The following is a 72,089-nucleotide window of genomic DNA, read 5'->3' as shown; positions in this document are numbered from 1 at the left end:
TGATTGTCCATTGTATAGTGATGTTGCTCATTGTTCTTATAAGCTGTGAGCGAATTGAATTATACGGAAGTTGGCCAAATGACTCGTATGGAAGCACTTACAATCAAGAGTGGAGCACTCATTCACCCTTTGGATGGAGCTTAGATGGCCAAGAACCACTAGGAATTCAAAGTAACTACATCGAAATTTAATGTTGCACCTTCAACTCAAGATGAAGAGTTAGTGTCGGAGGAGGCCGATGATGAGGTTCATTACAAGTCTTGATGACAGATTCCAACAAACAGAGAGGATACTTGAAGATCAACAAGCCTTGATTAAGAACATAGAGCATCAAGTAGGCTTGATCTTTCAGTTACTAGCGGCAGAGCAATTGGAAACTCCATCAAACGCTACTGAATCCGAGGAGCATTTGAGCGCCATCACTTTGCGTTCAGGTGAGAATTTTTCTGGTTTATCTACTATGTTTGATGATGATGCTTCTGTGCAGGACGATCTCTTGAACATGGAGATGGAACCAGAAAAGGAAGAGGCGAACATAATTCCTCTGAAAGACTATCAACAGGAATGTACAGTTGATGATGCTGAGTTGCAGTTAGAGGAATTGTTGGTAGTTTTTCCACAAGTCCCTTCGATGATGGAAGATGAGCATGAGTTATCCAATAAAGAAGTCTTGGAGGAGCTCGAGTTTCTCCTAGCAAGAGAACCAAGCCAGGAATTGAAGAAAACCATTAACACTCCTGAAGAAATTGCCCAACCGTCGATCCTTCCAATTGTTGAAACTTTAGCTTTCAAATTGAAAGAGCCCCTAGAGCATCATGACTACGTGCAATTATACGAGGAACGAGTTTTGCCCATCATACTGGCAGCTTGCTTGACTGTCGGGAAGAGGAAGTTGACGATTATCCCTCTAAGCGGATATTTGAAGCCATTTGCTTGGAAGAAGGATGGATGGTCGTCGATCACGCCCATTTGCCTTTCACCATGAGTCCAGCTAAGAAGACTCATCACATCAAAAAGAAGCGCTTTTGGGAGGCACCCCAATTTTTATCTTTAATTTCTAATTTTTTTTTTTTTAAACCTTTTTGTTTTGAAACATTTTATTAGTTTTAGTTTTCATATTTTCAGTTTTGATTTTATTTCTTTATTTTATTATTTTCAGATTCTACCGAGGAGGCACTGAATTTCCACAACATCAGCCTCGATGGATGATCAGGCGATCCCCTAGATCTTTTTATTTTTCCGCATTTATTTACTTTATTTTTCATACATGTCATGCACTTGGATTGTATTGCCTTTGTTCTCTTAGTTGAGCATTCCATGCGGGGTATCCATAACATTTTACACTGAGGACAGTGTGTTCTTCAAGTGTGGGGTGCTTATGGGTAAACCCTAATCTCTCATATGGATTTTTAATTGCTATGGCTAGGTGTTGTGTATTTTTAGGAGATGTTAGGACATTGTGTTTTTATGCACTTGAGTATGCTAATTTTGAGCTGATTGATGACTTGATTTATAGAATTGTAGTTACTTTTCTTTGTTGTTCATTGTCCTTGGAAAACAATTTATGGTGTTTTACACATCAACCTTGCCGGGTTAAACCGGTGTTATTTCATTATTTTTCGAATTGTCGAATTTTAACTTAGAACGTTGATAATATCATATGCATGTGTTTCTTAAATAATGATTCAATTAATGATGTTGCGAACCAACTGCACCTAATACCACACCTGAAAGTGAGATTTTGAGCCAGTTGAGCATTCATTATGCTTATGCTCTTTATATTTCTTGTTTAAGTGTGCATTGTACTTAACTTTGCTCCTAGAACTTGCTTTGTAATGCATGTTGAAGTTACATGAATATTGCGAATACCATGAGATGATTTGGGCGATTTAGGATTCCCCACATTTGACCAAAAGCCTACCACCTTATGTTTCCATTAGTTAGCCAATTTTTGAGCCTTAACCTTTTCTTCATAATCTACACCTATACACTTCAATTACACCATTCTTTACATTTATCTTTCCTTTACCCTTATGCTGAAATTTCTTTCTGTGATATGTTCGACTTTATGTGGGATTAAAATGCTAGTTGCTATGTTGGTAAATTCACTAAATCTTTTTGATATTTTAAATGCTCCCCTTGATCCAATTTGTATTTGTTATTCTTTATGTTTATTCGAGTTGTATGTCGCTAATAAGTCGCTAGTTCATTTCTTTAAAAAAAAAAAAAAAAAGAAGAAGAAGAAAAAAATATAATAAACAAATTTCTTTAATTATTTATCTTTTATTGGATTTAGAGCATTTCGCGAGCGTTATTCTATGAAGTAGGGATTTTAGTGAATGATTCTTTTCGTGATCTTAGGCATTTAATCCTTTGAGCATATAATATTGTTTATCGCACGAATTCCAAACATTTTCAAACTTCCGTCCAAATCTCCGTACCTTTACCCTAGCCCCATTACAACCTTGGTAAAGACCCTTTGATTTTGGTATTTACTTATTCACGATGAGCGAAGATATGATTTATGAGCAAGCTTATGGTGAGCGGGTCTTGTGCATTTGCTTTGAGGGATTTGTTATTTACCTAATATACACTTTGAGCGACTTGAGTGATCCCTGTGAGGCATTGGTTCATGATGTTGGTGTTGAGTTGTCATTTAAGTTACTCATGCATTAATATTATTTCCATTCTTTGTTAATGATTTGTAATTTGATTTATGATTGAGTATCCTTTGAGATGTGTTGAATACTCTCTGTTGTGGACTAGGGGCATAAACTGAAATGAATTGCTAACTGTAGTTTTGTGGGTTGAGTTGTTAATTGCTTGAGGACAAGCAATAGCTTAAGTGTGGGGTAATTTGATAAGCATAGTTTTACACATATTTGCTTGCATATTATTGCGTATGTTCTTAGCAATTATTGTGCTTTTATTCCCAGATCACCCGTGTTTTATGTTCTTTTGCATTTCAGGAACATTTATAGGACCATCATCCTTGTTTAAGCAATTAAAGATCAATACGTGAGGAAACAGACGAGAATTCATCAAGATCGGACAAGAGCCCGCAATGCATACATTGAGCACGGCCTGGACTCTGGCCGTGCTCAACCATTGGCTTTGATTCTTGAAATTGGCACTTTGGGCACGGTTTCCGTAGCCACCACGGTCTTCAGCACGGCCCGTGGTGGCCAAAACGGGGAGAAACACGGCCCGTGGTGTCCAACACGGGGAGGAACACGGCCGTGGTGAAAACCTACTTAGTGAGATCCACAGTTTCGGCCGGCCTTGAGCACGGCCGTGCTTAGTTAAATATATAAGAAAAAATGAGTTTTTCTTAAGAGAGGGGGAGAGAAAGAGTGACATTGAGCCCTAGTGGCTGGTTCGGTTTCTGCACAATACTGAGTGCAAGAGAGAGTTGCAATGAGTAAGAATCCCGGAATCGTAAGATTCCGAGTGCAAAACAGTAGTGGAGCAATTCAAGAGGCAGTTTGGGAGATTAATCAAAGTGTAGATCCAGATTTGGAGCTGTTCATCCAATTCGAGAGAAAAGGGTGTACATGTTTTATTTTCATTATTCTTTCATTGTAATTGATTTCCTAGATTGTTTAAAATATGAACATGTTTAGCTAGACTGATTTAATCCATTGGGATTTCTTTACTATGTTGGCTTGATATTATATTGTTGGATTGTTTGAGTTGGTTTTGTATTCTTCTTATTTTTAGTATTAATAAGATTATGCATTATTCATGAGACGTTGTGAATTGTGATGTTTAGATTGCTTTATGAGATTGAGAAATCCGTTTGGCAATTGGAACTTTGAATAACAAGAACTGGTTAATAATCGCTTAGAGATAAGGATAATTAACTAGCCGGATTAAGAATTAACAAAGCTTAATAGAGGCGGATTAAAGCTTAATGCTAATTTAAGAATCAATCGTTAGGAAGAGATTCCAACTTTAGGTTATTAGGTTTAGGAATTCGGTTATCTCGAGAGAGAAACCAAATTCGGTTAAGAATTCGTCCACGGGTAGCATAATTAGACTCACTGATCCTTTATCTTTTGTTCGGATGCCAACTAGTTTAGATTCCCTTTGGGTTTGTCTTCTTGTCTTGATTATTTCACTTATCAATTACTCCTGCATCTCCCTTAGAACTTAGCTCGTAGTTAATAGTTAGTTTAGAATTTATTCATCATCCATTTTAGGTTAATATAATAAAGAACAAAGAAGTAACTCTGGGCTTTCGCTTTTCCGAGGAATACGACCTTGATACTCGCCATTAGTGCTAGACTGCATCGATAGGTACACTGCCTTAGATTGTAGCTAACACGAGTAGCAACCATCAAGAACTACTAGACTCCTCTTCATTCTATTCTTCCTCTTCTTTATCACTACTCTCATCCTCAGATAGCCTCCAAGAATCCGAATGACAAGAAGGGATGTTATGGTGCTTTTGGATCTCAATGAGATCCTCATGGAGATGCTTAAGAAGCTTATAGAATTTATCAAATCCTTTTTCTTATTTTGTCATAAGATCACCATCTTATCGTTTAGGGTGATCTTTCCTTAAGAAACACCTGTTTCTTGCTCTGCCATCTTTTTTTCACTTGGGGTTTCCTCAACTTCCTTTTCCTCTTGCCTTGAATGTTCAATCTCACCCTCTTCTTTGCCCTTACTTGCTCTATAGTGGAGATAGCACTAACATCCAAAATTGCTTCATAAGAATCATCACCCATCTTCTTAATGACTTTAGAGCGAACAAAGTATTGGAGGGTGATGTAGTTAGTGCTCATGGATAGAGGGTGCTTTAAGTAGGCTAGAGTGGGAGGGGTAAGAAGTTTGAAGTAGTTGGCTATCATGGGTACATAAGGAGAGATAAATATGCATCCATAAGAGGATTTGGCCAGGTGAACAGAAGATCAATAAGAAAGTAAGAAAGTAGAATGGATCTATTGTTGATCATACAATGGAGAATGCATAGATCTTTGGAAGAAGGTGCATTTTTGCCCTTAAGGTTTGATGTGAGGAGCGAGTTTGCCCTTAAACTATTTTAGGTTCAATTAAATCCTCAAATTATTAAAATTGTGTACTTTTAAGCCCTCAACATAACTAAGACTTAACACTGTTGCTTTATATCCTTTCTCTCCTTTCTTTATTCCTTAATTTGGGTTATTTCGTCGTGGCATTCATAAATCTCATAATGCTCCTCAACAATAATGGCTACTCATTTCCTTTTATAATTCAAACCCAAATTATGATGGGTTGTATAAAGGTGCTCTTTGGGTTGGTTTTCTTTTTCTTTTTCTTTTTTCTTTTTTTAGTTTTTTGGATCCTAGTGGTGGATTTTCACTTGTTACCATTGGTGAGATTTATTAGTCGAATTTTACATTCTTTGCTTCTTTATTAAACAAATGTGTATGGCATATTTTTTTCTGAAATAAACCATAAGAAATGGAAGGCCAATGATTTTTTTGTATGAATTTAGAAGATTAAATATGACTAGAGAGGAGGTGTGGGAAAGTGGTGGACTAGAAAAAAGGTAGAAATAAGAAATAGAGTAGAGAATTTGACCGGCTTAATGATTTCTTTGATGAGATTGTTAAAGAAAGGAAGAAGAATATTTTAGACCTCTCCAGTGTTGAAGGAAAGAAGAAGAATATTTTAGACCTCTCCAGTCATAGATAAAGAGAAAATGAAATACAGAAAAGGAAATAGAATGGTTGAAATGAAAAACTAATTAAAAAAATACAAGGTGGAGGAAGCAGTTGTTGGGATTATTGTTTAACTTTCTCTCATTTTTTTTCTCTGTTAATTTCAAATACTTACTTATTGAAGTTAAAAGTTTCTCGAGGCAAAATTAAATAAAGAAAGAAACAAAAATTTCTGGGTTAGGGAGAGAAGTCGAGTATAAGCTAGTAAGCTTAAGTAACGGTGTTAAATCTCTATTATTTTGAGGGGTCTAAAATATATATTTTTGATATTTTAAGGGTTTAATTAGGCCTGAAAATAGTTTAAGGTCAAATCCACTCCTGGCACCAAACATTAGGGGCAAAAGTGCACCTTCTCCCTAAATCATTTTGGGTGATCTTCTTATTGATATCACACCTACCATGTATTGTGAGGTGATGAGTCTATGAAGGGTCCAATTGAGAAGAGATTTGGTGTTTTTGGCATTGAAGTTTTTGTCTAGTTTAATTTCTATGGAAATAGATTTTTCAAAAATTCACTAGACTTACCTCCAAGTCACCAAGAATCCTGATTTCTCGATCTTGAAAGTTGAATATGTTCCCAAAATCAACCCTTATTAGAGAGATTCTTTAGCCAAACATCTTGAAGGTAATACCGAGATATTCCAAGTCACCTTCATGCCTTTTGCTAACCTCCAAGGAACTCAAGAACTCCAAGGTTAGTTTCTTGTAACCATCCACATTAGGATAAAAAAACCTCTCAATTTGGATGTTGTTAAGATATTTGAGAACATTTTCATAGACCCTTATCTTCCTAAATCCATATTTAGAGGGGCTATTAAGGCTTCGAATTTCTTATTGGACAATGCCTTGTACTTGTTTCTTGCCTCTTGAGTAGTGCCCTTCATTTTTATAGGGATGTTAAGGGAAGAAGCCAATGCATCTTGGTCTAGGGCCTTACGCTTGCCCTTATTTACTTGAGAAGTGGTTTTCTCAGGATCCATTGATGTAATGATATAAAGGATATAGAATTGAAGAGAGTTATTCTTGAAAAAAATACTTTTTAGAGAGAAATATTCAAAATTGAGGTTGTGGAAGATGAATAAGAATGAAATCCATGTAGAGGTGATAAGTGGGAGTATTTATAACCAAAAACATGTTAGAAAACAGTAAAATTCTCTTTAAGAGGTGTAAGTCCTCGTAAATTGGTGAAATATAACGATAATATTTTTTACAGAAATTGGGCTCTTCTCGACCGCGATTTACAAAGTGCAACTGTGAAATTTAAATTTTTGTCAAAACAACTAGTGTGACTAGCATCATGACTGCGAATATTGAGGGCATGGATCGCAAAAATGAGTAAAAATCTGGCAGAACCAAACTCTTGATTTTAACTACATTTCACGATTGTGCCTTGGCATCACAACCGCGATTTTTTGAAAATTATGAAGAACTTAGAGAAAACTCAAAAATAATTTATTTAGCCCTGGAGACAATAATCTCTTTAATATGTGAATGGATATAAGGATAGTGGATGCACAATTGAGATTCATAGCTCACTTCCATTCAAAAAGTACATACACATAAAAATCAATAAACCAATCAATCATAATACTGAAGATAGTTTCCATCAAGCATACCAAGTTCTCTCTTAATGAAATTTAATTTTTCCTTGCTAAGGGGCTTGGTGAAAATGTTAGTAAGTTGGTTATTAATGTTAATGAAATCTAACACAACATCACCATTTTACACATGATCTCTTAAAAAGTGATGCCTAATGTCTATGTGCTTACTCCTAGAATGCCGAATGGGGTTCTTAGATAAGTTTATAGCATTAGTATTATCATATTTAATAGGTATATGACTAAGCACTTGGCCATTATCATATTCATGGATTTGAGCACAATAACAACTTACCGCCATATTTTCCGCTTCAGCGGTGGATAAGTCAACCAAAACTTGCTTTTTACTAAACCAAGAAACTAAGAATTCTTTTAAAAAATGGCAAGTTCGAAAAGTGCTTTTTCTATCTAAGAGACTACCGCATAGTCAGCATCAAAGAAATCAACTATTTCAACTGATGTATCCTTTGATACCATAGACCTAAATGCATAATGCCATGCAAATATTTCAAAATTCTCTTAATAACATACAAATGTGACTCTCTAGAACTAGATTAAAATCGAGCACACAAACAAATACTATACATAATATTGGGTCTAGAAGCTGTAAGCTAGAGTAGCAATCCAATTATACCTCTATACTTCTTTTCATCTATTCGCTTACCCTTTTTAACCTTATCCAACTTTATTGATGTGCTTATTGGTGTCTTAGCAATCTTGCACCTTCCATTCTAAACTTCTTGAGAAGCTTATTGGTGTACCTGGATTGATTTATGAATATATGCCATTTTTGCATTGTTTGATTTACAATCCTAGTAAGAACTTAAGTTCCCCCATCTTCCTTATTTTAAATTCCTTAGTCAAACACTTAGAAAATTCCTCGCACAATGGTTCATTAGTAGCACCAAATACTATATCATCAAAATAAATTTGGACAATTAATGTATCATGTTTGTGAGTTTTCACAAAGAGTGTAGTGTCAACTTTTTCTTTTAAAAAATTATTTTATAGTAGAAATATACTAGGTTTTTCATACTATGATCTAGGAGCCTTTTTAAAACCATGTAAGGCTTTAGACAATTTAAAAACATGATTTTGAAACTCAAAGTGTTAAAAAATGAGAGGTTGTTCAACATATACCTCTTCTTCAATAAGACCATTCAAAAATGCATTTTTGACATTTATTTAGAAGATTTTAAAATTCACATGACAAACATAAGCTAATAGGATTCTAATTGCTTTTAATCTTTCCATGAGGGCAAATGTTTCATCATAGTCAACTCCCTCCTTTTGGTTATAGTTTTTAGTAACCAATCATGCCTTATTCCTAGTAATAGAACCTTGCTCATTTAAATTGTTTCTATACATCCATTTAGAGCCTATAATAGGATATTTTTAAGTCTAGAAACAAGTTTCCACATTTGATTTCTCTCAATTTGGTCAAGTTTCTCTTGCATGGCAATCGCTCAACACTCATCACTAAGAGCCTTACTAATGGTTCTTGGCTCAATTTGAGAGATAAAAGCAAGATTATTATCTAAGTATTTGAATTAAGATCTAGTACTTACACCCTTTGAGAGGTCACTTATGATAAATTCTTTGGGATTCCCCTTAGGTTCTCTCCACTCCTTTGGCAATTCTTGAGATGCTTCTTCTTGAGGTAGTGGAGAGGGTTCAATGCTTTGATGTTGATCTTGAGAAGTTTCTTTTATTTGATGGTCATCTCCATTGATGTCAAGCTTTTTAAAATCACCTAAAAAATTATTAAAAGAATCTTTTCCAAGATCAAGTGTATTAGACTCATCAAACATAACATTCATAGACTCCTCAACAACCGTAGAGTTTTTATTAAAGACCCTATAAGCTTTGCTAGAAGAGGAATAACCAAGAAATATGCCTTCATCCGTTTTGATTGAGAATTTTCTAAGATTGTTCTTGGTATTTAAAGTATAGCATTTGCAACCAAATACACTAAGATATTGAAATGTTGGACTTTCTTCCATTCCATAGTTCATAAGAAGTTTTGTTGAAAATAGGTCTTGTGAACAAGATGTTTTGATGGCTTTTGCCCTATAGTATGTAGGTACATCATACTTGTTGAGCATAATGTCAGTACCCATTTTCCAGATCCAGATATCGAGAAAATTACAGAAAACCCTATAATGAAAGTTACTATCTTTCTCCAATCTCGGGAGATTTAGGATGGGCAAAACCATTATCGAACTGGATGGGCTGATCTGGTTCTAGTGATTTTGGCTGAAACCATTATCGAATTGGACATGTATAAAACCTATCAACAGTTTGCTAGCAGCTTCATTCTCTTGTAGGTATGCCACCAAATCTCTTTTTTTTTTTCTTTTTCTTTAATGCTTAACTTTTGCCTAAGTCGCCCTTTTGGATTTTCAACTTAGCAGGTTATTGTCTTAAAATTACTTATGCCACCCTTTTGGATTTTTAGCTTAGCATACTCTATATTTGCCTAAGCTACCCTTTGGGGTTATTAACTTAGCATTTTTTATTATTTTCTTTTTCTCCTTTCTTTGTTTTTACAGTTTTGGCTGCACGAGAAGCTTTAGATACTAACTATCCCAAGGAATATTGACAATTATGAGCCAAAACACGTGCAAGCTCGCTATATTATTGTCCTCGAGGCCACGATGACTGGATTTCTTGAATGAAGGGCATTGCATATACACTTATCCACTGGATCTACCCTTGATGGAAGATTTGGCACATCACACTCCTAGTATATGGCAACTGCATCACTTTGCAGTTATAAGAATCTACTTTCTACACACCTTCTAGGCTCTATCGCTAATATGGGCAACAACAACTGATCCTAGAATACCTCCTAACTTCGAAGGCTTCTTACTAGGCAGGATTTCTTGGAAAAGGTTGAGAGGCTGTAGCCCCACCATACTATTAAGCACAACATCGATGTTGAAGGTGAACAGAAGACAGATGAAAACTTCAAGGCTTGAGTTCGACTTCATACCACCACTAAACTTGGATTCACAAGGCAAGGACCTAAGAGCTAGCTGTTGAGTCGAAATGCAAATGCAAAGAAGAGAAAATGAAATGGCTTCTATCATAATATCTTATAGGTTTTGCTTAGGATTTAGTTTTGCATTTTCTTTTAGTAGTGCATAAAGTAATAAATAGTCATATGCATATTTAATAAAAACTCTAGACAATTTTATTCATTTAGTAAAGGTCCAAATGGGTACATTTTTATTTCTCATGATACAACTCTTGTTTTCAGTCAATCCTTTCGGATTTTCAAGGTGAACATTTTCTCTTTATTGCCTTAATTTTTTCCTAACCAGCCTTTTCAGGTTTTCTAATTAGCATACTTTTTTTCTATTTTTTTTTAATTTTCTCTTCTTATGCATAATATTTCTTGAGATAATCCAGATTGATGGGCTTAGAGAATTCATTCCCTTCCAGGTCTGGAATCTTAGTAGCATCCTTGGATAGGATTTTTTTTACAAGATATGGGCCCTTCCAAGGCATGAGGCCTATATGGGGAAGACTTGTAATGATCAGTTTTATACTCTTCTAGCAAATCTGTTGTCTCACCCACGAATTGCAATCCATTATTTGTCACAACAAGATACAGGACTTCGTACCTAGAAATCAAGTTCCACTTTGTTTTGCCTCCATAGTAATGAATGACTCAGCCTCAACCCATTTAAAGAAGTAGGCAATCGCCATGAATATGAACCTATGCCAATTTAAGGGAGACTTTATCTTCCTTATAATGTCAATTCCCAAAGTAGTGAAAGGCCACAAAGACATTAGATTATGAAGTTCAGTCAGAGGCAAATGACTCAGATTGTTGTATAATTAGTACTCATGACATTTCCTTACCAAGGTTAAGTAATCTTTCTCTATTATCAACCAATAATAACCTTAACGCATGATCTTTCTTGTTAACAATACGCCATTCATGTGAGGCTCGCACACCCCTTTATGCATTTTTTCATTACCACTTGCGATTCTCTCTTAGTCAAACATCTAAAGCCATTCTCATATACAATAGTCTGTCATGGGTGATGTATTTACTGGCTTGAATATGCAACGCAAAGCTGTCCCTCGTAGATGCTTCTTCTAGATATGCCCTACTTTCTACCAACTTTTATAAATCGTAAAACCAAGACTTCTCTTTCGAGCCCATTTGAATATCCATGATCCACTCCCCATAGTAGCAAGACACTCTGGATTTTAGGATTACCAATGGCTTCGTTGGGAGCTATGCAAGATTCTCCCATATTGATGAAAGAGAGGCAACTGCATCCGCCATCCGGTTCTCATCTTTTGGCAAGTGTATGAATGAATACTTAGAGAAGTTGCAAACTAAAGTCCTGAGGTAGTTGATATATGGTTTTAATCTTTCTTCTTTCACTTTCTACTCTTTAATAGCCTGCTGAATCACCAACATAGAGTCCTTGTAGACCATTAACTGCTTTTCACCTATCACCATGGCCGCTTCTAATCATATAAATACACTTCGTACTCTGCCATGTTATTTGTCATCTTAAAGTCCAATTGCTTGGCTATTGGCAGCATTTATCCTTTTGGTATGATCAAGACTACTTCCAACCCTAGACCTATTGCATTTACTACACCATCAATGTACATCCTCTATTCTTGGATCTCGATTGCCCCTAGATTCTCGTTAGAAAATTCTAGATCCCAAGGGTCATCTCCCTCAATTACATTTTGCACTAGGAATTCTGCTACAGCTCTTCCTTTGACCACTTTCTTGGTAACATACTCGTTGTCGAATTCTATTAGAAGTATTAACCACCTAGCCAAATTTCATGTGAGAGATGGGCTTCGAACAAAAACTTCAACGAGTCCATTTTTGAAATTTCTCGAACCCTATAAGCTTGGAAATAGTGTCTTAACTTTCTCGCACCCTATATCATAGCCAAGCAAGTCTTCTCTATGAGATTCTACTTTGACCCATAGTGTAGCAATTTCTTACTGAGGTAATAGATCGCATGCTCTACGTCATTGGACCTATATTGCGCCACCATCGCTCATATTGCTTCCTCTTCTAGAGCTAAGTAGAGGATCAACAGCCTCCCATCCTTTGATGGTTTTAGCATTGGCACTTCAAGAACTTTCCTGATGTCACTCAGAGCACGCTCTTCTTCAGGTTAAGCCTTAGGTTATACATTTCCCCTCGTCCTAAAAAATTATCTACAGCTTGGAAGTGCCCTTCCTTATTTTAGATTTAATCATCATGTCATCCACATATACCTCAACCTCCTTATGCATCATATCATCTAATAAGGTAGTGGCTGCTCTTTGATAAGTTGCTCATGCATTCTTTAATCCTAAAAGGATAACCTTGTAGTAATATGTGCCCCATTGGATGATGAATGTCATTTTTAGCTTCTCCACGACCGCCATCATAATCTAGTTGTATATGGAGAATCCATCCGTGAAAAAATACATTGTGCTTGAAGCCGCACTGTCAACTATCATGTTAATGTGGGGAAAGGGAAAGTCATCCTTGGAGCATTCCTTGTTCAGGTTTCGATAGTCTAGACATCCTAACTTTCTCATCCTTCTTCGTGACCGAAAAAGTTTTTGCCAACCATTTAGGATAATCAACTATATCAAGAAATTGGCTTTCACCTGCTTAGCGACCTCTTCTCGAATCTTTTCTGCCCATTACAGTCTCAACCTTCTTAACTTCTGCTTGATAGGCTTGATATGTGCAGGTAAGTTGGAATATGGTGCTCTGCTATTTTCCTATCTAACGTTGGCATATCATCATATGACCAAGCAAATATTGATTTTCTTTTTTTCTTTTAGTATTTTTTCAAATTCTCTCCTCTTCTTAGGAGTTATATCATGAGTGATAGAAATGCTCCTAAGGTTTTCATTTGTGCCTAAATTAAATGAATTAATTTGTAGAATTAATGTAAATATGCATATGTCATGATCATTAAAATGCACACTACCATCAGAAAGAACATCACATAAGTAAGCAAAATTAGAGTTTATATCATTGATCTTAGAAGCAAAAATGTCATCGTCCTCGTAAAGATAGAACATTATTACATCAGTTTCTTCATAAAATACATCAATAATGTTCTCCTCTATTAATGTAGCTAAACTTAGCAGGTGAGGTCCTCAGGAAGGCTGATGAATTCCTCCAACTGCAGCTCCTCAACCTCGGCAGTGACTTTCTTCCGGACGTCCCGGATACTTAGCTCAACCATCCTGTCGATATTTAAGTTGTTGAAGATCATAAATCCCAACACTTCAGTCCCAACTATAATAATGGGCTCGGGCTCACCAGAGTAAGGTTTGTACTCCTTGAGAAAAATATCCTTTAGAGTCTTACCCTTTTGGTTTACCCTCATCTTCTTCTTTGTTATACCATAGGCCATGTCGAGTCTTTTGTCCCTTGAAGTTCGACATCTCTACAACTCCTTGGTGATTCTTTCCTAGCCCCATTTCAGGCATAATCCCAATTTGAGATACATACTTAAAAACAGGTAAAAAAATATTAGAATACATAAAAAAAATACTAAATAAGACATAAATAAACCTATTTCTAAGAAAGAAAAATCAAATTGATGAAAAAAAAAACTTACAGTGAATAAACATGAGAATTTCCTAAAACATGTATATTGAACTAATCATGCATAACCTAGACCTAATTATTCAAATACATGAATTATTATTAAAAAAAGGTAAATCTAACATATTAACCTACTCATATGATTTATGAAATTCAAAATTCAAGAAAAGGATGTTATCCGTTTGAAAACTCAAAAATATCAACATGATAGTAAATATTTAAAGTCACATTGATCTTAAATCCAAGCATATGGATCATTAAATTAATCATTAAAGAACAATTATTAAAAAATCTAACATATTACTAATCATATAATAATCTTAACACATTATTTAATGATAGAGAATTAGAAAAAAGAAGAAAGATGATGATATGATTGTTTGAAACCCTCAAGTTGTCACCATATTATGCAGATCCTCGAGTCTCGGGAGTAGAGGAAGAGATTGAATCAAAGATTAAATAGGAAACCAAAGTGTTTTGGCTATGTGTTTAGTTTTTGGGAGTTTTTGTATGTTGCCTCAAAAAATTATTATCATTCTCTGCTGATAGTTGCCAACCTCTTGGCTTATGGATTTCTTTTCTATTTATAGAGAATGATGGAGGAAACTCCAAAGGCTTGGATATATATATTTTTTTAATTATTTGATAATTACCAATAATTAATAATAATTATTTGAATTTATCAAAATGTGTTGAACGATAAATATAGAATAAATCATAAAGATATTAAAAATTCGAATAATTGTCAATAATACCTTCTAGAAGACACATTTTAATTATTTTTAGCCTTTCAAAGTAAAAAAAGAAACCCCAAAATGACACTAAAATATGAAATTAGAGCCAATCAGCTCTACAAAGAGTTGGTCGTTTTGGGGTATTTTTCAAAATCAATTTGGCTCTAAGTTGGCAATTTTTAAAAAGTTTTGCAATTTGACCCCTGAACTTGCTGATTTTCCAATTTCACACTATAAACTTGATATTTTTGTCAATTCAATCCAAATTGATTTTGAAAATTTTTTTTGGTTCAAACCTAGCTATGATTTGATCGTCTTCAATTTCTCAAGACTTGGAAGAAGCAATAACTTTTATCATCAGGTTTTCTGTAATTTCCTCGATATCTAGATCTAAAAATGGATGCTTACATTTTAATTTTAAATGGGCTACATCTTGCATGTCAAAAAGCTTGTTTCAATTATTTAAATCTAAATGAGTCAGTTTATTAATTAGCCATGGCAAAGCTCACCTATGTCTAGTTAGGTTTTATGATTAGGACCAATTTGCCATCATTTTAACCTAATGGACTGGAGGTTTCATGTCAAGGTCCAATTTTAAGCCTAAGTCTATGTGAAATTATTTTTAGTTTGCAATCACATAAAGCAGATATTTGTCCATACTTTACATATCACAGACATACAGAACTAGAAAGCAAAAAAATAACAAAATTACATCCCTAAAACTCAAAAGTTATGCAAAAACTAACTAAAACGGTTAAAAGAGGCGAAAATGGTCAAAATTATGCAAAATGGGCGAGCCAAGAATGAAGTGTCGATCGGCACTAGGGCAGAACTGATCGGCTCTCTACATAGCCAATCGGCTATGTGCTGTGCCGATCGGCTCTATGGCTTTTTCGAGCAACAGAACAATCAAATTTGGTAATTTTTTGGGTTTTTGATGAATTCCAATCCCAAAATCCTCTGAAACACATCCAATCATGCATAAATTAATTAATCAATGATGAAAAAAATAAAAAAAATAAAAAAAGAGTGAAATAGGGTAATTTGATCTAAACATGCAAGAAGAGACAATTCAAAAAGAAAACTTACAGTAACCTTAACTGAGGTATGCGCAGATGTAAAAATAATGGTTATCTAACATGTTATATCATATTAACTAATCATGAAAAAAAAACAATAAAATAATTATTCTTAAAACATGTTGGCAATTAAATAGACTAATAGAAAGGAAACAAATTCATCGAATGACAAATAAAGAAACTTTTCTAAATCATATTTTTGTAGAATAACAAATTTGATTCTCTTTATCTTAATCATGGATAATCATTTGATAACCTAACCTAACATACAAATCTAACTGATTATGATTTAAGTGATCAGATTCATATCCCTAAACATGTAGATCTTTAAAGTTGAGATTCCTATAGACATCATATGTTAATCTAGATACCAAAATCATATGAATAAATCCTAAACATGTCGTCAAAATACAAACAGAATCATAAAAGAAGAAAGACATAGATTATGAGATGATTGAGTTTTAGGAACCTTGAGGTTATCACCGTATTGTGCAGATCCTTGAGTTGCACGAGGTGAGAGAAAGGTTGATCTATAGATGGATAAGGATCCAAAGTGTTTAGTGGGTTTGTGTTTGCTTTTTTTGAAAATCACAATACATTCACCAACTTATCAATTATTTTTCAAGAATTGCCAACAGCCTAGCCTAGACTTTTCTTTTCTGTTTATAGAGAAGGTGGAGGAAACCCTAGAGGCGAGGATAATCATCTCTTTAATTATTAATAATTATAAGAATTATTGATAATTAAAGGGATTTATCAAAACTTTTTATCGATAAAGAACATATTTCTTAAATAATTATGATAATGATCGATGAAATCCATTTAATCAAAAAAAATAATCTCAAAGCTAAATAATTATCAATAAAATCCTTTTATAAAGTTAATTATGACAATTATTAACGTTTAAAACCGGAAAACACCAAAAGACGACATGAAAAACTGAATTTTGGGCAATCAACTCTGGGTACAGCCGATTAGCTATACGTAGAGCCAATTGCCTTGGCTGGTTGGCAAACTTCTAAAATTTTACAGTTTAGTCCCCATATTTGGCGATTTGACTGATTTTAACCTTAAAACTGACTATTCTACTCAATTTAGTCTAATTTGATTTAAAATAATAATAATTTAGCTCAATTACTTGTAATTCTAAACGGGATCTTGACTTTCCTAAACTCCATTAGACTCGAGAAGAACAACAACTTTCATTATTGGTTTTCCGTAATTCCCTCAATATCTAGATTCGAAAACCAAGTGCTTACACTATCCTCTCTCTAAAGATTTTTTAAGCATTTTTCTTCTACTTCTACTTTATCTCTTCTACTTTCTTTATCATTTATTTTCTCAAATCAATGGCACCTAAGGAAAGCCTTTAAGGGCTGAGAAAGAAAAGGGTACTGCCTAAAGTGAAACGCAAGAAGAATTAAGTATCATTAAGAAGATGAGGGGCATAACTAAGGAAAAAAAGGCAAGATTCAAAATCATTGCCAACAAAGAGATATTGCCCAATAAGATGCCCATAATGCATACTCTAAGAAACTAGACATTGATGGGGAGATTATGGGATTCCTAGGAGCTATTAAATGGAGAGACTTGTGTTCCAAAAATCAGGATGGGTATGGAGAGCTAACTAGGGAATTTCTTTGCACCTTAGATGTAAAGAAGAAACTTAGTAATCCATTAGGCTTTTATGGAATCACCTTCAACCTCTTTGGAAAGTCTTATGACTTGACTAGGCAATAAGTAGGAGAAATGTTTGACTTTCAGAATGAGAGGATGTTCCATATCATAGATATGAAGATGGGACTCTCTACATTTTAGGAAGAAATATCCACTGAAGTAGAATTTGATACCAAGTCCGCCTTGGCCAAGAGCATCGAGTCCCTTTCTCATTGGTTTCTCCATAGGTTCATCTCTTTCACCATCAACTCAAAGATAGATGGAGAAGAAAAGGTAACTCAAAAAGAACAATACTTGCTTTATGCTATGCCTCATAACTAAAAGGTTGAATCCTCTTGCTTTCTCAACGATCAACTTGTCCATCTTGGCAGTATACCCAAGGAAGTGATATTTTATTATTCTCATATATTGCCAAGTATTATAATGCCTTTTCTTCTTCTGCTAAAAATATCTTTATCCATATCCTTCCTTATGGATCAAATAAGTTTAACCTTGACTATCTCCAATATTCAAGAGTCATTGTGTTTAAACAAGATAATTCATATGAGTATGTGTTAGGAGAAAAAAGGGGAGCATAAAGGGTGACTAAAAAGCACAAAGTGCCATCTCCCATTCAAGAAGAAGAGAGAGGTTCTCAAGTGGTTGGACAAAGGGCTCAAGCATACTATCAAATTTCATTTGAGGAGAAAATTTTTAAGCAAATGGAATCTCAAGAAAAAAAGGCTTACAAAAATATATAGGTTGCTTCAACATCTTCACTTTGATGTTAGGAAAATTTAAGCGAAGCAAGGCATTCAACCTTGTTATCCTAAAGATTAGAAATCAAGTGAGAATGAGGAAGAAGATGAAGACTAGACTCTCTTAGTGCCAAATATGTTTGTTAAATTCATCCTTGCATTTAATCTTTAGTACTATACTTTATTATCATTTATATATTCTCCTTGTACAGTTACTTTATTTAATGAAAGTTTAATCTTCATTTAAAAGCATTAATCATTAAAATTTTATTTTGACTCTCTCCTTCTTCATGTTGTCTTCTTTTTTATCTTGACAAAAGGGAACAAAAATAATTAATCAATTATCTTATTAAGGGGGAGGTTAAAAATAACTTGAACTCAATTTGTCATCATCTTGTTCGTGAGTTAAGAGGGAGAATATTGACATCAATGTCTTTGTACTTTATTTTTACTCAATTTAATTGTAAAAACCAAAAAGAGGGTGGTTGTTAGCCTAAGTTATTTCATGAACATAGAAACTCTTGATTTTGATCTTGCAAATTAAATTGAGTAGGCCTAATCATGTATTTCAAGTGTCTATTTTATAGGTCTTTACTTAATGATCAAAAGAATAGATTTCATCTCTATCCTCTAAATCACGACAACTAAATAAGGATCATAATTGCAAAATTTAAAAATCTCATAGCCATTACAGTAAAAGTGTATTCGCGGCCACCATCACAGGATTGCAATCGTGATATGACTAAATTTCATTCTAAAGTCCACGACCCTAAGCGCAACTGCAACATGAAAAGCAACAAAGCTCTTTAAAAATGAGTGAGATTGCGACTACGATACTCATAAATGTTAGGAAGCCTCCAAGGGTCATATTTGTGAAGACCAATGAAGGAGTGCCATGTTGAAAAGAGCCATTGAAACTTTAAGAATCACGACTGCGATTCAGTAAACGTGACCGCTATTCCCCCAATGGTGACCGCGATAACTCTAGAGCTAGGAAAAAGGGGATATGGTGAGAGTTATGTAAGTAATGATTTCTTAGAAGTTTAGGGCTATAAATACCCCATCCAAAGACCATTTAATGATGATGAACAACCTCACATAACCTAATTTATTAATATTTCAATTGTCACCTTTGTGTATCATTTTTATCTTTGTAAAAGGTCATTGTAAAGGTTTAAATGTTAGCCTTAAACACTTGGTTAGGTTTAAAAATTAGCATAGTGAGATAAAAACTCTTGTAAGAGATTGAGTTTGAGCCATAAAATACTTGACTTGAATTTGAGAGTTAGCTTAGGTAGAAAAACTCCTACGAGGTTTGGTGTGAACCTAAACACTAAGTTTGGGAGTGAGCTTGGAAAACTCCTAATGCATAAATTTGAGTGTGAGCTTGTAAAACACTTGGGTTTAATCTTGCACCAGCAATAGAATTAATGATAGTGAAATACCCAATTGAAGATTGAGGAGTGGATGTAGAGTTAATTAATACCTGAACTACAATAACTCTTTGTGTTGATTTTCTTCCCTCTATATCTAATCATTTGATTAAATTTCTAATTGCCCATCAACCTCCCAAACAGCAATTAAACCCCCCCCCCCCTTGGTATATCAAGGGACAACAAATTTCAACATGGACACAATAAGAAGTCTTATACAGTGAAAATAATGCACTTCATAAGCTAATACACATCCACCTAAATTCAAAGTATCATTTATATTTATTTAACTAAAAATCTGTCATTAAAAACAGTATGCTTGTTTTTGTAGGGTGGAATAGGAAGGCCACTAAAAGTAAGCGCTTCTAACGCTCCAGCTAAACTTATGGTGGCATCAAGGACTACTCAACTAAGAGAAAGCTAGGGAGACTTGTTATTGAGCATGTTGCAAAGGAGTTCACAAAAAGTAACTTGGTAAGATTTAGTTGGAAAATTTGTGGAGTTATAAATATGTGTAGGTACGTTAACATATGGTAATCTTTTGTTTTTAGAATGCATACAAGGCAAGGATATAGAGTCAACAATTTTTCAAATAATGCGAACGTTTATTTCAAAGTATGAGATTAGGTTACTAGGCTATGGTTAAGATTGTATATGATTGGAAGTATATATAGATTATAAGATGTTAAATACTCTTTTGGTTGAGCAAATTCTTGGAGAGAAAAGAGTGAACTATGTCTATGCGGGACAATAACAACATCAACAAGACCTTTAAGTGTCGAGGCATATACTATACCATGGATAACAAGATACCTATTTGCCACTCAAAAACTAAATGCAGCTTGAAAAAAACAGGGCCTAATACATATGTGGCCCCTCGTCCTTGTCACTTTTAGTCAGATAGCATCTTATACTTTAAGCTTGACCTATTAGACATTTATAATTAAGAAATTTGTAACTTATAAACACCTGGAAGCTTAAATGGAAAAAAGCATAATATGAAATGCTAACACACTAGTGAGCTCGTGTTTTCTAATTGATGTGAAAATAAACAGTGTTATTATAATTTTTTTTGTTAAAAACGACGAAACTCCCAAATTCTCTATCTTCTTCCTCTTTTCTTACAATTTTAGGGTATTAGTTCCTCTTCTTCTACTTTGCTATGGAGCATGCAGATTTTGATCAAGTGCCTCAAAATTTTGTGTTCCCAATGTGTTATTATAGGGAATCGGCTATACTGAACTGTTCTTGGACTGTTTTAAACCCCGGTAGGAGGTTCTTTGGTTGTAGGAAGTTTAGTGTAAGTTTTTTGGTCCTTGATATATATCTTTTAGGGTACTTAATATATTTGTTATGATGTTAATGTTTTAAAAATGTAATTTGCATGAGTTGATTAATTATTTGCATTTAAATACTTGAATTGTAAGAGATTGATGCTTATGGGTATTTTCTTTGGTTTGACCCTCCTATTCCTGAACATGCAAGGCATATAAAAATTAATGGATTGTTGAGACATCTGCAAAGAATTGAAGCTGAGAAGGAGAATGCAAAGCGCAAATCCAAGGTTGTGATGGTTGTCTGAGTCAATTTTATTATTTTCTTAGGTTGGATTATGTTAGTGGCAAAATGTAGTGCTGGTTAGGCTATTTTCTAGTTTAGGCAAGCAATTGTTAGTAATTATATCTACAAAATGGGATTTAGGGCATTAGTTAACAAAAGTAAGTTCTAATGTACTTTTAATTAGAATGTTTTCAAAACATCTTTTGAGAAATGGTATTGAGTTCAAGTTTGTTCTAATGGTTGTCTTTTTTAATTTTGAATTATTGTGATAATAGTGGAAATGTGTTTCGATAAGTTGTGGACAATTGATAAAATGACATATTTGATAAAAAAAATATAACTAATTTCATTCCTAAAATGAGAAATAACAAATGTTTCATTGTTTTTTCATATAGCAACTGAAACAACCATAATTAAGGCTAAACACCAATGAGACAATACCAATATTAAGTAATGTTCACTATCATTACAATAGAAAAAGGATAAGGTTCACTATCATTAGACTAGAAAAAGGACAAGGTTCATTGTCATTATAGTAGAAAAAGGATAAAAAATATAAAAACATCACTAATCTATGGCATCTATCGTGGTTTAGGATCAATAGGCTAAGTTTGTGGAACTTCATGTTGTGTATTACAGCTTGTTTGTGCACTTCTTCTCTACGCTTGTTACTGCTGCAGTTGATTGCATGTGATAGCTCTTTTGCCTTCCCACTTAAGTCCTAGAGGTTTCAAACCTAATTAAACTGGTTCAGATGCAGAATTCAAGTTTCTTAGAGGCATAATTTCTGCTATTGCTCTGTCTAGGCTGGAATATATATATATATATATATATATATATATATATATATATATATATATTAAATAGAAATTAGATCAAATCAAACTTTATATACCTTGAATAAGCAGTTAGTGTAACTCACATTGAAACTATATAGTCAATTTCTTCATTGATATAACATCCTAAGCCATTCACTCTAGCTCTTTTAGCTTGAAGTTGGTATGCATCACTGACAGTTGAGTCTTTTTCAAAACCCCTACCTCTAACCCTTCTATTTGAAACTCTTCTAGTACTTATGGCACTTTTTGTAACCCTACCATTACTTGTCTCATCCTTCAATAACAACCATAGCAATTACATAAAGTGAATCAGGAAAGAAGTCAGTATAAATTGAAAAAATTAGAGAAATACCTGAGAAGGGGTTAGTGTCCTCAAATTAGGGGCTGTCATATTTGGGATAGGAACATGTGGGGTACTCACATTTGGGGTAGGCAGCTCTTCACTTCTGCAACTCATACTTGCAATCCTGACATTGGTAGTTGCACTTGCCTAAAAAAATATATAACTTCCTCAATATGGCATAACAAATAATATAAGACAATCCTGAAAATTTAGAAGTACCTGTGTATCAGTTGCACCTTTGTTAGAACACCCCTTTTTGTTGTGACCCTTAGCTTTACACAAACAGCATTTCATTTGTGCTCCTCTCCTTGGAATTTTTCAACTTTCTTTGGCTTATCCTTTGACTTCCTTTTATTCCGTTTTGGTCTCCCAGGTTTCTTTGTGCTTTCAAGAGGCTCAATTGGACTGTGAGTAGATTCAGGCCACATCCTAATACCAAGTACAAGTTGAATAGGATTGGCATATAACTTTAAATAAATCTCTCTCTTATACTAATACATAACATAATCTTCTAGATTAAGATTTATATGGTTCATCGCACAAATGGCATGAGCATAGGGAATTCCTTTCATCCCAAATCTACAAGCACAATTCTACTTCCTTATATCCATAGTATGTCCATAATCTCCTTCGGTAATTTCAAATCCTGCATCACCATTCCATAGAATCTGACAGTTCATTGCCCTATCCTTATTTTTTGCAATCTCTCCATTGCCATAGGTGATATTTCACTAATCCAAGTAAATGCAAAATCCCTCATTATGATAATTTTAGTTATAATTTTCTTTCTAATTTCTTTCAGCATAGTACTTATTGACTTGTACCTAGGAATTAACACCCATGAACTAAAAGTCTACTATATTATTTTCACACACATCACACTTAACTGATGTATCAAAATAGGCCCTATACCATATTTTCTTATTGTAACACAGCAAGTCCTCACATGTCCCTCTGCCTAATTTGCCCAAAACATTAAGCTTGTCCTTAAATTCCCTCTCCAAACTACTCCATGCACACTCTTAGAATTTTTTCCTTCTCTCTACACCTCTCTATTTTTTTACTCAATTACTCTAAATGTGTCTAGCACATATTTTGTGTTCAGCATGAGGTAAGACTTCCTCAATAGTAGGTATTAAGCCTAACAGAAAAAACTATATCAAATTTAAAAATCAAAGCAATTGTTACTTATAACTAAAATATAAATAATGGTAAAATAAGAGAATTACCTTTTGCATATCTATCATTACAATTATTCCTTCTCCATTTTGTAGGTCCAAATCATCTTTTAAAGACAACAAAAATTTCTTATAGCTTACTTTAGTCTCCAGCTCTACCACTGACCAAGCAAAGGGAAACATCTACCTATTCTCATCTTTTGAAATAGCAACAAGAAGTTTCCCCTTAAAAACACCTATTAAGAAACATCCATCTAATCTAATCACTCTCCTGCACCTTTCTTTCCACCCAATTTTATATGCATTAAAACAAACATAAAATCTCTCAAACACTTCAAAACCAAGGTTTTTTGCTTGTCTACTGTCACAAAACAAGTGCTACCAAGATTTGACCTATTATTCTCATCCACATAATCATGCAACTTTCCAAACTCCTCTACATGATCCCTCATAGACTGTTGTAGCACTTTTATTTTAGCCCTTCTACAGGTTGTAATTTTCACATATATCTTTAATTCTTTTTTACATAAATCCTGCAACTCCCACAACTTAATTCTTGGTTGTAAAGTGATCCTACTTTTAAAATACTTTGCAATGAAATTTAAGTTAGATATGGCATTTTTGTTGTATCTATGGCACTTGTGAAAGGTTTATATGTTTTTATAATAAAGCTCTCTGCGTGTTCCTTTAATGCTTCCAAAAAGTAATTATGGACAACCACTTTTTTGCATTTAACTCTCACCTTATGTGATTCATTAGGTCTGAGCTTCAACTGGACTCCCCTATGAACATCATACTTAGAGACGACATTCCTAAATTGCACAGCATTCTCAAAGACCATCTCAATTTTCCATATTGGCAACTTGTATTCAGGGTCATAGTACACCTTTTTACTTTATCTTTTAGTAGGTAAATCTACACCTTCATCCCCCTCTTCAATCTCAGATCATTACTCCCATAATACTTCTCATCACCTCCAACTTTACCTTCATATTTATTATCACCTTCATTCCAATTTTCATATCCTTGATCATGTCCTACTTCTCTTAAAGGTACTTTTACAAACCCATCTTCTGCGTCCTTCCTTCTTTTCCTCCTTAAAAATTTTCTTTTTGTGTCCCTTACAGCTCTTAATTCATCATCAACATCACTACTTTCATTGTTATCCTCATAAGTAGCAACCAACTCTACACTCTCAGCCTCAATATCAGACTCGTAATCACTTTCAGATTTATTACTCTCCTTCACCAATACCCTGACCCTGACCCTTACCCTTATTGTTCTCTCTGTTGCTAGTTGCTTCATATCTGCTAGAAGAAGCCCTAGCAGCTCTATTTATATTCTCCTTCTCACTACTCACTCCTGCCCTAGCCCCACTAATATTACTAAATACATTTCACCTACAATAGGGTCTTTGTCCACCATCATCAACATCTATGATCACTTCTAGCCATCTATCACATGAGTGACAAATAAATCAATTATTTCATTGTTCTTTAAACTACTTGCCCATTTTAAAATTACCTCATTACTATTTGAAAGCTACAAATGCGTCACTATTCATTGCTTTATAAAACACACCACCAATAGCTGTAACTCAGATTGTTTCTTATGCTTCAGTGATATTCGATATGACAATCAAGTTATTTGCAAAGTAAACTTTATCCAGTTAATCCATAAACTATTTAGATTCAAAGAGGAACTGTTACATTGCTAAAATCAACACTTTTATTTCTTGAGTTACATCCACAATACTGCCTAATTTGCAATACTAACTAAATTGTTAAGGATGATATAATACATTGTGTCTTCCTTATCATGAAGATCTAAATATAATAGTGATGAACATAATGAGCATATAGACAATGACAATCTTTTTTAAAAAAAATTCTTATTTAACTCAGTAATTTGATGGTTAAAATTTCTGTTCTCCACCAGTAACATCATTCTTTCAATTGCAGCCAATGTCTTTGCTTTGTGACGCTGTCAAATTTGCTAGATAACCCATTGTAGTCCTCTTTGAAACACTGCAGCTTTTGCTCTAAGAATTTCAACATCTTGAAGCTTCAAGGTTTCTTCAAAAGACAGTTTCTTTATGAAAATCTCAACAATAACTTTCCTCGTTGTTCTAGTATAAGGTTACTCCACCCATTTAAAGTCTTGAAAGGGTTATTTAAATTCTATGATGTGAAAAGTTGAGTAGGATCATATCCGAAATTTTTTCTACGGATTGATGAAATGGAACTAAAGCTCTTAAAATCATTGCCTCTCTCATTACTATTGCCTCTAGACATGTTACTTTTCTTCCTTATTGAGATATGACAAATCCTAAAATTGATTAGGTTATAAGAAGAAGAAATTAATGCTGATAGAGACATAAAATAAATTAAAAGTTAAATTAAAATGACTATTATGTAACCCGAATTAAAGTTAAATGATTTTTATGAAATAAATTAAAATTAATTAACTATTATATAATTAAAATTAAAATTAAGTATTTTTTATAAAATAAATTATAATTAAGCAATTAAATTGAAATTAAGTGCAAAATTAGATTACCGATGTATAATTATCCCCACAGATAGCAATGAACTTTCCAATTTAGTAAGTAGGTTGTTGACATACCATGTTACATTTGTCTTACACATCAGCAAATTGTCATGAAAAAACTACCAAGTCGGTGGGAAATGGAAGTATTATCCTTTTCAATACCTCTCTTTTTCATCACTTTTATCTTTTTCTCTTTTGCCACTCTTTCTCGGCCTCACCAATTCATCTCCCCCTGCTATTATAAATCTGCCAACCCTGCTCCACTGGTTTCCCACCTCTTCCTTTTCCCTAAGCTTTTCAAGAACAAAATTAATTATAAGAGCCTATATAGTTTCTTTCTTCATTTAGTGGCATTCCATGTGCTCTGGAATCACACATATTTATGCTTTATATGCTTAGCTATATTAGCCCCACCGTCCATTCTTAATTTTACACCTTTTCATAATATTTTTATATATATACAATCTCTTCTATATATCTGTCTCCTCCATCTTTCAATATATAGTCCTGTCTTTTCTTCTTATATATATTAATTATAGTTTCAGCAAAATCAAGCTCTGTTAATTATTAGTGCAAATGGGTGAAGAAGTTAAACAGGTAGTTGGATGGATGCATGCATGCAATAACTATGCTATAACTCTGTTTTATTTTAGTTAATTCTGTCAACTTTATGTTGATACAGGCAGAGGCTAAGGCAGAGGAGGAGAAGGTGGAAGAGAAAAAGGAAGAGGAGAAGCCAGCTGAAGAGAAAAAGGAGGAGGAGGCGCCGCCAAGAGCACCATCTCCTTTTGTGTTGTTTGTGGACTTGCATTGTGCGGGATGTGCCAAGAAGATCGAGAGGTCCATTATGAAAATTAGGGGTATGTTTCTGGTCATCTCTTCTTTTCTAAATTAACATCCAAACTGAAAGAATGAATGTTAATTAAGATATTATATTGGGTTGATGTGAACACGCAGGTGTGGAGGGAGTAGTGATGGATATGGCTCAAAACCAAGTAACTATAAAAGGAATTGTGGAACCTCAAGTTGCTTGCAATAGAATCATGAAGAAAACCAAGAGAAGAGCTAAAGTTTTGTCTCCATTGCCTGAAGCTGAGGGTGAACCAATGCCCCAAGTTGTCACCTCTCAGGTTGGTGTTCAGCAAATCCTTCAATTTAGTTTTTTTTTTTTTTTTTTTTCAATAACAAGTTGTTTTAATCTAATGTTGATAAATATATGTAACTCCTGCAGGTTAGTAGATCAACAACCGTGGAGCTAAATATAAATATGCACTGTGAGGCCTGTGCTGAGCAACTTAAAAGAAAAATACTTAAAATGAGAGGTAAAAGCTCATCCATAAAAATGATTTGGTACTTGAGATATCCTTTTTCTCTGGATTATTTTAGATAGCAACCAACTCAACAAGTTGAGTGTGACTGACCAACTGCAAGGAAAGGGAACATAGGAATTTCATCTACCTGGTGACTCAAATGCTGTCACATCAGCTAATGTTTGGTCCCTCTTTGGATTCCAAAAATAAAATACGCATATTCTATGTGCAACCGACAATAAATAAGAATAATATAATGTCCAGGGGATCTTTTTTCTATTTATTTAACAAACACCGCATGCCTTCCCTTTGTCAAATTGATACCATACTGTAAGTGGGCCATTCAAAAGACTTGATTTCCAAAACCGTAATCTCTTATTTTTTTTGCTCGAGTTGAAGATGAAGTGGTAAAAGTTTTTGTTGTTCAAAAATAAAAATTTTGAGTTCAATTCGACTTCTTATACGTAAAAAGAAATATGAAATTTATGAGAAAGAACCTCCTACTTTATTAAAAGAATAAATTTAAAAAAGGAAATTTGCACATATTGGCTAGTAAATATTAAAGGTCTTTTTAATTAATAATGAATTTCTTTTTAACTATTACTATATGCATAAACAGGAGTGCAAACAGTTGTAACAGAGTTGAGTACAGGAAAGGTAACAGTGACAGGGACCATGGATGCAGAAAAGCTGGTGGATTATGTATACAGAAGAACCAAAAAGCAAGCTCGAATAGTGCCACAGCCAGAGCCAGAGCCAGAAAAGAAAGAAGAAGAGAAAAAGGAAGAAGAGAAACCAACAGCAGAGGAAGCAAAACCAGCACCAGAAGAAGAGAAAAAGGAAGAAAAGGAAGAGAAGAAAGAAGAGGAAAAACCCCAAACAGCAGCAGAAGAACCCAAAAAAGAAGAAGGTGAAATTAAGGAACCTGCAGCAGAGAACAAAGAAGAGGAGGGCAAGAAAGGAGGAGAAAGTGAAATCATAACCACCATTGATGAAGAAAACATGAAGAGAATGATGTACTATTACCAACCACTTTATGTGATTGAGAGAATCCCACCACCTCAACTCTTCAGCGATGAGAACCCTAATGCATGTTCCATTTCATGATCATGTCCATCAGTCATCATCAGTCAAATTTCTATATAGTAACCAATATTAAGGTGCTATATACATATAAATATATATATTTTTATGTACTCTACCATAGGTATATATAAACATGCTTGTATGTACTTCCACTCTTGATGAGAATTTTAGAAAAGCTTCATCAGTGGAAGGTGTTGAGTGATTTCTTGGGAGGGGACTTGAACATCTTCAAGTGCAAACCCATCAATAATTAACAATCAAAATCATCATATATTCTCATTTTCTATTTTCTACTAATATCATATTAGTAAATGAAGTATGCAAACCATGATGATTTTTGTCTTCATTATGATTGTATACATATATCATTATTTGATTATTATATTCTAATTTTTTATTCCAATAGAGGTATAGAAAAAAAAAGTAATAAAAAGAATATTATCATATTAGTCCATACAAATGTTGATGTTTAATGAGACTAATAATTCAATTTGGGTTAAATATTATTTATTCTTTGAAATTTAATCTAATATACAAGTCAATTTTTGTATTTTTTTATTACATTAAAATTTTCTTAAGTTTTAATAAAATTTACTACTATCTCTTTGAATTAGTCCTTTAAAAATCAAATTGTAATCTTAAATTATTAATTTAGTCCTTCAACTGATATGAAATGAATTAGTAGTTAGTTTTATTAAAACTCAAAAGAGATTTGATGTAATAAAAAAATATAGAAACTGATTTATTTATTAGACTAAATCTCAAAAAATAAATAATATTTAACCTATTCAATTTTAATAAGTTTGAGACTATGTACTGTAAATAAGGTAATAGATGTATAAATTTTCTTGTTCAGCTATCCTATAGGTCGCCATATGCTTGATTAGCCTCCTCAAGAATTAGAAGATCTTCTTTTGCAACATGTAATGGGATTCTTTTATCTCATAATATCTATTTATTGGGTTATTGCTTTATTCTCTTTCCTTAAAAAATAATTTACTTTTTTGGTTTTCTATTTACTCTCCGTATTCTATACACTTATCTCATTATATTTCTACTGATATAGAGAACTTGAATAATACAAGATTTACTCGTGATTTTTCAGTCTGCCTTTCATCTTTGAAATCTCCTATATTTATAGAGGTCTTTAGCCTTCAGCTTCAATAATTTGTTCTTTGAATGCTTTTGATAATGGAACAGGAGGCTTTTTTCTTTTCCTGAGATGGAGCAGCAGTTGTCTGCCATGCTTTGAAATAATGGAGTCCTTTTTATTTTTCTTTAATAATGATGCAAGATAAGATAATCTTTTACCTTCTTTTTCTTTCGAAAAGACTTTTTTTATTCGGGCTTTTGGCCCGTTACAGAATGTCATCGTGGGCTGCCATTTCTGGTTTTCAACCCAAGCGCTTTTCAAGGATTTACAATATTTCATTTTATGGGCTTGAATATCTCAAAACAATCATCTTCATTGGAGTCATCATCTAAGTGAATGGCTGCAGAGCTGGTACTTGAAGAAGATGATGAGGCTTTAGATTTTCCTTTAGAGGAGGCGGTCTTCTAACAATTGTCTGATCAGTTGTAGGAAGTCATCTTCCGTTCGGGCCGCCGCCAATTTTAGAAGTATGAAAGACTTCTGTGCCAGGAAGGTAGTTTGCTCTTTAGGCGCTGGCAAAAAGTTATTCTTTGTAAGAAAATTTTGAACCATATTTGTAGATAGCTTTTCTTGGTGGTTGAATTTGTCCCACCACCTTACTTTAAATCTTCGGGTAAGAATGACTTCTCCATCTGCTACTTGATTAAAATAGAAATACCACACGCATACCCAAAGGAGGAAGAAGTTTGAACAGAATAGAAGCAAGAGTGGAAATTATCTTTCTATTTTGTTTGGTTTATAATGGGCTTTGAAGAGGTTAAAAATGGGGAGTACTTCATGTATTATAGTTTCTGGAATATTACCACAATAGTTCCACCATTGTTTAAACCAGTAAGGGATCTTTGAGGTTTGGATAGTGCTAGTGTCGAAGTAAAAAAGGCAGGAATGGCTTTTTCCTTCATTTTATAAGAGAAAGGTATTGAACCAGGCTTGTTGGTAATCCCAGTAATTAAAGGTGGTACTGAGACTTGAGGGATAGGTGTTTTAAAGGGTCGTTGGGGAAGATCTTAAAGAATGCAATTCCATTCCCTAATCTGAAGGGTGAAGGATTCTTTGAATAGTACAAGTAGAATAGGCTGGATCTTTGTGGTCTATGTGTTTTTTGAAATATTTGAACTTTGCAGAAGCAGTCACCTCTAAGATAGACTAGCAATAAGACTGAGGTTTACCCTTATTCCAGGGTTTAAAATACCATCCTGAAGGAAAAACTTTTGAAACTAATTTTCAGGGGCTTTCTGTACAGAATCCTTCCTCGATAGCTAAAATTCTTTGAAAATTTTATTTTTCTATATATTCATTTGCTTTAAAAAGTTTTGTTTTGGACAAAACTATTTCTTGAGAATTTGGTTTTGAAATGCTTTGAGAATTGTGAGATAGTTTTTGTGAGAAAACTACTATCTCAGGCTTTGATAGAGGGATAGGGAGTATATCTTTATCTTTAGTTGAAGAAGAGGATGACTTTGGAGAAATTTCCGATTGAAAGTCAGCCTCAGGCTTTGTCTTTAAATATTTTTAGACCATTTCTAAAAATTCAGGAAATTGTTGTGCAAGCCATTCCTGTATTTGAAATTGCTTGTTAACAGGATCTTCTTTGTCAGAAATTATTTCTTCCTGAATGATTTCTGCCCAGGTTCTGATTGGCTTTGAAGAGGAGGGAATTATCTCATTCTTTGGGCTTTATATTATTTTTCAACTTCCTTTTGGCTTTTCTTCTTTATCCTTTGCTTTTATTTTTCGGGGCATTGTCACTCCTTGTTTTGAAGGAACTCTCTGGTTAGAAAGTCTCGTACTAAATTTGAATATCCTCGTATGTGTTCAATTTTAAAATTAAAAATAGAAAGAATAGTTTGCCATCTGGCAAAGATTTGCTTTGAAGCTATGTTTTGAACATCTTTTTGTAACACTTCTTTTGCAAATTTACAATCAATCATTAAAAGAAATTTTTAATTTAAAAGATCACTTTACAATTTTGAAATGCATAGGACTATTGAAAGAATTTTTTTTTTATGGTTGAATAATTTTTTTGAGTGTCATTCCAGTGCACAGAAGTAAACTGGATAATGCATTCTTTATTGCTTTGAATTGCACCATAACCTAAATCTGATGCATCAGTTTCAACTATTTTGAATGCAGATAGATTGGCAAGTTTCAAACATGGAATTTCAAAAACTTGCTTTTTGATGCTTTGAACAATCTTTGTATGCTCATCAGACCATGCATGGGGATTTTTCTTCAACCTATAATGGAAAGACTTTGCTAAACAGTTTAAATTTGGATATAAGTCCATGACATAATTTAAACTACCAAAAAATCTTTGTAATTGAGTCTTTTTCAAAATTTTATTAGGATACTTTAAAGTAAAGGCTAGAGATCTTTCAATTGGAGTAATAGTTCCTCGAGAGATGTAATGCCCAAGAAATTTGATCTTTGTTTGAAATAAAGAGATTTTGGATTTTGAAAACAACTAAACCATTTTTCTTGACAACATAAAAAAACTTCTCTAAATGTTTAAAATGTTGTTCAAGAAAATTTGAAAAAATTAGTATATCATCAATATATACAATGCAGAACTTTGAATAGGGATTAAAAATGTCATTCATAATTCTTTGAAATTCAGAAGGGGCATTTTTTAAAACAAATAGCATTATATTCCATTCATACTGGCCAAATGGAACTGTGAATGCAATTTTGTAACAGCCTCTGGGATGAATATGGATTTGCCAAAATCCTGACTTCATATATCAAATTTTGAAAAAATGAAAGCAGAATGAAGCTTTTAAAGAAGATCTCTTTTGTTTGGAATAGGATATCTAATCCACTTTAGAGCTTTGTTTAAAGGTTTATAGTTAATTACTAACCTAAGGGTACCTCTTTCTATTTCACTATTTTTATTAACATAGAAAGCTGCACAAGACGAGGAGGATCGTGATTTGGTAATTAAACCTTTTTTCTCCAAGTCTTGGATTTCTATCCTACAATGGTTTTCTAAGGCCTCATTCATTTGAATGGGCCTGGCTTTAGTAGAGATTTGTCTTTCACTAAATTCTTTTTCATATGGTAAATCTATCATATGTTGTTTTTTTATTCCAAAAAGTATTTGGAAGATCTAAACAAACTTCTCTTTCAAATTTTTCTTTGAAAATCAAAAATCTTTTTTTGAATAAAATCACTTTGTAATTGGTTTTGAGTTCTTTATAAACCTATATCTTACTTCAAATGGAGTAGCCGGGTTTGCTTTCCCTTAATTAAAGTATTTATCTCAAAATTATAAATCGAATGAGCCTTTATAAGATTGAGATTTCTTTTCTTAGATTTTTCTAAAAAAGAAAAAATAACTTTTGAATTCTTAGCTTTGAAAATGATACCATCTGTAGTTACTTTGAAGGGAGTAATCAAATTAATGAAAGGAGTACCCAAAATAACTCTTTGATGTAAATACTTTGTAAGAATGCAAATATTTTTTAAAGCAACATCTTTGCTTAAAATTGCAGCTTCAGTTTTTCTGGCAATTTTAATCTTTAAATTATTGGCAGAAGTGAGTCTTTCATTTGTCTCTTGACGATACCTTCTAGGAACTAACTCGTAATTGATACAATTTAGGTATGCTCCGATATCAAACGAAGCTATAGTTTCTCTTTGAAAATCATCAAGGAAAATAAGTTTTATCTGAATCAGATATTTTCTTGAGGTTATTTCTTTTAGAACATTTATGAAATTTTCTGGAACACTCTCAAAAACCTTAAGATTATAAAAATCATTTTCTTCATCAGAATCTGATTAACTGTTTTGCTTTGAAATCAGGCTTTGGAGTAAAACAGAATCATTTTGTTGTTTTTCTTTTAATTCTTTGAGTTCTATTTTAATAGCTTTAATTTCTTTTGGAGTTTTTGGACAGTACAAAGGGGATGCTTTTGCTTTTTTTCTTTTTCCAAAATCATAGTAAGATCGTAGGTGTTCCTATTAGATGAAGGGACAAGGGTTTCAATTTTTAAAATTTCTTTCAAAACTTGTTTTTGAATTTAGGGGTCATTAATATGCTTGTCAGTTTCAAGAAGAGTTTCTTATTGCCTAGTGAACATATTAATGGTATTTGGAACCTTATCAGAATCCGATTCAGAGTATTCAGATGAGGTTTTAATTTCATCAATTTGGAATTCTTCTTCGTTATCAGAGGGATTAGAAAACTCCGATTCAGAGGCTTCAACCAGAAGAGCTGAAATTTTGTTTAAAACTTCTTCTTCTATTTAATGCTCCTGAAGCTTTTTAGAAAACTTACAATACTGTGAAGTACGGCTTTTCTCTTGCTACACTTGAAGCAAGTAATTTTGCTAAAATCTTTTTTGGACTTCTATTTTGAAGATTTTTTTGAAGAAGATGGCTTTTTGTAAAAACTTTATTTATTATTTGGCACCTTTCTGCTTTTATAAAAATATTTTTTCTTATAAGATTTTTAATAATCTTCCTTACATTTGGATACATATATATATATATATAATCTAAAAATGTGAGACAACTAGAAGGCATAATAATAGTAAGATTAACCTTTATTTCCTTAAATTTTAGAGCAATTACTATTTCTAATTGATTTTAACTCGAATCATCCATTTTGTTTAAGAATTAAGTGAAATTATTATTTATTTTTCTTCTAGTTTGAAGTTTCAATACACTCACCCACCTTTATCGATATAATTTACATTTGGTCCTTAATTTTTAGTTTTTAAAAATATTACTTGATAAAATAAAGAATCAAAAATATTAATTATAAGGTTCAATTATTAATTAAATTTAACCTTTTACATATTTCATAATTTCGACTTGATGTTAAAATGTACTGTTTCAAATAAACCAATTTTGTGTAAACTTCTTATTCTTTACTTCAAATTTAGGATCCTGAAATTTTACATTTGCTTTGATAAAATTTCTAATGACAAATCAGCTATACATACAAATTTGGACTGCTTTGATTAATTTTCTAATGGCAATTCAACTATACATATAAATTTGGGCTATTTTAAGCACCACAAAAGAAAACAGGGAAATAGCGACAGATGGAGACTATCGCTAGAGGGATTATATCCGTCGGTAAGGCAACTTAGCAACGGAAACCATCCGTCGCTAAAGTGGTCGTTGCTAATCACTTACCAATGGAAATTTTAAGCCTGTCTCTAAATTAGTGATTGATGAGGCAACATATAATCATCGGTAAATGGTGGGAAAGACTTGTAAAGTGGCTGACGAAATTGGAGAGAGTAGCAAAGACTTAGCAAGGGACGGATCGTTGCTAAAGAATCTTGTTAGCGGCGGATTGTGTCCCTTGCTATAATGGCAGCGGAAAGTCTATAGTTGAGTCCTTGCCATTTAGTGACGGATACTATTTGTCACGAACTTCATAAATATAGCGACTGTCTTTCCCTCGCTAACTCGTAGACGTTTAGCGACGGATTTGGTATGTCACTAATTTGGAACGGACATGTTCCTCACTTTTCGCTTATTTTAGCGACAGATTATGTGTCCATTGCTAATTTATTTTTTTTTAAGAAAATAATATTTAATTTTGATCCGTCGCTACTTTGTTTATTTTTTAATATATAAATATTATTTATTTATTTATTATTACTATTAGTAAAACGCATATTATAAAGAAATTAAATGGAAAAATGAGAGAAATTATATATAAATCAATAAAAAAATTTGCATACAAAATATAATATCATGAAGTATATAGAATGCATAAAACTACAAAAAAATAAAAACAATCAATAGTCAATAAGTCAATGATCATGATAAGAGGTGGATGAAGGAGGATCTTGTTGAGGTGCAAGTTGGCCGGAATATTGCCATTTCTGTAATGAGGTGTCGCATGTCCTCTATTTGCTTGTGCATCTACTCCTGCATCTGCCTCTCCATTATAACCTGTTGTGCCTCCATGGCTGCACACTGATCCTCTAGTGCCGCTACCTATTTCTCCTCCATCTGTTGTAGTTCCTGCTACAACTCTTGGTGAGTAGCACCCACCCATGCTGTACACTCGACACTTTTTCTCTCCACCAGATGCCTATAAGAAAAATTGCTTAGGATCTGGCTCTTGTGTCTCCATTGAACCATCTTGGGTCTGACTAGCTTTCTCCTTCAGCTTATGATAACGATCCTACAATTAGTTTAATAATCTTACAGCTACTTCCTTAAACCTCCTATCAATCCAGTCTTTATTCTTCTTGCTAATGTGCATAGCCTCGAAAAGCTCAACGTAGTCTAGCTCTCGACCTAATTCTTTAGCCTACCAAAGAAAATATTATACATTAAATAATTATTAAAAATATAATTTAAGATATGATTCTCACCATACGCTTAATACGCTCTACCATAGAGATAAAACCTTCAATATGGCGTGAAGGACTAGATCTAGGTCCGCTTGTCTCGCTCAACCGGTTCTTTGATGTAGTAGCACACTTGGCTTTAAACTCAGACTTGAACCATTCTTGCTACCAACTGTCTGGAACATTCTACCGGATAGCCAACGGTCTCTTGCCGTATCTCCTCCACCTTGACAGTTTATTGGGGTTATCAGACACCTACCTGCGATTCCCACCTCCTACAAATTTGGGTCTCGAGATGTGGCTGCCAGGTAAAGTGCTTCTAAAAAATAATGAAAAAAGCATATTAGTCGAAAGTTACTTGAAAGTGTGGAAATAGTTAGTAATAAACAAAACTAATAAAAATTCGGCAGAATCTCCCCTATACAATGAATATATACTCTCCCATAGAACGGGTCCATGTCTTATTAAAATAATTTAATAAACATAATAATAATACAAGTATTAGGTAAAAAATTTTAAATTTGAAACTCTTGCCAATAATAATCTCTGGTAACCAGTGGCACTGTCTTCCACGAATGGCCAATATGATCTAATTTTTGCAGAAAAATCTTTGATATAGTTGACGAATAAGCATTGGACTGAAAAAAAAAACTATTTTTTTAAATAAAAATTGTACATAATAATAGAAATAAACAAACATTGAATAATTAAATCATATCCAAGAATGAAGCTCGAGTAACTGCTAGCAGCACTCGAGTTTGCTACTGAGGCTAAGGATGAACTCTAGCATGTCATATCAGAAGGTGTGGAAGATGGTGTGGGTGACTGCGATGGAGAGGGTGCTATATGTGGGGATGATGTAGAAGGAGATATATGTGGTCACGCAGTAAATAACAATGGAGTTGGCGGAGGAGGAAGTGATAATGGTGGTGGCGCCTCTGATCCTCGCCCACCTCGGCCATCTGATCCTCGTCTGGGTCGCCCTTGCCCATCCATCCCTCGGCCGACGGTGTAGACCCATATCAGCCCCTCATACTAACTACAATCAAACCATATGAGGCAAATATGCAAATAGAATATTGGAAAAAAAATTCTAAATTAATAGATAATCACTTTCTAATAAAAATCTTTCTACAGATTAGAATTCAAAACAATAGATTAAAACATATTAGCAAAAATAATAATGTTCAACCTTATCTAAATTACTATCAGTCTCATCGTACAAACACTCATCCTCTTATGTTTCTTCATCCTCATCATCTGATTCCAACTCTTTCTCTTATACCAGTACTCTAACCAGACAACATTGAATATGCATGGAAATCACTGATTGTCCACATAAGTGCAGCTTGCATCTGGAAATTTTATTTCCTCGAAATATCATATGTCTGCACACCTTCATGCCACATTTGCTTATGTTCTACAATTAGTGGCTGTAAGTATTCCTTGCTATTTTCAGAGTCCAATTCATTTGTTTCCTTGTTTCTTAATTGTTAAATATGTTCTTTATTCTACAAAAACCAAATCTATCCTTTTCGTTTAATTCATTTATCAAGCTTAGTTTTTGTTATTTCCTCTTATTCTTATATGTTTTATTGAGTTTAGACTTAATCTTGTTCATTAAGTCTAGTTTTATTTTCTTAGTTCGTGTACTTGTGTGTTCTAAATCTGATTCATCGGTAATTTAGTCCTTACAACTTTGGTTTTTTGGTAATTTATTGTTTTAGCCTTTATAATCACTAAGATTAAAGCTTGAATATTAAACACCTAAGGTTGTGTGTGTGAGATGTTTTATCAAGAGGAGCTTGCTAGAGGACGCCGAGATCTTCTTTATCAATCTTATGATAGATTGTGGGAATGAAAGAATGATGATTATTATAAAAACTATCGACAAAATTTTTATAATCCTAAACCTAAGCTAAAGAAGATAGAAAGACAATCGCGTCAAGATTTCAATGATAAACTTTCAAAGGATATAAAATCTTTAAGGAGCAGCCTTAATTCACTTAAACATAGTTTTAAAGATTTAAATGGGTTGGTTGATTGTTATGCTAAGCATCTTGAAGATAAAGTCGAGTCTAAGCCATCTTTGGGAACTAATGTTGATGATGTAGAGAAGACAAATTAGTTTAATGATGTTAACGAAGAATTTGAAGACGTGATTATTAAAGATGGTGAGAAGGACAATGATTTGCTGCCTTTAAGTGAGTCCAAAATTCAAGAGGTCATTGTCGAAGATGAGGCAAAAGTTGAGTAAGCGAAGAGTGAGAATGTGATGCTTGATACAATGGAGTCTTTTAAGCATGTTGACTTTGTTGGCATTGAAAGTATAATTTGTTCTAAAGTTCCTCTAACAGCTTTTGTGAAAGATTTTGCAGGTCGATTATAAGTTCTTATTGTTCGTTAAGATTATATTTCTGCTTCTTTCATAATATTTGGGCAAGATTCAAAGATGAATCTTTTCAAAGAAAAGGAAGATGATGAGAACCCATGTAGCACAAGGAATCCTACTGCAACTAGGAATCCTAATGATGAAAATCCTACATGCTCAAGGAATCCTACTTCAACAAGGAATTCTAATTCCACTAGGAATCCTAATCCAGCAAAGAGTTCTGATGACATTAGGAGTGCAAGCGATGAAAGGAATCCTATTTCCACTAGGAATCCTATTCCAACTAGGAGGTTTAGTAAGATCCAAAGTCCAAGTGAGATTGGGCTTAATCAAGAGAATGAGCCTCAAGATACTCTTATCAACTTAATTCAATATATGGAGGCATGAACAAGTCAAACTAGGCCAAGATAAACAAGCCAAGCTATTTGGAGTCCAATACTTATGATTGGGCTGCTTATTACATGTCACTTAAGCTCAAATGCCATGTTTATTATATGGGCTAGGGTTGGATGAATTTTATGAGTATTTGTTCATTTAAAGAAATCTTTTAATAGTTAAGAGTCTTGTTTTGAATTATCTTTTTAGTTTAGGAGTTCTATTCCTAGTATTATCGTTATTTGCTTCCTTATTATTATAGAATTAGGTTTTTCCAAGGCCTATATAAGCTAGTACACATTTCTATGTAACAGTGGTTATTCAATATTGATTATTTTGGAGTTAATTCTCTTCTTTTATTCTTTATAAATTTGGTGAATTTATCAAGTGAAGGCTTGGTATTTTACAAACTTAGTTTAATCTAAATTTTTGTTTATGTTAAACAATCTTTAATTCTTTATAATTAAGGTTCTTAAGTACAAGTTATTTAAGGGTCTTGTTGGGAGTTAGAGTTTCTTGGCTTGATTAGGTGAATGATCCTTGGTAAAGACATCAACATTGAATACCGGTTTGGCACAAGTTAGCCACGTTGATATCATTCTTGACGTTGCCTCTTATACCAAGGATGATCACAAAACTTGTAGCTACTCAAATCACTGTCTTCACCCCAATATAACATGCAGCCGTTAGGATAACAATGAATATTTTCTACCAGTAGTCCCATATCCTGCACTAATTTCTTCATACTGTAGAAATTTTCAAGCATACGACTATCATCATGAGGAATCTCTTTCATCAGTCGCACCATGTCATCAAAATTTTGTTCAGACATATGGTGTTCTGCTTTCATATTCATCAACTGAGTTACAAGCGATAACTAGGAATGGTTATTACAGCTAGTGTACAAGTCCTTATTTGCAACCATCAGCATGTCGTAAAACTTTTGAGTCTTAGAGTTCAGTAATTCCTCCATGTTATAATTGGGATTAAATTCAGGACCTGCAACATCCATTACCATTGTTTGGTATGGATTGGATGATTTCATATATTCTCCATAAGAATATTAACATTCTAGTGCCAGTTATATCCCATAACAGTTTTCCTATGAAGAGTCTAATCGTAATACTCCAGAAAAAAAAAAACATATCTGTATAAATGAAGCATAATCGTTTCCACTTCATGAAACATGCGACCTGGCACTTAGAACAGTTATATGGACACCTTATTTTTGTCGTACCCATCAGTTCTGGTTGACTACATCCGAATTCCATAAAATGTTTCATGCAGCTGATAAACTCCAGGTTTAGAAGTCCATTATGAAGCCTACTATACATCCGTTGATGATCAGATCTCGTTCTTTATCCCTGTGTTATTTTTAAAAAATATTACTGTTTAATTAATTAATTAACCTTTAAATAAACTTAATATTCATATTCTTAATCATATGATTAACTGATTTCTTTGATACACTTAATAACACCTTATAACTCCATTATTTTGATAGGTAGGGACCTACTCATTAAGAAATGCATTCATATGACCAAGAACGGATGCACGATATCCTTAAATATATAGAAAATTCAGCAGCATCTCCCTACAGTTCTCCAAATTCATATATGCTCATTTGTATGATTATAACCTATTAGAAGTAATCGCATGAATCAATACATATTGAATAATGCATCCAGAGAACAATAATAAATATTGTCGTCTTTCTATATATGCATGAATACCTATTAAGCTTTGTTAATTCTTAATCCGGCTAGTCAATTACCCTTATCTCTAAGTGATTATTAACCAGTTCTTACTATTCAAATTTTCAATTACTAAATGAATTTCTCAATTACATAAAGCAATCTGAATACCACAACTCACAATGTCTTATGAATAAAGTGATTTCTCATTAATAATGAAAGCAAGAAGAGTTAAGCATTGATAATCAAAATCTCATAAGCATTAAAATCAATCCAACAGCATAGGAACCCCAATGTGTTTGACACATTTAGTTACTCATACTAATAAGCAACACAAAGTAAAGAATAGATTCAGAAAAGTAAATTGAAGGCATGTACACCCTTCTTCTTCAAGCTGGATGAAAAACTCTAAATTCCCAATTCAGAATAGTAAACCCTAATTTGGCTCTTGAATGCTCCCAAATCTTGTCTTGATCTTCAATTTGATGTTAAAACAATTGTAATCCTTCCTTCAATAGATGAAATGATCTTCTAAGGTTGAGTATTGAAGTCTGGAAGAAGATGGTTTAAGCTTGTATATATGAAATCAAGTCAGAAAATCGAGCCCTAATCAGCAAATCGTTTTTGCCTATATAATTCTTTCAGCACCGCCGTGGTCAAGCCCGTGCTGATCAGCACGGGTAGAGTCTAGGCCGTGCTGGACCTCCGCATTCTACATCTATTGACTTCTTCCTAGCCATGCCCTAGCCAGTGTTGAGCCACCACGGGCCATGGTGAAGGCCGTGGTGGCTTCAAAAACCGTGCCAAAATGGCACTCTTTAAGGGCAACTATTTGATGGTTCAGCACGGGCAGAGTCCAGGCCGTGCTCAACCTCGGAATGCTAGTCCTTGCTTAATTTGATGGATTCTGGTCTGCAATTGCGCGTATTTCCCTCGATTACTAATAATGTCCCTCAATAATGATCTGAAACATGATAGGAACCAAAACATAGGTGGTTCTGGCATAAAACAAGATAACTATGTACAAAAATGTAAACAATTGGGCATGTAAATATGTATAAAATGATGCATATCAAATCACCCCACACTTAAGCTTTTGCTTGTCCTCAAGTAATCAATAACTAAATACATGCACAAGCAACAATCACCCCTCAAACTCCATGCTAAAGTTCACAATTCAACCTTATTCAACATATAAAGAATGAAACTCAAGTAACTAACGAGTTATACACCTTTACGGAAGAACTATAATAATACCATCTTGAAGCACAACTTATATAACAATTCAGCATTAGAGACTAAGAACCATTGTCTCGCAGGAATCTCTCAAATCACTCACAGTGTTTAAAGGTAAATAAGAAAATTCCCCGAACGCAGCTGCACACAACCTGTTTACTATAAGCTTACTCATCAATCTCATCTTTGCTACCGCGAATAATTGAATACCAAAATCAAAGGGTCTTTTCAATGGTTGAAATGTGGCTGAGGTAAAGGTAAGAATATTTGGATAGAAGTGTAAAGTATACTGAAAAATCATGCACTTCTTTGAAATGAATGCTTCAGGAACTGAGTGCTAAAACAACAAAAATACTCGTTAAGCCTTATTTGAAGTAAAGGATGCTCACAAGAATTAAATTCAGAAAAGCTAAGAGCTAAGAAGTAAGTCATAAATTTTTTTTCTTTCTTTTTTTTTTGATATATACTATTTATATATATTACAACAGCTTATATAGGGGCTGCATGATTAGTGACATAATCAATAAGAATAGTTATCCAATTTGGATTGAAGGGAGCATCAAAGGATGACTAAAAAGACTAAGTGAATTTAGAACAATGCTAGGCACTATAATTCCATAAATGAAGAAACATAACACATAATTACTCAATATACAGGGTGAAAGGAAAGATAGATGTATAGAATGGTGTATGTGTAGTGATTAGGTGTAAATTATGAAGAAAAGGTTAAGGCTCAAACTGCCTGACTAATGGAAACAGAGGGTAGGCTTTTGGCCAGATGTGGTGAAATCCTAAGTTGCCCAAATCATCTAATGGTATTCAAAAATTCATGTAACCTCAACAAGCATTACAGAGCAAGTTCTAGAAATGAAAGTAAGTACAACGCACACTTAAACAAGAAAAGTCATGAGCATAATGTGCAATGGATGCTCAATTTTGGTTCAAAAACTCACGTTTGAAGTTGCTAAAATTTACAATTGGTTCCCAGACTTATCAATTGAATCATCATATAAATTGAATACGAGATTGACATAATCAAAGTTCACAGTCAAAGGTTATAAATTTGCAAGGAACTCAAGTAATACCGGTTTAACCCGACCAAATTGACATATTGAATACAGTGAAATTGCTTTCAAGAATAAAAGATAGAGAGGGACAATCAAGTACTAGTGTGTGAATTAAGTCATTAATTACGAAAGAATAAACTAAACTTGAATGTCATGAAAAACCTAGGTCTTATCATCCTAAGAATAGTCCATTATCATTGCCTTTAAACAATTAAGGGATATAGCCACAAATACCTACCCCACACTTGAGTATAACACTGTTTACAGTGTTAGAAAAATTAAAACTGGGTTTAGCACATAACTAGCACATCATAATCATTGAAGATCATACTAATGTACATATCAAGATGGCAAAGTAAAGTGTTCTACTAAAATAAATTAACATGAAAGGAAAATGAAAGAAAATAACATAAAATTGAAAATGTAAAAAGAAAAGAAAATAAAGTAAAATAAAATAAAGAAGGAAAATAAAAAGGAAAAGGAAAAAGAAAAATAGCACAAATTGTTGTTTCACTGTTGGTAGTCTGCCGAAGGCGCATCCTCACTCGCCGGATCTACTGGAGGATGAGTAGGGGAAATCGCTGAAGGAAGGGGCAGTGGTGGTGGCATAGGGTCCGTGAAGAGGATTGAACTCCATATCTTCGATAAACTGCTGATTTTGTGCTCCAGTCTCCGCCATTAGGTCTGTCTGGGTGGCCTGCCTCTCCAGCCCATGCATAAGCTGTTGGAGCATATCGTTTAGACCCTGAAACTGTGCCCTAGTCTCCTCTTGAAACTGCCCAAACTCCTTTCTCTACTGTGCAAACTTAGTATAGTGCTGCTGCTGTAAACCGCAGACTTGATCTAGTCAGTTAGCCAAAGCACTGATCTGAGCACTCGATGTCCCTGTAGAATAAGAAGATGAGGGTTCGGATGTAGGCATAAACACTCTGGCTGGGTTAGGAATCCTAACATCTGGAATCGCAGCCGTCAGGTCTTGGTGGCCTCTAGCTGCTGCCTCTTTAGCCTCCCTGACTATTGCATTGACGAGTCTGTACTCTATGCCATGTGGGTGTCGAGTAGCCGTGATCATCTGCATGTTGATCATCTGTTTGATCCCTAGTGGTGTCATATCACCAATCTATGAAAGCTCTAACAGACAGTCGTCCAATACATCCAGTCTCTTGGCTAACCTAGTAACATACGGGCCAAAACAACAGTGCATCTTCTTCTAGGCGTCTACTATAAATGAACAGATTTGACGAGCCAACAGATATCCCAAGTCAAGCTTCTTAAAATGTTGTATAACCCAAAGGATAAATACATCGGTCTGTGTTACCGCTCCAAAACTATTTTCCCTACCTGTAATCGTGTAAGCTAATAAAGTATGGAGATAGCGGAGATGATCCGAAAGGCTAGACGCCTTAGACCTGCTGGGGTAGTATGATTCCGGCCTGAGTACCAATGAATCCCACATGGTGTCGTACGAGATTGGGTTGATATAGATGCATCCCTGATACTTCTCACCTGAAGTCTCCTACTCAGTCCATAATCCCAAATGCATGCCGAATTATGGAAATGACATTGAGAACTCCCTTCCCCCAAGTCTGAAGTAAACTGCATCAGGCTGATGCCAGTTTGTGATCTGTTGCTGTAGAAAAAAGTTGCTGAGGAATTCAATTGTAAGCTCGTGGTAGGTTGGCTTAATGATGTCGAAGAATCGTGCGTATGGCAGAGTTTCGAACAGGGCACGCACATCCTGAGCCAATCCAACTCTTTCCAGGGATATGAAGTCGATGCAACATCCAGCCATCACTTGCTTCCATCTCATGACTTGGAAGCGGCTCTCGTTATCTGCATTCGGAAATGTCCATAAGGGATGACGACTAGGTGCGGGTGGATTCACAGCTGGTGCTCTTCGTACTCGGACTAGTTGCTATTGTAATGGAGGTGCTGGTGCTGGTGCTAGTGCTGATGAAGGTGAAGTGGAGGAAGATGTTCCTTCGCCATGCGGGCGCTTGCTGGTAGTGGCGCGTTGCAGTTGCTTTCGACGTGATTGATTATGGTCCCTCATATTGCTTGAAGTTGCTGTGCAGGTAAGAAAAATCAAAGACAAGGGAGAAAACAACGCTTTGGAGCTTAGAGAGGGAAAGATAGGAAATTTTTGAAAAGGCCTGCTTTTATAGTCATGGGGGTCAGCACGGGCGAGGGCAAGGCCGTGCTGGTTAGCACAGCCAAGACTCAGCCCGTGCTGAACCCTGGAGCCTCATTCTGGTGCCCATCCGTCACGGGTGAGGGCATGCCCGTGCTGGTCAGCACGGCCCGGTGTTGCTACCCGTGGTGCCTTCGGAAGCCATGGTGGACGACTGAATTTACCTTGTGCTTTACGTGCATCTCAATCATTGGCTAGGGCACAGGTGTGGTAACTGGCACGGCCTGGTGATGCAGCCTATGGTGGCCTCGAAAGCCGTGGTGGACGGCTGGATTCCCAAATTCTATATGTGCATTTTCATCACGGGCATGACTCCGGTCATGCTGATCAATATGGCCTGGTGTTACAGCCCGTGATGCCCACGGAAACCGTGGTGGACGGGTGAAGTCCGGGCTTTCCTTCGCCATCTCGAGTCGCCGAACTCCCTACTTGTATTTAACACATATACGCACACATTTAGGTTGTAAATTAAGTAAATAAATCAAACGGGAAAGTCCGTCTTCACCAATTACCAAAAATCTGACTTAAATTACACAAACCCTAGATTCATACAACTATGTTTAATTATTAAGTAAGTGTTCTAACTACTATCAAGCATGCAAATGACTAATAAAATAAAAATGTTAATAAAAACATAAAATTAAAACTTTAGGGTGCCTACCAAACAGTGCTTCTCTTTTGTCGAGTCGCTTAGTTGGACTCTGCAGTAGCATTCCTGCCCCGTTAGCAAATTGAGAAGGTGGGCTCATTGTAAGCTGGGGGCCTGAGGCATATAACCGCAAGGAGGCGGTCCAATATGTGCAGCAGATGGCCAAGGAGGTGCTCTCTATACCGAGTTGGGATGCCCAGTCATCCACTCCAAATCCTGTCTAGATGACCTGTCATAAACAAATTGCAACTACCCTTCTCGGGTGTATCATAGCACGAAGTTTCAAATTGATACAAGTTGTTTTCTTTAAAACAATAACACACATCAACAAGCAAAGAAGCATGCAGACCATCATCAATTAGTATATCCTGTGGTGGCTTATCACATGCAAGACCAGTCCCGTCAATAGCACAAATGGCATGAACATGGTCGATGGGAGAACTATCAAATGGGAGTAAACTAAAAGTAACACAGTCATCCCCTACAGTAAGCTCTAGCTTTCCCTCAAATACATCTATTTTAGCTCTAGCCGTGGCAAGGAAAGGTCTCCCTAAAATCAAAGGAACACCATGCTCATTATCCATATCCATAACTACAAAGTCCACAGGAAATATGAATTTATCTACCTTGACTAGCACATTCTCTACAATCGCCCTAGGAAGCTTAACAGAATGATAAACTAATTGAATGCACATCCTAGTGGGTTTTGCTTCCCCTAAACCTATCTTATTGAACATACTTGTGGTCATGACATTTATGCTAGAACCTAAATCAGCTAATGCATCATCAACAGATAAGTTACCCAATGTGCAAGGAATAGTAAAACTCCCTGGGTCGTGACGTTTCTCTGGTAACTTGCTCTGAAACATTACTGAGCACTCTTCATTGAGCTTAACATATGGTACCTCCTCCATCTTGCTTTTGCTGCTAAGTATGTCCTTCAAGAACTTGGCATACTTTAGCATCTGCTTCAATACATTGATAAAAGGCAAGTTAATATGTAGTTGTCTAAAAATATCCAAAAGCTTACTAAACTGCTCTTGTGCTTCTACTTGCTTCAGTCTAGCAGGGTAAGGAATCTTGGGTTGATACTCCCTGACTAGGATTGGTTGCACCTTTTGCCTCTCAGGTTCCTTAACCTTACTGCTCGCCTCATTCTGCACATCAATAGTAGAATTGTCAAAAACAGCTTAGAAGGAGTTGAAACTAACTTACCTGAACATAAAGTGATGGTGTTCATGTGCTCCCTTGGGTTAGACTCAGTGGTGTTGGGGCGCTCCTTGTTGCCTTTCAGACAACATCTTAGAAATCTGCATAATCTGATTTTCCAAGTTCTAAATGGATGCTTGCTGATTTCTAAGAGCATTGTCGGTCTGCTGGAACCTCGTCTCAATCGACGTTACAAACTTCATCATCAGTTCCTCCAAGTTAGATTTCTTCTCGGCTGGTGGAAGAAGCTCTGATAGTCCAAAGATGCTATCTCTGCTTTGTGATGGTCACGATCTTTGAAAGCCTGGTGGACCCTGGGCATTATTGTTGCGCCAACTAAAATTGGGGTAATTTCTCCATCCAGGATTGTATGTGTTGCTATAAGGGTCGTTCTGCTGTCTGGGTGTATTCTACATGTAATTAACCTGTTCATGGTCAGCAGAAATAATAGATGAAGTAGAGGGGCTAGAAAACATACCTTCCGCATTACATTTTGCACCGTAGTGCGGGCCACCGCAAAACTCGTAGCTTATTTAGGCTGCTTGAACCGACATCTGAAGGTGGTGTAATTTCTTAGTCAGAAGCTCCACCTGAGCTACCAAGGCTGCTGTGGAGTCTAACTGGTTGACCATTCCCTATTTTACCGGTGACTCCTAGAGGATTGCCACTAGTAGTTGTTCATGGCCATCTTCTCTATCAGGTTTTGTGCCTGCTCCGGCGTCTTGCTGTTCAAGGCCCCACCTGCTGCAGCATCTACCATTTGCCTAGTAGCAAGGTTCAAACCACTGTAAAAGGTCTGAACCTGCATCCATATTGGTAAAATGTGGTGTGGACAACATCTCAACAAGTCCTTGTACCTCTCCCAGGCATCGTACATGCTCTCATCATCCATCTGCACAAAAGAGGAAATGTCATTTCTCAATTTAGTAGTCTTAGCTGAAGGAAAGTACTTGTAAAGAAATTTTTCAGCCAAAAATTTCCAGGTAGTGATAGTGTTCAATGGAAGGGACTGTAGCCATCTCTTTGCTTTATATCCCTTAAAGAAAATGAAAATAATCTCAGCTAGATGGCATCATCGGTAGTTCCATTTATCTTGAACGTGTCGCATATCTCCAAAAAGTTGGCTATGTGGGCATTAGGATCCTCGCTTGGCAACCCTCCAAACTGTACACTTTGTTGTACCATCTGGATCACATTTGGCTTTATTTCAAAGTTGTTAGCTGCCACCGCCGGTCTGAGTATACTCGTCTGAGTCTCATCCAATGATGGTCTAGCAAACTCGTACATCGTTCTGTTGGCGTCCACCGCGGCATTTCCGTTGTGATTCTCTATCCCTTCTGGTCTATCAACAGGTACCTCAACCTTAATCTCCTCCACTTCTGATTGCAAACGCTTCCTTAAAAGTCTGAGGGATCGTTCTGGATCAGACAGAGGCTCTACAAGATCAGAGCTAGAGCTCCTCGTCATAAACTACCTAAGAATGGAAGGTAGCAACCAAAGAACAAAAGTAGTTAAAACAATAAAAGAATAAAATAAAGCAAAATAAAGATAGAAAAATAAATATGGCTAAATTAACAAAAACACAAATTCACTCTAGTTCACACAAAAAGTTCCCCGGCAACGGTGCCAAAAACTTGATAGGCTATTTGTGTAGCTAAAATCTAAGACAGTGAACCTATCGATGCAAACTAGTACAAATGATGAGTATTAAGGTCGTATTCTCGGGAAAGGGTGATCCTAGACCTACTGCAGCGTCTTATATTATCTGACTTGAACAAAATCGATGGAGTATTATGCTATGATTAAATATGAACAAACGATTAACTAAGTGTCAAATAATCTGAAAGGATTTAGGAAAACACTCGAAGGAAAAAGCAAACCCTAGAGGACCTAAGCTAGTTGGATTTTAGTGAAGATAGAGATTATATTGATTACCAATTGTAATTACCCGTGGATGAATTCTTAACTGAATTCGGTCTCCCTCTCGAGATAACCTAATTCCTAAACCTAATAACCTAAAGTTGGAATCTCTTCCTAACGATCGATTATTTGATTAGCATTAAGCTTTAACCTGCCTCTATTAAGCTTTATTAATTCTTAATCCGGCTAGTCAATTACCCTTATCTCTAAGTGATTATTAACCAGTTCTTGCTATTCAAATTTTCAATTACTAAATGAATTTCTTAATTACATAAAGCAATCTGAATACCACAACTCACAATGTCTCATGAATAAAATGATTTCTCATTAATAATGAAAGCAAGAAGGTTAAGCATTGATAAACAAAATCTCATAAGCATTAAAATCAATCCAACAGCATAGGAACCCCAATGGGTTTGACAAATTTAGTTACTCATATTAATAAGCAACACAAAGTAAAGAATAGATTTAGAAAAGTAAATTGAAGGCATGTACACCTTTCTTCTTCAAGTTGGATGAAAAATCCTAAATTCCCAATTCAGAATAGTAAACCCTAATTTGCCTCTTGAATGCTCCCAAATCTTGTCTTGATCTTCAATTTGATGTTAAAACAATTGTAATCCTATCCTTCCTTCAATAGATGAAATGATCTTCTAAGGTTGAGCATTGAAGTCTGGAAGAAGATGGTTTAAGCTTGTATATATGAAATCAAGTCAGAAAATCAAACCCTAATTTAGCAAATCATTTTTGCCTATATAGTTCTTTCAGCACGGCCGTGGTCAAGCTCGTGCTGATCAGCACAGGCAAAGTCCAGGCCGTGCTGGACCTCCACGTTCCGCATCTGTTAACTTCTTCCTGGCCGTGCCCTAGCCGATGTTGAGCCACTAGGGGCTATGGTGGAGGCCATGATGGCTTTGGAAACCGTGCCAAAATGGCACTATTAAAGGGAAACTATTTGATGGTTCAGCACGGCCAGAGTCCAGGCAGTGCTCAACCTCGGAATGCTAGTCCTTGCTCAATTTGATGGATTCTAGTCCGTAATTGCGCGTATTTCCCTCGATTACTGATAATGTTCCTCGATAATGACCTGAAACGTGAAAGAAACCAAAACACAGGTGATTCTGGCATAAAACAAGATAACTATGCACAAAAATATAAACAATTGGGCATGTAAATATGTATAAAATGATGCATATCAATACACTTGCTTAATAATATATAGTTGCATTTAGTTTTTTTATTTTATTTATATTGTATTAATGTTAAAAATAAAAAATTATTTTAAGTGTTCTACTAAAAATTCAGCAAAACCACCCCTATGCATACGTATTCTTCTCGTAAAATGGGTCTATTTTTTAATAAATAATTTAATTTTAAATAAATTATCTAAGCATTCTACCGAAAATTCGGCAGAACCTCTCCTATGCACACATGTACTCTTCCTATAAAACAGGTCAATTTTCTAATAAATAATTTAATTTTAACAAGTTATTCTAAGCATTCTACCAAAAATTTGATAAAACCTTCCCTATGCACACTCGTTATCGTCGTGTAAAATGGATTCATTTTCTAATAATAATTTAATTTCATACACGTCGGATAATAATATATAGTATTAATAGCGTAAATAAGCACTTCTTTAAAAAATTGTATTATGTCTTTGGCCCCAGTTCTCCTTGGGTGACCAAATAACTGACAAAGTACATACAAATATATAAAACACAAAATAATAATTTCAAGAAAACAAAAATCACTTCTAAAAAATAAAGATATGTCCTTCGCCCCAATTCTCCTTGGATTACCACATACCCTGCAAAGTACGAACCAATATCAAACAAGCATCATAATAATTTCAAAATATTAATAACCACTACATTTGGCCTTTTGTATAAGATCCAATTGCGCATGTTTTTTGTTTTTTCTAGTAAACATAATTGACTATTCTTTTCTTTTCTTTTTTCTAAATTTATTATAAAATTATATTTACAAATGTTATTACATCAATTTTTATTTCTATCTTTTTCTCATGGTAATTTCATTATTTTTTTTCTAAGTAACATAATTGGCTATTCTTTTTTTTCTTTTCTAGATTTTTATCATAAAATTATATATACCTAGAACTTTTATATAAACTTTTACTTTTATCTTTTTCTCATCGCATTCTTTTTTTTTTTCTACTTCACATAATTAGCTTTTTTTTTCTTTTTCAAATTTTTATTATAAAATTATATTTACCTTTGATATTACATAATTTTTTCATCTATATACTTCTAACTTATAATTTTTCTATTCTAACAAAATCAAAGAAAACCCTAATCAAATAAACTACTCTAACATTCACGTTAGAAACATATCCTTAAATTTATTTGTAGAGTACAACTAATTGACAATTCCAATTTTTCACTGGTTTTTTTTAACTGTTAATTTTATTCTTATTCTTTAAATGTTAATTTAAAAAAAAATATTAATTCTAATAAAAAGAAATGCTAACAATTCATTAGAGGACAAAGAAATTAAAAACTAACTTGTGATGTAAATGCTAATTCCCTACAAATTAGGTCTACCAAATTCCTTAAAAGAAACAAATAAATAAAAAAAAATTTAAAAATCAATAAACAAATTAAACTACAATATAAGGATATGTTTCTTACCTATAACGACCTAAAGAGAGGGAGAGTAACGGTGAGAGAGAGCGCAAGAGAGAGAAAGGGTAGAAGAGAGAGATAGAATAGAGTGAGAGTAAGAGTGAGAGAGAGAGAGAGAGAAATGGGTCTGCAACAGTGAGAGAGAGAGAGAGAGAGAGAAATGGGTCTGCAACAGTGAGAGAGAGGAAAAAAATGAGAGATGTGATTTTAGATTTTAGAATAAGGAAGAAGAAGATCGCAATGATGTGTTCTAATCTTGCACATTAGCGATGGACCTTGTTTGTCGTCAAGTCTTAAGCTAAATGGTATTGCTCCTTGCCATTTCTATAAAGTTTACTGTGATGGATGTCAATCCATCAGTGAATAACATATAAACAAAAGAACTACGTGGAAATTAGCGATGAATACTATTCATCACTAAAAGCTCATTAAAACAACAACAACACTGATGTTTAGCTGTAAGCACTTTAGCGATTACATGAGTGCAAGTACTCAAAGTGAACTCCGGAGGGAGGCATTGCTCCATGGCAAGCTGGTGCTCCATCATACCGTATGGGCTTTGATACAAGACTATCGAATCTGGAGGGAATGAAATACTCGCCGAAACCACATCAAATGTGGTTGTAAGGGGTGCCTAGGACATAGCATCAACATAGGAGCTTGAAATGTGGGAAGGCCTAGGACATCGAGCAGACTGCCTCTCAGTTGGATCACGAGCAGTATGAGCCTAGTTGAGAAACTGTAAAAGAAATAATACAAAAGGAGAATTCTAAATAAATCCAAGAAAATACCTAAGCCACAGTATCATCGCCTAAGCGCACGACCCCCAATAGATAAGGGATGAGCAAAGTATAATCCATCCGCCGAGATCAGATGCTAAGATCCTCGGGCTTATCATACCCCATTAGACACTCCGCTAACTCCTCCCCAACAAGGTCTGCCATCCAAAAAATTAAAAAAGGAGGAGATAAGGGAACCTGGCACCTCCTGAGGCCTCCCTCCAACTGATTTGGGAACAAATGCCCTTTGATTTGGGAACCACGCTCGCAGATTTGGTAACTATGCTCGCTGAATTAGTAACCACACCTGCTGATTTATTAACCACACTCAATGATTTAGGGATCACGCCTATTAATTTGGGAACCACGGTTGATGTTTATATTTGTAGAGACTTCCTTTTAGTTTCTTAATCACTTTTCGCTTTGGGACACAATTATGTTGTAATTTCCGCTTCGAGTTGTGATTTGGTAAATTTTCCACTTCCCAGTGTTGGAATGGTATGTGCTTTACTCTCTTGAATTACTTCTACTTTGGGATGTGTGACAATTTTTTGATTCTCTATTTTTAAAAAAAAATAGGCTAGTAAACTTTCACTTTGGAAAGTAAATTGAGTGTATCAACACTTATTGCAGCTAGATTCATATTCGTTGAGCATTTTCTTTCTTCTGAACTTTTTATATAGGTTAGTGGTACATATACAAGTATAAAGAGATTACATCAAGTAAAAATTAATGAGAGTGTGTGATATGCATGTGAAGCATGACATATAATGCATCTAAAATCATCCTTTAGTTTGGACAGAGGCATTCCAGTGCCCATCAGCATCAACACTTCAAGAGTTTAATCGCCTGCTCTTTGGGCACATGGCATGGAGCCTAATGGTCGATAGAAAATGATGAAGATGATGCATATCAAAAATCTGAAAGTTATAATGATGATAGGAAGTATAGATCTAAAGATAACTCAAGCGTACAAGGACTAAATCATTTTGCCTTAGGGCTATACTGATACTTGTGCAATGACAGTTGGCTTACCATAGTCTCATATAGATAAACTAATGTCTTAACTTTTTTCTAAGCCTCCCTTTCGGGTTTTCAACTTAGCAGACTTCATTTTTGCCTAATCCGCTCTTTTAGGTTTTCAATTTAGTAGGCTTTTCTCTTTCATTTTTGTTTCTTTTTTTAGATTTGATTGCTTGAGAAGTGTGAACTGAACCACTCACAATCTTACAGATGATTTGATTGATTTTTAGGACTTCCCTTGAGACAAGGTTGAAAGACTGTAGCTGTGCTTATTCATTAAGCGTAATGCCAAGATTGATGGAAGCTTGAGTGTTACAACTTCTTAGGTGTTCCTGCAAGAAACACAAGAACAAAATTTGAAAAAAAAAAATCCTTTTTCTATTTAGATCTTATAGATTTTGCTTCTTATTTTGTTTTTCCTTCTAGTAGCGTACAACCAATAAAAATTGATGTGCAAGTTTAACAAAAATTCTAATCATATTTTATTCATTTAATAAGGGTACAAACGAGTATATTTTCTATTTCATATAATACTACTCTTGTTATCAACTAGTCTATTCGAATTTTTTAGTTGAATATTTTCCTCAATTTATTTTCTTAACTTTTGCATAACTAGCCTATACAGGTCTTCTAATCATCAGGACTTAGTTTTCTATTTTTTCTTTTTTCTTTTTTTTTTCTCAAAGATAATATCTAAAATAGTACATATTGACTTATGAACTTATTCCATCGGGATTTGAACTCCTTTCAGCATCTTAGGCTTAATCTTTTCTTTCTTTAATATGGAAGTATCTAGCTCGATCTAAAATTTCTTTTGGAGTCAATATGTAATCGACCTTGCATAATTCAAATTTAGAGTAGTAATGATTAATCTCTTCTAATCTTCAGGATTCCCTGCTTCAAGGTTGTGATGAGGGATGAACTTGGCCTTCTTGCTTCGCCTCTAGTGTGTTGAATGACTATACTATCTTGAATTCAATCTTGCGTGTCAAATACTATCTCTTTTTTCTTTTTTCTTTTTTTATTCTCTCATTTTTTTCTCTCTTCAAGAATTATATTGCGTGTAGTAGAAATAACTGTAATTATCATTTATGCCCAAATTAAATAAATCAATTCAAATTAATGTCAAACATACTCATGTAGTAAGCATTATCATGCATAATACCATTAAGATAAACATCAAACAAGCAAAAAGTTAGAGTTATTTCATTGATCCTAAAAGCATAATCATGTCATTATTTTAAAACAAATCAAGAGCTGAATCTTGTGAAGCTTCATCATCTTCAAATTGTAGCTTTTCAATAATTGTAGCTTCATAATCTTCCATGTATCTTTCAGCTCTAGCATTTTCAATTTTCTCTAGTTGTAAGCCATTATGATACAAGCCTGCAAAGGTCTTGGGATTCATCATTTGAAGCTTTTCCATCTAAGATGGGAGAATATTTCAAATTACCATTCAGATTTGATCCTTTTCAAAAGGTTTGTTCATTATTGACCCTGCTTTATTTTTCTATCTAGTCAAGAAGTTAGAAAAAAACTCATTGGGCTTTTGCTTTGTTAATTCTAAATCTCTTATAGAGACTTCTAAGTGAGCATTATAGTCATACTGCTATACAAAAGCATCATAAAGTTTTTTTTTCCAATCAGACTTAATGGGCTTTTCCAACCTATTGTACCAGTTCACAGTTAGCCCTTTTGATGAGACTACAAATAACATGATGATTTGGGTCTTAGCTAAATGAGCAGTACTCATGATAGTAGCATATTGATTCAAATGCACCTTTGGATCTCCGGTCCTATCAAACTTTTGCATTTCAGGCATTTGAAATTTGGCAAGTTCTCTAATCACTATTAATTCATTGAGATCAAAGGTTGAATCTAAACCTTGGTCTTTCAGCATATCTTGCATCTTGTCGAGTCTTTTAGTCAGATTATGCACAATCTCGGATTCCAACAACTTTTATAGTAAGAGCAAACTCTTTCTTAGCTTGTTCTGATATTTAGTCATCTAATTCTACAGGTGTTTACCAGGTGCTTCTTCATTACTAGTAGTTGTTACAGTAGTTGCAGGGGCAGTAGTAATCTTTTGGATAGTTTGTTCCCTAAGAATCTCAGCCAAAGCTTGCTGGAGTTCCTCTCGGATCATAATGCTTAGGTCAGCCATGATTATAGTCTTAATAGCATCAATGTCTTGCTCGTGGACCATCTTCGAAAGTAGTGGACTTCTTGGGCTCTTACCCTTCTTGTCTTATCAAAACTAAGGATGATAATCTAAGATGGCTTCAAAACAAGGAGTTAGAGTGATGCATAAGATGTATGCTATGCATGATGCATGTGAGATGCAAAAAGATAAAGGTTAGAAAACACAAAGACAAAGTATAGTACAACCATCCTTCCAACCTTATTATTCCCTCACACGGTACAAGATGAATCATTCTTTCCTAGGATTTTATGCTTGGGCCTACTATCAATAGGGGATGGTAGTCCCGACGCGCATGCCATAAACTCTCAAAGAAAATTAAAGCAAATAAGTTGATATTTTCAAATATAAGTATAAAGCCTGCATATTTCGGGCTTAAGGCCTGACATCACATGTCTTAGGCTAAGGCCCTCCAGGATGTGGGCTTAAACATTTATAAGAGAGAATACCTCATATAGAATGCAAATGGGTTCTTAGGGGAGATTACTATTGTCAATACCATGAGCTAAGTCTTAGGTAAGTATAAAAGGCTCCCACAAGAACTCCTTCCTTTCGTCGTCTCTCCGCTCAAGGGTCTATGCAATGAAGGAAACTTACTTATTACTTATGAGTGATGGTTAACCAGTATTGTAATTCCAAGGTTTGAACAGAACTAGAAAACTACTAACCGACACCATCTAGGCTATAGGGACCAAAGGGCACAATGTGTGAAAATGGTGCAGTGATGCAAGATTAAACCGTTAAATAATAAAATTAAAAATATGGATACACTGGAATGAACTTCTCTTATCCGTAGAGGAGTCACCACTGTAGGCGATGTTACGGGCGTGCACCTAAGTGTCTCTAGCAACTACGATACTGCAAGGCTTTTCAACCTAATCAGAAACACCTAACTAGTCACAAAGACTAGCATGGATAAAGGGAGTCACCGCCAGAGTAATTTTCCAAGATACTTTTACTAATTGAACAACATTTCTAGATTCCATAAAGAAACTAGACTTATATATACTTTCCATTTAATTATCAATAATTTCAAGAATTAAAAATAAAAATGGCTTAATCAAAATCTTCTTTCCTAATCGATAAATATTGACTTTCTTAATAATATAGGATAATACCCATTTAATAATTAAAAAATTAGATAATTATTGATAAAATTTATTTTAAAAAGTCGATTTTGAGGGTTATAGGTGTTTAAAATCGGAAATACATAAAAAAAACAACCACAAAAATTGAGTTTTAAGCTAACCGGCACTGCATAGAGCCGCTCAGCTCAGTGTATAACCGCTCGGCTATACATAGAGCCGATTGGCTCTAAATGTTGGCAGACTAATGAAAATTTACGATTTAGCCCTCGAACTTGGCCATTTGACTAATTTTACCCCTAAAACTTAATTTTTTAGTCAATTTAGCCTAATTTGATTTTCGAACATAATATTTAGCTCAATTAATTATGACCCTAATTGAGATTTTGACCTTCCCCAACTTCGTGAAACTTAGGAGAAATAATAACTTTCATCATTAGGTTTTTCATAATTTCTCAATACCTAAATCCGGAAAATATGTGCTGGCAATGATCACAACAATTGCTAAGTCCAATTTTATCCTTTATTATATTTGAGGCATATTCATAAAGTATAAAAATACACACACAAAGAAGGAGGTAAGGAGAATAGAAAACTAGAAAGGGTTTAAGAAAAATCAGAAAAAATCATGGAGGGCTAAACAAACAATAGCCTTAAGGGCCCTAATATAAATGAATAAAAAGTAAAGGAATTCGGTATAAGGATTTTTGTCTTATTTTTAGAGGGATTCCTCTAAAAATATTAATCATGCATTCTAAAGGGTTAACACGTAAAATGATTCAAGAGTAAAATACATGTTAATCAAATAATTGTACAACCCATAACATAATTAAAATAAATAAAGCATAAAGCAAATAAATTAAGGAAAAAACTAAATAACTAAAATAGAAATAAAGTGAAGTATGAAAATAAATAAAATAGAATAAAGTAAATTTCTAGTCTCATTATAGGAGTAACCTCATGTGGATAAAGATTGACCACACACAAGGTTAGGCCCCTTAGGACAAGCAGGAGCTTAAGAAAAGGTACAACAAAAGTAATTTAAATTTATTTTTTAATTCCCACCAAGGATCTCATTAATTTAGCTAGTCATAACACACAAAATAAGCGAAAGATAAAGAAGGCTTACAAAGGGTGTGTGTCGCCTATTCCAAGGAGTGCTTCTTGCTTTGTTATTTCTTGATTCTTCAAGGATGATTGATGCATTTTAAAGCTACTAAATGACCAGCCTATAATGGTAATTCGCACAAGCTTCAAAGTTGGAATCTCCTATGAATAATCCTTAACAAGAGAGAGAGTATAGATGATGAGGAGTGAATTCTAGTTCTAAGCTAGGTTGAATCTTAATTAATTTTATTAATTAATTATTTATGGCATCCTCTATTCACACATCCACCCTAGCCACCCATCATATTCCATATATATACATGGGATTTAACCTAGTCTTATAACAAGCAAGGCTTTACTCTTAAGTTGAGCCTTAATTGGGCTTATTTAGACTAAGTTAACTTAATTAATACATAAGCATAGTTATAGGGCCCTTATAGCCGAATATCATAGCACAATATATATTAAACTAATTAACTCTTAATTAGGCCCAATATATATACGCTAAGTCTAATCTTAAGCCTCATTTTGATCTCGACTTTAAGCCCATTTGTGTATGACCCAAAAATGTTCCTAACATGTTGGCAATGAATTATGAATTATGAATGAAACTTTTTTAGTTCAATATTAATTCTCTAATTAACTTAGTTCATATTTCATATATCAAGATTGGCATCTAGCAATGCATCATGACCATCCAAATATGAGGAAAGATTAAAATGCTTTAATCAACTTTTACAGTGAACAATCTCACATGTAACTCAATCCTTTCATTGTACTTTTATCCTAATTGATTTGTAGAGCATGGATGCAAATGTCAACTCTATAATTGAATTAATCATATTTATTGTTGATAATTGCATATAACATCTTGAATAAGATCTATGAAACACTTTTCATAATCTTCATTCAAACAACCTTGGCCAAGAATTTTCATGTTAAAGCACATTAAGAATCATTAGGATAAGGTCCCATGACATATTACCTTGGGAAATGAATTCTTTATTTATAACTTATTATCTTCATATGACTCTTAGTATACCTAATGACTATCCCTTGAGCGCTCCATAGATAGAAGAACATTAGATAGTATTAAAGTATAGTAATTCTCATATAAGATAATATACTGTCATCTCAAGTCTAAGGATCATGTCTTACATGATTGTCACAAGAATATTATCCATAGACATTTGGGGTAAATTCCATATGGACTATTCAGTAGGATCGTGTTCAATGAACTTGTTCTTGTAACAAGCACTTATATACTTACCTCGGCCTAGGGCATGGTGTTCAACCGTCAGTGATATGCATCCAGTTGATGCAAGGAGTTGCTCTCGATACGAGAATCGATCCACTAGATGAGGAAGGGTATAGTTGGCTCACCGAGAGTAGGGCATCTAATCAAGATCATTTGATGCTCGTGGGCCCATATCTGCATGTATTAGTAAACAAAGCAAAGAAAAAAATACATACATAACACAAATAAAGATAACTAGATAAGAAGCATTTCGAAAGTAGGTGGGTAAAGCCGCATAAGATTTGTTCATGTCAGTATCTCTGGTCAACACTGCGATAAAGCACATAAACACCTAAAAACTATCCATACTTATGCCTATTACCTAAAAACCCACTTCAAGTCACCGTTTTTAAGCTGCTCCAGCAACTTAGAACCCAAAAACCATCCTTTAGCCCTCACCTTTAGCTTTAAAAATACCTACACTTTATTCCCCTTTTCTTTCCTATAATTAAAACCAAAACACCCCAAAATCTATTTTTACTCACTGTGTCTCTTTTGTAGGATCATTTTTCTCCATTCCATAAGCCTTTGGACGTCCTCTTGGTGTTTAAAAAGCTTAGAAAACTTTCTTCTTATCAAAGCTCACTCCTTTACCTCTTTTACCAAAGGTAAGAACTATTATGGTTGACTTAATCTTCTAATGAGGATCATCCTTAGTTTAAGTTAAATATGGATTTAACTACTTATGTGCTTATTTATTTATGTGTGGGTTTGAATTATATATGGTGCTAGCTAATTCCCCTTTTGTAATTTTTTATCCAGTTTCTACCCCATTAATTCCTCTTTTCCCTTTCTTTATGTTAAATTTGTTGATTATTTGGTATGATTAGATTTAGCCTCACATGTTAAAGGTAAACCAGATTAGGTTAATTGATTACCTCACATGCCTACTAAAATGAATCAACTCATCAAAGTGAGTTTTTGCCTTCCATTTTTCTCACTTAAGTTAACCTAAGATAAAATTAACTTGGCACCTATATGCGAAATAAAACCAGCTCTAACTTGTTCATCTTCATAAGTCAGATAAAATCTAAGGTACAAATGTACCTCTCCTTAGGATTAGCGACACTAATGTGCCTTCCATTTAGGTAGATGAATGCTAGGTTAGTATCTTCTATCTCTCACTCATACATCTCTAAATAAAGATAATCAAATATCATCGTAATAAAAAGGGTAGTAACCGAGCTAAGTTAGTATGATAAGGGAAGCCAAAAGACTTAGAGTTTAATGCAGGCTGGACTCTATGTCCAGGTGTGTTAGGGTGCCTAATCCCTTCTCGGCACATACCTAATTTTTCAAAGCCCAATCTCCTATTTAGGGAGGGGGAAAGTTAGGGTCACCACAAGGAATCTGAGCCACCATTTTTAGCCCCTCTTTGTTTGTCCTAGTTAGCTTACCTGAGTAGCGACTCCTAGTCTTCTCAAAATAATTCGCGGTCACCGCGGTTATCATGATCCAGTAAGACGTCCTTCTAGACGGTGCACTTTTGAATCAAGCCTAGTAGGGATGAAACAACCTCTAAAGTGGTGATGTAACCGCAATCTCTTAGGGTGGGCCTTGAAAAGTTGTACTCACAAGTATTACTAATAAATGACTTATTAGTATATTTAAAGATAAAACAAATGCCTATTAAGGATAATAAAGTTGATCCTCCAATAAAGCCTTTTGACTTAGCAAGAACATGATCATCATAGAAAAGAGTTCGGTATTGGATACTTTGACAATTGGCTTTGATAGTGCTTTAATGCAAGTGCGAGATTGTTAGAGTATATCTTAAAGACAAGGAGTTGTCAGATGATATGTGTTAATTTATACTTCATGATGGCATACAATTATATTAAAGGCCTTGTTCGACTCTTACTAGTATGAGTTTTCATCATATTATCAAGTTATAATCTATTAAAGATTAACACCATGGAATTTTTACTAGAAGTAAGAAAAATTATCAAGCGAGTTTATAATGATGAGGTTCTCATTACATTCATTCTTAAAACTCTATTTGTAATTGATGTTTGATTAAGAACTAGATATTAACATTAGAGATTGATCAAACGCTCAAGACCACCATATTGTATTATTACTTACTTGTAAAGTAAGCAATCTGTCTCAAAAGGTTGAAAAATGGAGATAAGCATGTGGGTGCTTGTTAGAAGAACAAGTTCATTGGACACGACCCTATTGAGTAGTCCATATAGAATTTACCCCAATTATGTATGGATAATACTCTAGTGACAATCATGTAAGAGTGGTCCTTAGATTTGAATAACAATATATTATCTTATATGAGGATAGATATACTTTGATACTTATCTTGATAAATCATGATATGCTTTAATATGGAAATTCTTGGCCAAGGTTGTATGAATACAGATTATAAAAAGTGTTTCATAGATCTTACTCAAATTGTTATATACATTCATTAAGAACAAATATGGTTGGTTTAATTATAGAGTCAATTGTTGCATCCAAACTCTATGAATCAATTGGGATGAAAGTACTTGAAAGGATTGAATTACATTGGTAAAGACTATTCGTTGCAAAGGTTGATTAAAGCACTTTAAATCATTCATACATGTTTGGGTAGTCATGATGCATTACTAGATGCCAATCTTAAGCTATGAATTTGGATTAAGTTAATTACATAATTAACATTGAATTAAAGGAGTTTAATTCATAATTTATATTCATTGCTGACATGTTAGAAACCTTTTGGACCACACACAAATAGGCTTTAAGTTAGGATTAAAATGAAGGCTTTAAGCATTAGGCTTAAGCTTATATATATTGAGCTTAATTAAAAGTCAATTAATTAAGAGCTGATGGGCCTATTATATTTTACCAATATGGGCTTATTATCCATGGATTAGCTCTTGCATTAATTAAAGTCTATTTAGAAAAATGAAACAAAACCCAACTTAATGTAGGTTAGGGTTTTGTATGATTTCTAAACCTTTAAAGACCTTAATTACAAGGCCATATATATAGAAGGAGATGCATGGGGCAGCAAGGTGATGATCTTGTGAAGAAAATCCCTAGGTGAATCAGTCAATAAGACTAATTAACTCACAACCTTACATGGAATTAGCATTCAATCTCCTATATCTCTTCTCTATCTTTTTAAAATTTTTACTTGGAAGCTTATATGGATCACCAAAAGAGGCTGATCACTTGAGTAGCTTTAAAGTGCATCAATCATCCTTGAAGAATCAAGAGTCAATAAAGCAAGAAGCTCTTATTAGATTGGCTGAATCCCCATTTATAAGTCTTCTCCATCTTTTGCTTATTTTGATTGTTATGACTACTCCAAATCAATGAGTTTGTGGAGAATTGCAACTTTTTTATTTTGCTTCTGTTGCACTTTTCCTTATGTCTTGTATTAATATCTAACAAATATGAGATATAGGATTTCATGCTTTGGCATGATCATGCAAATATCATACATCACATATATAATATAAGTTAAGCATGCCAAAATACTACGGATGATTATGAACTTTCTAAACTAGTTATTTCAAGTCATCAAAGATAACTAGATGGTCAAAACCTAAGTATTGCCTTTGTAATCTTCAAGTCTTGAATGCAAAATCCTCACCATCTCCATTTGGCACCATATCTCTATTTAGATTACAAAATAAAATTCTAACTATTCTAAAACTATATAACCAGCATAAGATTTAGAGAAACTCTGAGTTATATTTAATGGGAGTTAGATGGAAAAAGAATTTTGTAACCTGGAGAAAAATAGAAAAAGGCAAAGATGTAGCCCTTAGTTCAAAAATACCAAATAAAATTAATTAACCATTCAACACAATCACATTAGTCTTTATAGTCCATAACCATCCATAATGCCAAACATAATCATATTATATAAAGCACAAAATAGAATCAAGATAGCATAATTTGAGTTATTTGATCACTGCATGCAATTAAGATTGAAAGGGGTATGGAGAATTAAAATAATCAAATTATATTAAAAAATAAAAACTTTCCTTTTCTAGTCTAATTTTTAGCCAAAACAAAATTTAGGATATAATTTCAACCTTTGGCCAAATAAACTTTACTAATCCTAGTTATACTAGAAAATCAAGATATAATCCTAATTGTGGTAAGTTGTAGATAATTAAAATTAATTAAATCAGATTTAATTAATAACTAATTCTCTTTAAAATATTCTTAATTTTAGTTTTATATTCTTTAGGATACAAAGTCAAACTTTAAGATGTAATGTCAAACTTATATCTTAAAAAAGATAAACCACCTAGTCATACTAAGATATTAAGACAGAAATCCTAAGTTTAAAAAGATTAATGAAAATTTCAATTAATTAAATCAATTTTTAAAAATACAAATTTCCCTTTCTGGTCTAGGTATATTCAACTAAATGAATGTATTAGGACAAAAGTCAAACTCTTGTCTTAACTAGACAACTTCCTAGTCCAACTAGAATTCCTAAAACACATGTATTTGTCTAAAAACATTTATAATTCCTTTTCTTAATTAAAGAAAACCTCTTAATTAAATTCCTAATCATAGTATGACTTGTAATAATCCTAAGATAACTAGCATATATCTTAAGATAAGGTGTCACATACTAACTAAACCTTACCCTTATCTAGAAATCCTTACAAACAAGGAAACCTTCTTATTTTTAACGAGATTTAAAGATCTAACAAGGATAATTAATCATATTAATTCTAGAATTAACTAAGTTAATTAAGATCCATTAAGATTCATCATAAAAAGAATTAGATTCTCTATCAAATAAATGAAGATCATCAAGATGCAAATGGCAAACATCAAGAAACAAAATAACTATGCAAGAAATATGATTAAGACTTAAATCAACCTTTAAGATTTCTGTAAGAACTCATTATATGCATGATTTAGATATGTTCTTCCTGAAAAGGCTTTCCATTAGTTCAAAAATCACATATGTTGGCCTAAAGGTTAATTAACCTTTTTTTTTTATCTTAACACCCAAATAGAGTGCTACTAATCACTTCATTAAGTGTCTATGATATAGTGTTAAAGTGGCTTAAGCATTGGATAAAAGGACTTGGTGAATTTCAAGTTGCATTGTTAAAGACACATAAAGAGTGAGGGAGCTTACAAAGTGTGGGGGTGCTTTTCGTATAGTCAGGTTAACCATCCATATGAAAAAAGCACCTGGAACCCTTCTAGTCAGATGATGATGCCTGACAGTTAAAGAGTCTTCTCTTTGAAAAGCACGAGGGCACTTCTAGAGCACGAGGGTACCTCATCTTTGCAGAAAATAGAGAATTAAGTAGTGAGTATCTCGAGAGCGACCACGATTGCTCTTCTAGGAATGCTTCAAGCAGCTGCAAGGGCACTTCTTAAGTACGGAGGTGACATTCACATTTAATGCAAAGTCAATGACCATTATGCCGTAATCACATACTACCACGCCACATGTCAGGAGCCATTGGAGTTCCAACGAGTATATTCAAAAAGTGCAAGGGCATTTTTCTAGCAAAAAGTTACTTTATGCCATACCATATTTGTTTTGCATTTAATGGGCTGTGGGTTTCTTCTAACATCTCTAAGAGATTGGTATGTGTATAAAGACCCCTTATAAAGGCTTAAACATATGTTGATTAATTCTCTAACTATCTAAACTCTTACAAATTGATTTCTCAACTCTCCATATTCAATTCTTTCTCTTTATGTGTATTGAGTTAAATCTTTTCATTCATCAAAAACTATAAAAGGGTTATTCTGTAAGCTAAAGAATAGAACAAAAGGATTTTTTTTTTAGTTTCCATGACACTCTGATTGTTAAAATTTATATTGATGATATTGTTTTCAGAGTTACTAATAAATTTCTTTGTGAGGATTTTGCTAAGTGTATGATAAGAGAATTCGAAATGAGCATGATATGGGAGGTCAAATTTTTCTTGTTCTTCAAGTCAACCAAAGCAAGGATTATATCTTCATAAACCAATCCACATACATAGAGGAGCTTTTAAAGAAGTATAACATAGATGGTTGCAAGGTGGTTAAAACTCTAATGATTGACATAACTAAATTGGACAAGGTTGAGAAGGATAAGAACATGAAAACCTCTATAAAGAGATTATTAGTTTTCTTTTATATTTAACCGTCTCTACACTGATATTAGATATCACTACAAGAAATTGATAATTTAGCAATGAATTCTTCCTTCGCTAAATATACTAATTATGTGGGTAGTATGAGTCAGTGAAGAATATATCCGTCGCTAATTTGCTCATTGCAACGGCGAACTATTTCGGTTGCCAAAAGTAGCAATGAAATAGCGATGGACCGTCTGTCGCTAATTGTTGCGACCATATTGTCACCAGGTGTAGTGACATTATCCACCGCTAAATTGGCAACGACCTTTCTATCGCTAATCTAAGATTATAGGGTAGTTAGCGACAGATTATCCGTCGCTAATCTATCGCAATTTTATTTTTATATTTATTTTTTATTCTATATTTGGGTTAAGAATATTATAATATTAATTAATTAATATTGACTAACATATACATAAAAAGACAATATATAAAAAATGTAAAATAAATAAAGAAATCAATACTAATCATGTTTATTATATTGTATAGTAAAAAAATATACAAAGAATAAAAGGATCTAATCTACGGGTCGGCGACCGACTAATCCTTATCATCTTGCTACTATAGGTCTGGGGCAGCGAAGGATGTGTCGAGCGTCAGAAACTCTATGAAGACCTCTTGCATAAGCTGTCGGATCTCTGGACAGATACCAAAAGTCACCTCCTATTTTTTTACCATTACAAAATTAAATTAAATGATGCCGTGATTTCTACCAAAATTTAGGCAGCATTTTTTCGAATAATTAACCCAAACTCCCAGTAAAAATGGGTGCATATTCCTACAGAAAATACACTTCTAATATAAACATTGAGTGTTTCACCAAACTATATATTTTTGCGACCCTACAGATCACAACATATATCGGCAATAAAATTTAACACACAAAAAATTTATCAAATAAATTTTATTCTTAAGTTCAAAACATACTAGCATTAATTAAATTATCCTAAACCCTAAATATAACACATATATTAAAAAAACAAATATTAATTAAATTAACCTAGTCTGAACCTAAATATAGCAATATATAATAAGAAATTACACATATATAAAATGCAAACAAAAATTGAAGTAAAACAATAATTAATAAATTAAGAGAATTAAAATAAATATAAATTAAATAAATTTTGCAAAAGTAAAATACGATAAAAATCAATAAAGTGTAAACATATATTAAAAAATTACAAGAAATATAAAATGCAACAAAAATTAAAAATTAAAAAAATAATTATAAATTAATAACTAATTAATAACTAAATATATTAAATAAATATAATTTAACACAACATTATATCAAGCAAACAATACATAAATATATTATAAGAAAATACAAGATAAAAATATTGCGTCTTTTCCTTTTTTCTTTTCTCCAAAAACTAAAAAATATATAGAAATAAATATAAAAAAATCAACGGAAAATAAATTAAAAAAAAAAAAAGAAACTCATTAAGGTTACCTGGCAGTGTCTTCTCCTCCTCCTTTTTTCTCCTTTTTTTTTTTCTTCTTTTTCTTCTTCTTCTACATTTCCCATGATAACAGAGCGAGGGAAAGGATCCTCGAGAGAGGGGAAGGAGGATTTTAAATTTAGGGAGGATTAGGAAAGTTTTTAGAAATGGAAATGGGGGAAAGAAGGAGATGATGTCGAATTGCAATATTCCAAATTAGTGATAGATATGGTCCATTACGAAAATAGATTTAATGAAATGCAGTGTTTCATATCATTAATGGTGTGTTCTGCTTTATAATGCAGCAATAGATTGTTAACGCTTAGTGACACATACTACAAACCCTACATATTTTATTAGCCTAAGTTCATTCATGATTTTGGGAACCCTTGATTTTGATCTTGACAATAAAATTTAGGTGTATTAATTTTATATTTTGAATGTCTATTATATAGTGTTAAAGTGGCTTAAGCATTAGGCAAAAGGTCTTAAAAAAATTAAATAGCATTGCTGAAGTTGAAAAAGCACCCGAGCGCTTTTAAAATGCGAGGCGCTTTTCTCAGAGTCACCTAGAAGCCTCCCAGTCAGACATTGACACCTGGTAGTTAAAGAGTCTTCTCCTTGTGAATCGTGAGGGCACCTCCCATTGAAGAGAGAGATAGATTATAGCAGAGAGTAGTGCAGCTCAAGTGCAGTCGCGCTTCTAGATGCACTTCAAGGAACTGCGAGGGAAGCATTCACATTACATGCTAAGTCAGTGATTGTTGTGCCATCAGCCGATAAAGCAGCACCACGTGTCAAGAGCCTTTAGAATTGCAATGTTTATATTAAGAAAGTGCGAGGGTGATTCTCTGGCAGAAAGTTACTTTTGCCAAATCATCTTTACTTTGCATCTAAAGAAATGTGGGGTATTTGTAATGTCTCTGAAAGGCTGGTATGTATATAAATACCTCTCATAAAGACTTAGACAATAGTTGTTCAATTTTCTAAGTGTCCAACACTTATAAAGTGATTTCTTATCTTTCTACATTAAATTCTCTTTGCATAGGTTTAAGTGTGAGCCATAAACAGTTGTAAAGGTTTGAATGTTAGCCTTAAACACATGAAAAAGGGTTTAAGAGTTAGCCTAGGCAGAAAAGCTTTTGTAAGATTTAAATTTGAGTCTAAACACTGAGTTTGAGGATGAGCTTGAAAAAACTCCTAGAGTAAAGTATGAGTGTGAGGTCAGAAACACTTGGATTTGATCTTACACTCATAAAAGGATCATTGATAGTGAAATACTCAATTGTAGGTTGAGAAATAGATGTGAGGTTGGTTAATACTCAAACCAGTATAAATATTTGTGTTGATTTTCTTTCTCCTATATCTAATCTTTTGATTGAATTTTTAATTTCCCATTAACCTTTCACATACCAATTTAACCCCCCTCCCCTTCTTAGTGCATCAAGGGACAACACATTTTATCACTAGACTAGCAATGGAACTAATCCATCACTAATTTAGAATTTATCGTTAACCTTAGTAATTCTCTCATAAGGCTTCGCGCCCTATTGATGGCGCAAAAGTTAATGAAGATTATAGCGATAGAGTATGTCCTTCGCTATAATCTGTCGCTAATCTATCGCAACTACATCGCAATTTTTATTTCCATTTACCTAACCTATTTCCATCACTAATCCCTTTTTAATCCCTCGCCATTAGGGACACGTTAGATCCATTGCTAATTTTCGTTACTAAACTGTGATATTCTAGTAGTGTTTATTGTATGCTTATGTTCTAGATTTCAATCAAACCCAAAAGAGTCTCATTTGCATGTTGTCAAAAAGATTTTAAAATATTTACATGGAACCATGCATATAGAATAGGAAAAGCACTTTCAAGACTTATCCAATTCTAGATGAATGTTTAGTTATTTGGTTTAGTAAGAAACAAGTCTCAGTTATCCTATCCACCTCAAAAGTCAAATATCTATTATTGTTACACCCAAACGCTATGGATAAAACAACAACTTAGGGATTTTGAAAGAGAAGCTGATCATATTCCTATCAAATGTGAATAAACAAGTGCTATAAATCTTTCAAAAAATTCAATTCAACGTTTTAGGAGTAGGCATATAGACATTAAACATAATTTTATAAGAGATCATATGCAAAATGATGATGTTTGTTGGAATTTATTGATAGAACAAACCAACTTGCTGATATCCTTACAAAACCTCTGAATGAAGAGAGATTGAATTTTGAAAATTGCTGATATCCTTACAAACCAACTTGCTAATATCCTTAAGAAACTATGTGCAACTTTGCTTTAATTGTATATTTTGAAAATTGAGTGTTGTACTTTTGCATATAAGTTTTCCCATCTTTAAAAAGTTTTTTTTTCCACTGAAATTATGAAAAGCACGCTTGCACTTTCTAGGTCTTCCTTAGGTTTTCACCAAGACCTCAAAAGCACACTCGTAACATTAAAGCACAACTATGGTTTGGGTAAATTATAGTCGTTCTCCAACATATTTAAGTTGTACAATCATGCTTTGGTGTGGTTTTTTCAAAATTTTGACTGTTATACAGATTTCAGAATTGGTGAGTAATGTAAATATAGCCATTTTTTACCCTTTTTTGGGCTCTCCTAAAGTTTATGTAAGATCCATTTTGATGGTTTTTGCCACTTCTACTCAAATTTACTTTTAATATACTTAAGATTTCTTAATCTTCATCTTTTCTTTTCGTCTCTATACTTCTACTCAAATTGTTTATCAATCCTTAGGGCACGAAGAAAGACAAGTGGAAGGGGTTCCTCTTCCTCTCAAACTATTCAAGAAAGAATGAAGGGAATAGAAGATGAGGCAAGAATTAAGTTCTTGACCATTAAGAGGAAAACTGTGTATGCCACCAAGCTCTTTGATGAAGAAGCACTTCAAAAACTGGGTATTAATCAAGAGGTAAATACTCTACTAGAAAATATATGCTTTAAATCCTTCCTTCTACCCCAAGAGCTTGAGGAGGGTTTTATAAACATTATCAAGGAATTTCTTCCTCCTTGGTGATAAACAAAAAGGGAGATGGTGTGAGTATTGTGGAATATAATTTAGAATGTCTAGGGAGAAATACAAACTTCTTAGAACATAATTTTTCCTCCATTTTTGGATTTCAAGAAAAGGGTCCTCCAAGAATCATTAAAAATATTATAGACGTATTCCTTTCTCCTTCTCAATTTTGGAGATAAATTTCTACCAAACAAGCCCATACTGAAGACTCCCTCTCTAAAGATCTAAAATCCCTCTCTCATTGGGTAGTGCATAGAATGATTGCCTCAACCATTAATGCTAGAGACAATAAAGTCGAGAAGCTTCCTTAACAGGATCTTGCTTTCTTATTTTCCATGATTCCAAGCAAAAGAATTCTCAATTCAAAGTTTTTCCTTGATCACCTCTTCCATCTTGGGAACACCTAAAAAGGGGTTATTCTTCTTTCTTTCCATATCACAAAAATAGTGAAATTTCTCAATCTTCACACCCATCTAAACAAAACATACCTTACTCCACCTATTGTGCCAATCTCCTTAGGTTTACCATTCTTTGATCATGCTAGGATTATTAGATTAAGCCTAAAATGAGAAATGGAAAGGGAATTCTACTTATTGATTGAAGAATATGTGGATGACAGGAAGAAAAGGAAGAATGACCATTGGACTCCTAGCGAACCTATTCCTTCAACTCAACAAGTTGGAGGTCCTTCTCTTAGTTTTGAGGATAAGGTATTGAACAAGATGAGCAAACTTAGAATTACCTCCATTATTTGCATGTAGATTTAGTTGAGCTTCAAAAATTCTAACATAGAGGGTTGGGAAAAAAAAGAGGAGGAGAAGGTCCCTCTTACTCAAGTTAGCCCTAGTAGTATCTCTTCAAAGGGAAAGACCCCCATGGAAGAAGAAGACGAGAGTAATGAGGATTGATGGCTTTTTTCTTTCCATTTCTTCTTTCTTATTTTTCTTTAAAATCTTCTTTACTTTATTTCTTTTTGTTTTTAAGTTAGGCTCTTGTTGATCATATATTTCCTATGTTTTATTTTCTTATATTCTTATATCCTTAATGTACCTATTTATGTTATCAATAAACTTTATTTCTTTCCTTTCTCTTCCTTTATGGGTTTATTGTCTCTCTTTACTTTTTATTGTTGACAAAGGGGGAGACATTATACACATTAGTTCTTGTCTCTCTTTTGTAAGACATAATGGGAAAGAAGACATAGAGGAGAGAAAGTGCCAAAGGGGGAGAAAGTATACATCTTAGTTCTTATTCTTGGGGAGAAGTTAAAAGGGATATACGAAAATGAGAAAGATAAAATATTATTTGACCTTATCATATATTAAGGGGGAGATATCTAAGCTAAGTTAGTGAAATCCATTTAAAAGGATTTAGTCTTTTAAGTATAGTTTCTCACTTTTCTCAACTAATGCTTAAATAGAGGGGGACTGCTTATTTAATCACTTGACTGAGTCTTGTATATATACAATTGCATTTCTATTCACTCAATTTTATCTTTAATGTAAATTTGGTTGATAAAATAAAAAAGGAAGAGATTGTTAATCTAAGGGTCAATTAACCTCTATTTTGATCTTAACACCCAAATCTAGTGTTGCTAATCACTTTATTGAATGTCTATGATATAGTATTAAAGTGGCTTAAACATTGGATAAAAAGACTTAGTGGATTTCAAGTTGCATTATTGGAGATACCTAAAGTACGAGGGTGCCTGCAAAACATGGAGGCCCTTTTCATATAGTCAAGTTGACCATCCTTATGTGAAGAGCAACTGGAAGCCTCCCAATCAAATGATGACACTTGGCAGCCAATGGGAGAGATTGTTAGCCTAAAGGTCAATTAACCTCTATTTTGATATTGACATCCAAATTTAGTGTTGTTAATCACTTTATTAAATGTCTATGATATAGTGTTAAAGTGGCTTAAACTTTAGATAAAAGAACATGGTGGATTTGAAGTAGCATTGTTGGAGACACATAAAGCATAAGAGCGCCTACAAAGTGCGGAGGTGTTTTTCATATAGTCAAGTTGGCAAATCACATGTAAAGAGGATTTGGAAGCCTCCCAATCAATTGATGACACCTGGCAGTCAAAGAGGCTTCTCTTTAGGTAGTGAGTACTGCGAGCGTGATCGTGCTTCTTGGCGTGCTTCAAGCAACCACGACAACGCTTCTCAGGCGCGAGGGCGACATTGGCAATAGTGACTATTACACCGTAATCCATACCACCATGCCATATTCCAAGAGCCGTTGGAGTTCCAATGATTATATTCAGAAAGCACGAGGGTGCTTTACTAGCAGAAAGTTACTTTTTGCCATACCATATTTGCTTTGCATCTAATGAATTATGGGCTATTTCTAACATCTCTAAGAAGTTGGTATATATATAAATATCCCTTATAAAGCCTTTGACATATGTGATTAATTCTCTAACTATCCAAACTCTTGCGAATTGATTTCTCAACTCTCTAATGCAATTGTTTCTCTATTTATATATTGAGTTGAATCTTTTCATTTAATAAAAATTGTGAAAGGGTTGTTATGTGAGCATAGAAATAAAATATTTTATTTTTGAGTTTCTATAAAAACTCAAGGGTTTAAGGGACTTAGTGTGAGATTGGGATACACTAATTTAGTTTCAATCATTAAGCTGAAAGAATTTCAAAAATATATTTTCAATATCAAAATAAAAAGAATCCAATTCGAGTAAGTCT

General features: G+C 34.0%; 1 protein-coding gene and 1 non-coding gene across 2 annotated transcripts; both read left to right on the top strand.

The window, feature by feature from the left end:
* Positions 1-26,262: 26,262 nt before the first annotated feature.
* LOC8283706 (heavy metal-associated isoprenylated plant protein 9) lies at positions 26,263-28,715 on the top strand. The gene is made up of 5 exons (XM_002521262.4): positions 26,263-26,637; positions 26,723-26,900; positions 26,998-27,170; positions 27,272-27,362; positions 27,970-28,715. Exons 1-5 carry the CDS (start codon positions 26,617-26,619, stop codon positions 28,455-28,457), a joined length of 951 nt encoding a protein of 316 aa, XP_002521308.2. The 5' UTR covers positions 26,263-26,616; the 3' UTR covers positions 28,458-28,715.
* An 18,822-nt stretch (positions 28,716-47,537) lies between these two features.
* LOC125369072 lies at positions 47,538-47,644 on the top strand. Its single transcript, XR_007214565.1, has one exon. It is a non-coding gene; the product is annotated as a small nucleolar RNA R71 (small nucleolar RNA).
* Positions 47,645-72,089: the final 24,445 nt, after the last annotated feature.

The sequence above is a fragment of the Ricinus communis genome, chromosome 1, assembly GCF_019578655.1.
Source record: "Ricinus communis isolate WT05 ecotype wild-type chromosome 1, ASM1957865v1, whole genome shotgun sequence".
Taxonomy (NCBI): domain Eukaryota; kingdom Viridiplantae; phylum Streptophyta; class Magnoliopsida; order Malpighiales; family Euphorbiaceae; genus Ricinus; species Ricinus communis.
This window is presented reverse-complemented; position numbering and strand designations above follow the sequence as displayed.

Bases quoted from the DNA above. Each gene is read 5' to 3' on its own strand.
- LOC8283706 (XM_002521262.4), top strand. From the start codon at position 26,617: ATGGGTGAAGAAGTTAAACAG. The intron at 26,638-26,722 runs GTAGTTGGATGG...ATGTTGATACAG, and splicing joins TGGGTGAAGAAGTTAAACAG to GCAGAGGCTAAGGCAGAGGA. The intron at 27,363-27,969 runs GTAAAAGCTCAT...ATGCATAAACAG, and splicing joins AAAAATACTTAAAATGAGAG to GAGTGCAAACAGTTGTAACA.